General features: G+C 43.9%; 1 protein-coding gene across 1 annotated transcript; it reads left to right on the top strand.

Moving 5' to 3' along the window:
• Positions 1–31,211: 31,211 nt before the first annotated feature.
• On the top strand, positions 31,212–69,771 carry LOC146021357 (uncharacterized). The gene is made up of 4 exons (XM_083155145.1): positions 31,212–31,873; positions 38,640–38,766; positions 52,016–52,089; positions 68,470–69,771. The coding sequence occupies exons 2-4, from the start codon at positions 38,693–38,695 to the stop codon at positions 68,922–68,924; spliced, it is 603 nt and encodes a 200-aa protein (XP_083011271.1). The 5' UTR covers positions 31,212–31,873; positions 38,640–38,692; the 3' UTR covers positions 68,925–69,771.
• Positions 69,772–72,089: the final 2,318 nt, after the last annotated feature.

Here is a 72,089-nt window from a genome sequence, read left to right as displayed (position 1 = left end):
ATTTGGTTTTACTTGAAATATATATATATATATATAACTCGTATTAAACCAGGAGGCCCGACCAAGTCCTCTTTTGACCTGCCAAAATGTCTCTATTTGGGGCACCAGCACCAACATTACCTATGTTTACGGCATCAACATCGACATCACAGGCATTCAGCCTAAGCCAAGAACTGAACAGTAGACAAACCAATCTAAAAAAGTGTCTAGAAACTATGTTGGAAAAGGACATAACGCATATAGATACTAGACAAGAAGATTGGATGAATGACATATATACTTTGAAAATGGCGTTAGCCAAGCAAACCAAGACCTTTTGGAACAAGGCTACTTTTGAAAGTTACATCAGACAACAAATAACACCTACGGGTCTCAGACCTAGAATATTCCCTTCCTACGAGCTAGCCAATGAGTCCCTGAAAAGCGAATGGGAAAAGATATTAACTACCTGTTCCTTCAGCCTCATCAATGTCCTCATCAAACATGATGAAATCATGCTAGAGAAATACACACAAGAGATCAATGCCCTGGGTGACAAACTTAAAGACTTTGAAACCCTAGACAAGTTTCAGAAAACATACCAAAAGATAAAAGGGGAACTAGAAGGCATTGAAAAAGAACTGATTAGCAGGAAAAAGGGAAAACTTCAAAGAGATCTTAATGATTTCCAAAATAACAAAGTATACAAATGGAATCTTAATAATAGAAGGAGACCCCAATACAATACCACCGGTTACACCACGTCTGATGTAGACTCATCTGAAGGAGAACAAGCAGATACATCTCAGACAAACAGAACTAGGAGGGATTTTTTAGGGGTCAGTCCCCGGGATACCCGGGGAATACTGGAACGAGATGGAGGAGGACAAGGAGAGGGAAGAAAAGGAAAGAGAGGACCAAGAGATTGGAGAGAGGATCGCAGGGATACCAGAAGATACAAGAGGTAATCCCTGTGGATTCCTTGAGAATCATAAACCTCACTGACCACATTCTGACAGAAGCACAAACCTCCATCTTAAACAAAGGCCTCTCTTTCTCGACCACCAAATCCATTGACAGATTTGAATTCCAGAAAGACCTCCAATTGTACACAAGGAAACTATTATTAAAAAAGTTTTTCAAAAAGCGCTCTGAACATTTCCCCAATACACAAGAAGAGTTCTCTCCAGATATCGACCCCTCTCAAACACAAATTGACCAGTACTTTGATCATAGTGACATGCAGATATTACAAATACTCCAGGACCTGTCAGATGTGGATGAAAGTAATGAAACTATACCCACACAAGTCACCGGAACACAAGACTCATACTTGAAAAAGAAATCCTCATTCTTTCCGGATTCCTCCATCTGCCCACAGATTAAAGTATTTCTGGAACTTGTGAGCAGACAATTTGATGAAATAGAGAGGAGCAAGGGAGTATACCATCTACATGACAATCTGACTAAATCAGAAAGAGTAGCTCTGTGTGAAATCAAAGAATGGAAAGACACGATCGTGAAACCCTCCGACAAAGGGGGAAATATAATGCTGTGGTCTCGAGAGAAGTATCAGACAGAATTGAGGAGGCAGCTGAATGATCCATCCACCTATAAGAAGTTGATATTTAATCCTACCAATGACTTCATGGAGATTTATCAGAGAATAATAGAACAAGGAAAAAAGGATGGAGTTATAACCAAATCCCAATATGATTTTCTGACTATGAAGAATGTAAAAATACCCACCTTTTACCTGTTGCCCAAAGTTCACAAGAGCAAGGAGAACCCCCCAGGAAGACCCATCGTGTCGGGCATAGGAGGCCTTACTGAAAAAGCAAGCCAATTTGTGGATTACCACTAAAGGCGCTTTGTCACCACCTTACCCTCCTATGTCCGCGACACGATGGACGTCCTGAACAAGCTACAAGACATCACGCTGAATGAAAACTCGTGGCAGATAACATGCGATGTCGAAAGCTTGTATACGAGTATTATACATGACTTTGGGATTCAAGCAACTAAGTATTTTCTAAGTATGGACCGAAACACACCACTGAATGACTTTATAGTCAAATTGTTACATTTTGTACTATCAAAAAACTACTTTGTGTGTGAAGACCGTTTCTACCTCCAGGTGCAGGGGACTGCAATGGGGAGCACTTGTGCACCCACGTATGCAAACCTGTACCTGGGGTGGTGGGAACGGGAGCGGGTCTTCATAGAGGAAAACGAGATGTATACGGTACATATTCTACTATGGTTACGATACATCGATGACCTGCTCATAGTGTGGGAAGGTGAAATGGATTTATTTATCAAATTCCTTGACATGTTGAACATAAACAATCTCAACCTAAAATTAACCTCCCACATGAGCCAACAACAGGTGGAATATTTGGATCTTCGGATCTTCGTGGAACCAAATGGAACAATCGCCACAGACATCTTTCGTAAAAACAGAGCGACCAATTCATTACTTCACTGTGACAGTTCACACTTTCCCCCAGTGGTCAAAGGGCTTCCAAAAGGTGAATTTTTAATAACAAAGCGAAACTGCTCCAAACCAGCGACTTACAACGAGAGGGCAGATGAATTGGATCAGAGGCTGAGAAACAGAGGCTACAGCAAAAGAGCCACACGAAAAGCACGAAAAGAAGTGAACTCATATGACAGAGAAAAACTCCTTGTACCAAGAACCAAACCAATAGACAAGCAAGAGAAAATCAGATTTATAGGCACTTTCTGCCAGGAGTGGCAGGAAGTCCAAAGAGCATTGGATAAACACATCAACATCTTAAAAACTGATAAAGACTTGGAGGAAGTCCTTGGAAACAAGGTGGATATCAGCTGGAGGCGAAGTGCCAATCTTAAGGACCTCCTAGTGCATAGCCACCTTGAAAAGGAAACCAAAATAACCATCAAAAATCAAGGCTCCTTCAAATGTGGGACATGTAAAATTTGCACTTATATGAACCCACAAGAATCCTATGTTGATAGATACAATAAAAAATAGAAAATCCATAAATACATTACATGCAACACAGCAGGGGTTATTTATAACATCGAATGCCCCTGCAAAAAACATTACATTGGGAAAACACGAAGAACCCTAAAAACCCGGATATCTGAGCATCTCCTCAGCATCAAAAATGCCGCAAGAGACCAGGCAAACTTCAAAACCCTGACGCCAGTAGCAAAACATTTCGCAAGGCACCATCATGGCAACACAAAAGGCTTGAAAGTATATGGAATGATGAAAGTGGAAATGGGGATAAGGAGGGGAGACTGGGACAGAGAACTCCTCAAACAGGAGACACGATTGATATTTTTAATGAACACCATGTCTCCTAACGGTTTGAATGAGAACAACTACTCAGTGTACCTATGAGACTCATATGTCATCAGTTCCGAAAATCACTCACATTGTGCCATATCCAGTCCCACTTGTCCCTTATCACATCCATAACATCAACCAGTGTCGAAACACTGTAAAGAATCCATGTGACAACAGTTTGGATACATGCATCAAATCCGAAAGGATTAATAATGAGATGATAAAGCTGTCCCTAGTGACAGCGAAACGCGTTGGTGACCAGGTTGGACCATCCTATGTGGACTTTATATTATTCCTGCTGAATCTTTCTGGGACCTTACAACCGCTTTCACATCCATTTGGAGTTTATGATTTCCTTGGCACAGAGCACTTTATATCCTTAAGCCTCCCCGTACAAATCCGGATTGGGATAAAAGATCTCGGCTTGGTTACATTCAGTGGAGTACCCGCCCCTTCTTCCCATTGCATCAATTCGCACCTTAGAGAGGATCCCTACAAGCAACATTCTCCAAAAAATTTGGACAGGGACACCTCCAGCGACCTATTGGGATTATAAATTGGGACTTCCAATCGGTTGTCTACCGGAGCAGGTTTTATTTTCCACTTATCAATTGGTCCACCTGTCGTTGTTATTAACTTGTTTTTTAAGAATTTTATTGTATGTCATTTGTTATTGAATTTTATGATTATTGACAATTAATCACTCATTAAAATTTTGAGAGCGCTGCAACAACTCCCTCTTTTTCTATGAGATTTATAAGACCAGCAGGACCATCGAGAAATATCAAGTCCCAATCACCTCTTTCTTCACTACAATGCTACCACCGATCTCTTCACCCATGCCACTATATATTCTCACATTATTATACATATATCTCCCTCCATCTCACGTTTTTCCACGAGTGCCTACATATTTACACATTTTTTCTTTTCTCACTATTATTATTTTTTATCACGTATATCACATACCATCGTTAACAATCGATCAGTAAGCTTCATCACTTCATACACTATTAGTTCACTGCGCAGCAAGAACATAAAAGAATACCAGTACACTCTATATCACATCACCCGATATCACATTCACTGTAGAATTCTAGATCCTCTAATAAAATAAAAATGTATTACAGTGTGTATTACACATGAAATGGTTCCACATGGGACCAATCATAATTTAAGAGAATCAAAATTGACTTGTCTCAAGCAATATTAACATCAAGATATAACTACTTGCATGCATATTCTAATTATAGTGTCACCAAGATAACAAGCGGTCATTGTCATTGTCCTGCTTGTTTTATATACAAAATGACAACAAGTTTATTTGTTTTCTTTTATTTATTTTAATAAATTGTCCTCATGCCATTATCTCCTTAAAGATGAGCAATATTGCACTGATAGAATCCAGTCCAAAGATATAGTAACAATGCGCAAATAGTTACATTAGAAATGAATAAAGAGAATTCCTCTATCTAAGACTTTTTCTAACAGAGACACTCCCACACCTAAATTCATGAATATTCATGAATAGGCAGGTGCTTAAAGGGCTTCCGGGCACATACCTGGTTGGTCCTGATGAAGCTACACGGCGATACGCGCATTGACCTACACACTTAGTGTGTAAAAAATCCCCTCTATCCCTTCCCCTTGTAATATGTATTTTGATCTGTGATATGCGCATCTAATTGCTAGCACGAGAGATAGTACTGAGCGGGAGACGCACCCGGTACTTCTTGCTGCACGGCAGCCAGCCACTTGCTGTAAAAATAAGTAAATACTGAGACCTACTCGGAAGCGTCTGCACGGAGCGGGGGTTTAACACTGGCAGGGAAGGTCGCGGTGTGACGGCTTTACTGCAGTGTTTTCTCCTCCTGACTCTGATACATTCTGTGCACGCAGGTCACCCTGTGTATGATTTCCAGCAACAGTTACTGCAGTGTCTTCTCCTCCCGACTCTGACACATTCTGTGCACGCAGGTCATCCTGTGTATGATTCCCAGCAACAGTTCATTGAGCCTGTGAATTGAGGCTTAGTTTTGACTCATAACACCACTTGTCAGCATACAAAATATGTACGTCAAAATTATGTATCTATGAAAATCATTTGCAGACTTGCAACTGTAGCATTCTTTATGACTATTAAACTGATGAAATGCCATTTGTACTACTGTGACAACTACCAACCAATTTATTAAAATTTGGATACACACTAAGCGATTTCAGTCTGTAACACACTTTAAACAGTGCCCTCAGGGTATGATTTAAAGCAGTCCTTACTGCAACAGGTGAACTGGGTTTGAAAACGTATAAACCTAGTACCAGCCTAAACATATGTACCTTGTTCATTCATAGGTGTGGAATTATTTCACATACCTACCAGTGTATCATGTGTTATCTTAATTGAATAACTTTAACAGCAACCCCACCTATGAAATTTCAAGTGAACACACACCAGGCAATTTCAGCCTAAGAAACGCCAATACGGCGCCGTGTGCATACGAACTTAGAGTAGCGGGTGATTGTACATACAGAACCCGGCTCCTAAGACCACGAGTATCATATGTCATTTGGCCCACACAAGTACCCAGCTCATCCTATTTTACAAGCGGCTTCTCCACATAATTGCAGGGACAGCAAGGTCTGCCACTAATGAATGAATAAATCGCCATATGCACCCACAATCAATTTATTGTATACATGGGTACACACCAGGCGATTTTCATCCCAATACGCATTTAAAGTCACACAACACAAGTATCGGAAGAGTCCCACTTGTAGGGGTACCCAGTAAAAACTTGGATGACTTATTATTAATGCGCATAGTGCAAAAGTACTATAATACCGGATAGAACGGCAATTAAGTGTGTTGATACTGACTTGTTTCAAATCGCAATATCCTTGTCGAATGATACCCAAATTGGATTCATTCATTCATACAAGGCCTTCCGCGGATTCACAGTGACAGTAACATCTGCCACTAGCAAATCACAGACCAATAAGGGTACAACCAATTTACTGTTAAAAACTCTGGGTACACACCAGGAGATTTCTTATTAAGACGCTAACTACATAAGATCCAATTACAAGGGGATCCACAGAACAGAAATATAGATTACTAAGGAGTATTAAGTGCACACAGGTATCAACTCCACAGTGAGAATATTGACAATGAATGATATGGAATGTGCCTGACTCCAATCGGTACTAATTAAAGAATCAAGGGACATTGGGGTCCACTAAGCAGGAAAAACTTCTTGTGTTTTTTCCTTTTTATTCTTACCCCAGTTTCTACCCATGTATGTTGTGTTTTATATGTCGCCATTTTAAAAATTAAACATTAAAAGTTATATTTTACTTTGAATAAAACTCTTTCTCTCCTCCAAGTGCGCCACACAAATGACAGTCTTTTCTTTCCTTCAAAATTCGTGTCTAATTCCTGTCTCAGTGGCAGCACACCCCAATATAAAACTAAGTGAACTTTAAATAAAGGGGTTGTAACATATAGAACTATCCTTCACCTGTGCGATTTGAAAAAAGCCCTCTATACGTCCACTCAGTGGGTTATTCTGGTTGATTCGCAGCCTTGCGAGTCCACCAAACCCCGCCCGGCGAATGACCGCCCCCCCCCCCGCCCCCTCAAAGTGCGGTTTCGCCCGAACAGCTGCGAATGGATGTTTTGCATAAACATCCATTCGCATGGCTCGGGTAACCGCCCACATCTTTCGATGGTCACCGACCATCGAATGATGTTTAGCATGCATGCCTATAAAAGTGACTTTTCAGCTACTTACATTTGCGTGCACGCTGGCGTGGATATGGGCGGGCAGCTGACATCTGGTGATGTCAGCTACCCGCCCACCACACCCGCGTCACTGCCTCATTACCATGAGAACGCCCAGCCCGGCGCCCCCCGCCCATCTCCGCCCCCCCCCCCCATGTGTGATCTGAATAAGGCCCTCAGTCTGCTGTCCTTCCCTGTTGAAGATAGAGTTCTTAGGCCCTTATTCTAGTTCACTCTTTCTGACTAATTCCTTCTTAGATGGACAAAACCATGTGCACTGCAGGTGGGGCAGATGTAACTTGTGCAGGGAAAATTAGATTTGGGTGAGTTATTTCATTTCTGTGCAGGGTTAATATTGGCTGCTTTATTTTTACACTGCAATATAGATCTCACTTTGAAGTAAAACCCCCACCCAAATCTAATTCTCTCTGCACAAGTTACATCTGCCCCACCTGCAGTGATCATGGTTTTGTCCATCTAAGAAGGATTTTGTCAGAAAGAGTGTACTAGAATAAGGGCCGTACTGAGAGGTAAATAATCATACTTGGCTGGTTACCTATGGAATTATTGTTTTTAGTTATGTATACAGTATGTATTTTATATTTCACTGTAATATTTTAAGTATAGACCCTTTATTCTTCTCTTTTGATTAATCAAATGATATACAGAAATAAAAATAAATGTTTAAAAGGAATTATACCATTACCTTTCTATAGGTTCTCACAGATAACACTATACTGGGGAGGAAAATTTGTAATTCCTAAAACCCAATTGGTATGTATAAAAAAATTTGGGAATAAAATTGTCTTTGCACTATATTCATTCTCATACTTTATTATAATAATCACATTATAATATATACGTTTTAATCCAGTTTCTTGAGTCAAATAGAGAAGTATGTATTCTGCCACTTTTTACACTAAAAAAACTTTTTTCATAACTTGTATAGACTTATTAAGAATTATATTACCTTGTAGGTGTAAAGAACTGTAGAAGGATTGGATTTATTTCTCTCCTAATACCATTTGGAGACTAAATTCTTTCTGAGAAGGTATACTTACTATTAACAATATGTACCTTATCCACAAGGGTTAATCTTTAGCACTTCTTCACCACCACTCTTTCCTGTTTGTTCTTTTGTCCTCTTTCTGGTCAACTTTTTTATAATGGGTCTGTTAATGAAGCTTTTTATATTGTCTATGTTCCTTACATCATATTTGGCATTATTGTATATTAAAACTGAACACTTGTATTTTAGATTCTTTATTGTACCCCTGAGGAAGTCACTATAGACGAAACACGTTGGGTATTTTTCTTATTGCTATGCCTGTGAGAAATATGAAGGACTAAAATAAACAAGTCTTTGGATTGAATTTCCTGGTCTGCTTCACTGAACATTGGGATCAGCATATACTGTATATGGACTTTATTTATAATTTCTAGGCGTCATACCACAATTGTGTAATATATATATATATAGTCTCCGAGTGACGCCCCTGCTTCTTGGTGAGCTGTTGTGCTGTATATTTGGGGTATCCCCCCTGGGAAGGCACCGGAGCGAGTACTGGTTTACAGTGGGAGTGCCGGATCTCTCCTGGACATATATATATATATATATATATATATATATATATATACAGTCCAGCAGACCGGCACCCTCCCTCTTAAGTAGCTGCCGCGGTGCTAGGAAAAAATATTCACATCATCTCCAATAACCTGCACCCGCGGTCTTTCATCCTCAGAAATAACTCATACCACACAGGCTCCTTTAAGACAAGCTTTCGGGCTTTATTGCCCTTCGTCAGGTCAGCTGTGGTATGAGTTATTTCTGAGGATGAAAGACCGCGGGTGCAGGTTATTGGAGATGATATATATATAGGCGGGGGGTATAGCGCGGCACTCAGGGCGGAATGAAATCAAACAACAGGAGCCATACCTTGCGGTTGACGTTTCAGCCTTGCGGCTTTTATCAAAACAGCTAACATAACAAATAGTGTGTACTCACCTCTATAAGAAGAGCAGAATCACCTGTTTGTGCATGCACAGCGGCCATCTTCTTCCGCCCACAATAGGGCAGTTCCGGATGACATCACTGTGGGGGAGACTGTTGTCGTAGCAACGAGACAACAGTGTGTGTCCTGGTTGGACAATAAAGTTTTTGTTAAAAGTGAAAGAAAAAAAACTTTTAAAGGTACATTTGAAAAAATGCAGCAATTGCTGCAGTGTGTTTTGGGCTTAATAAAGACAATGGGTGCCTGTTATATATTTAGTGTGACCGCTATCCAAGCAACAAACGGTGATTCATACTTCAAATAGCACGGCAAATACTAACATAAATATAGTGAACAAAAATTTGATAGCGGATACATTTTTTCAAACTTACAGTGTATGCAACATATACAACCAATTAGAAATTAACATAACGGAGCATCTGGACATCTTAAAAGATACAGTTGGTGGCTTAAAAAAGCTACATTTCATCAGGGGTGTTGTAAGCTAGAACTACCCTGCTCATTGGCTGGGTATCCATTGATCTGTCTAATTGACTTACAACTCTGTGTCTTGGACAGCTAAAAAAAGCTGTCATAGAAAGCTGTGAAGGCTCAGTATTTCATTTAAGCCTTTAGGAGCCAGGGTCTCTAACTTAAAGATCCATCTGGCTTCTAATTGCAGTATTTTTTTTCCCCGATCTCCACCTCTGGCGAGGGGGGGACTTGGTCAATTATCATGTATTTGACCGTTGCAATGGAGTGCTTCGCTTGGGCATAGTGGCGAGCGAGTGGCTGGTCACTAGTGCCTTTTTTAATGGCCGCCCGGATTGCCGAGCGGTGATTTGCCATCCGCTCTTTAAAGGGCCTTTCAGTTTTGCCCACGTATACCAACGAACATGGGCAAGTAATGGTGTATACCACGAATTTAGATGTACAAGAGAGGTGGTATTTAATTGGGAATCTTTTTCCCGTGTGGGGATGGGGGAAAGATGTGCCTACTTGCAAAAACCCGCAGGTTGTGCAGTTGGGACATCAAAAGCATCCCTTCTTGCTAGATCCTAGAAATGTTGTTGGTGTATTTTTTCCCAAACCCGTGATGTCTGTACGAACCAAGTGATCTTTTAGATTGCGCCCTCGGCGGTAAGCTGGCATGAGGGCAGTATTTTGTAGATTCAGGTCCCGGTCTGATCTAACGATGGGCCACAGTTTTTTGGCCTTCCTGACCCTATCTGGTGTCTCGGGGTTATATGAATTAACCCATACTAGTTTTTTGCTTATATCTTTTTGATCATTTGGTTTTTTTGGTGTTAATAAGGTTGTTCTGGATTTGGTTAGGGCTTTTGTTCTTTGTTGGGCTAACAGGTCCCTGTCATACCCCCGTGCCAAGAACTTATCACGCATGGTGTCAAGCTCCTGTGTGGCTTCATGTGGGTCACTCACTATCCGCCGAACCCTTAGAAATTGACACTATAGGGGAGCGAACTTTTACTATGAATGGGGTGTGCGCTGCTGGCCAGGACGAAATTATTTCTGTCCGTAGCTTTTCTGAACAGGCCAGTTTGGATCACTCCGTCCTTTTTGGAGATTTTTACATCTAGGAAATTGATAGTTTCCTGTTCTATGTTAAATGTGAATTTGACCGGACTTATAGTGGCATTGTGGTTGTTTACAAAGGTGTCTTCCGGGCCTGTCCACAAGATGAGAATATCATCTATATATCTGTGGTAACTTATAATGTGCCGTTCGATGGCCTGATCCGAAAAGAAAAGGTCCCTTTCGACCTCATACATGAAGATAGATATAGATGATATATAGATGATATTCTCATCTTGTGGACAGGCCCGGAAGACACCTTTGTAAACTTGATTAACAACCACAATGCCACTATAAGTCCGGTCAAATTCACATTTAACATAGAACAGGAAACTATCAATTTCCTAGATGTAAAAATCTCCAAAAAGGACGGAGTGATCCAAACTGGCCTGTTCAGAAAAGCTACGGACAGAAATAATTTCGTCCTGGCCAGCAGCGCACACCCCATTCAAAGTAAAAGTTCGCTCCCCTATAGTCAATTTCTAAGGGTTCGGCGGATAGTGAGTGACCCACATGAAGCCACACAGGAGCTTGACACCATGCGTGATAAGTTCTTGGCACGGGGGTATGACAGGGACCTGTTAGCCCAACAAAGAACAAAAGCCCTAACCAAATCCAGAACAACCTTATTAACACCAAAAAAACCAAATGATCAAAAAGATATAAACAAAAAACTAGTATGGGTTAATTCATATAACCCCGAGACACCAGATAGGGTCAAGAAGGCCAAAAAACTGTGGCCCATCGTTAGATCAGACCGGGACCTGAATCTACAAAATACTGCCCTCATGCCAGCTTACCACCGAGGGCGCAATCTAAAAGATCACTTGGTTCGTACAGACATCACGGGTTTGGGAAAAAATACACCAACAACGTTTCTAGGATCTAGCAAGAAGGGATGCTTTCGATGTCCCAACTGCACAACCTGCGGGTTTTTGCAAGTAGGCACATCTTTCCCCCATCCCCACACGGGAAAAAGATTCCCAATTAAATACCACCTCTCTTGTACATCTAAATTCGTGGTATACACCATTACTTGCCCATGTTCGTTGGTATACGTGGGCAAAACTGAAAGGCCCTTTAAAGAGCGGATGGCAAATCACCGCTCGGCAATCCGGGCGGCCATTAAAAAAGGCACTAGTGACCAGCCACTCGCTCGCCACTATGCCCAAGCGAAGCACTCCATTGCAACGGTCAAATACATGATTATTGACCAAGTCCCCCCCCTCGCCAGAGGCGGAGATCGGGGAAAAAAATTACTGCAATTAGAAGCCAGATGGATCTTTAAGTTAGAGACCCTGGCTCCTAAAGGCTTAAATGAAATACTGAGCCTTCACAGCTTTCTATGACAGCTTTTTTTAGCTGTCCAAGACACAGAGTTGTAAGTCAATTAGACAGATCAATGGATACCCAGCCAATGAGCAGGGTAGTTCTAGCTTACAACACCCCTGATGAAATGTAGCTTTTTTAAGCCACCAACTGTATCTTTTAAGATGTCCAGATGCTCTGTTATGTTAATTTCTAATTGGTTGTATATGTTGCATACACTGTAAGTTTGAAAAAATGTATCCGCTATCAAATTTTTGTTCACTATATTTATGTTAGTATTTGCCGTGCTATTTGAAGTATGAATCACCGTTTGTTGCTTGGATAGCGGTCACACTAAATATATAACAGGCACCCATTGTCTTTATTAAGCCCAAAACACACTGCAGCAATTGCTGCATTTTTTCAAATGTACCTTTAAAAGTTTTTTTTCTTTCACTTTTAACAAAAACTTTATTGTCCAACCAGGACACACACTGTTGTCTCGTTGCTACGACAACAGTCTCCCCCACAGTGATGTCATCCGGAACTGCCCTATTGTGGGCGGAAGAAGATGGCCGCTGTGCATGCACAAACAGGTGATTCGGCTCTTCTTATAGAGGTGAGTACACACTATTTGTTATGTTAGCTGTTTTGATAAAAGCCGCAAGGCTGAAACGTCAACCGCAAGGTATGGCTCCTGTTGTTTGATTTCATTCCACCCTGAGTGCCGCGCTATACCCCCCGCCTGTATCCAGCGTCCAGCGCAGCTGCCCGCTCAGCGAAGGCACCAGGCACCTAAGACGCAAGAGGACTGGAGTGCCGGCATCGCCCTGTACCTATATATATATATATATATATATATATATATATATATATATATATATATATATATATATATATATATATATATAGCAGGGTTGGATATTCCAATAAGGGCACTCACCAGTAAATCATGAAAAGTTTATTCAGGGTACATTACCAATCAGGCATAGTAGTCAGTCTACGTTTCGGCCACCAGGTGGCCTTTCTCAAGACAGGTCAGCTTAGACATCCACACAGTACAAGAGTCAGGATACGGTATCCTGACTCTTGTACTGTGTGGATGTCTAAGCTGACCTGTCTTGAGAAAGGCCACCTGGTGGCCGAAACGTAGACTGACTACTATGCCTGATTGGTAATGTACCCTGAATAAACTTTTCATGATTTACTGGTGAGTGCCCTTATTGGAATATCCAACCCTGCTATAAATTGGGACACATTGTGTCACCTTAAAGGAGCACCGCGACTTGTTACATTGTTGGCTGGGAGTGCGGAATGACAGAATCTATATATATATATATATATATATATATATATATATATATATATACTGTACACACTCACACACACCACACACATATATATATATATATATATATATATATATATATACACACATACATACAGTATACACACACTCACACCACTATATATGTATATATATATATATATATATATATATATATATATATATATATATATATATATATATACACATCCATACAGTATACACAGATCAGACTCCTTGTTTAGTCTGGGGCGGAGCTTATGACTGTAAGTAGCAGGCTCAGGACCTCAGAGATGGAAAGAGCCAAAGGGAGTGGTGGCCTCCATACTGCCTGCCTGTAGAAGGATGGGATCTCAGGTGAGAGTGGTAGAGGAGGGAGCATGGGAGAGAGGGTGGCCACCACATTGCCTGCACGGCTCTGCCACTGATCTTAGGTTTGAGTGCTGGAGGAAGAGGAGTGGGCATGGGAGAGGGTGGTCACTACATTGCCTGCACGGCTCTGCCACTGATCTCAGGTGAGTGTACTGGAGCCGGAGGTGGAGGAGGGGACATGGGAGAGAGGCCGGCCGCTGGAAGTCTGTGACAGGAACACATTTTTTCCTGTCCAAGCTGTCAGTGTCCTGTGGGCCTATTTTCAATGGGGGGCCTGGAGATGCAGCAGCTCCATCAGCCCCATTGTTAATCCATCCTGAATTCACACCATTCCAAAAAAGATTAGAATCAGGGCCTTTGCTCTTCCGTCTAATCTACAAAGGAGTCCAAGGAAATACAAACTGAATCCCTTTATTTACCTCCATATCTTGATCTGTATTAGGATGTCAGATGAATGGTGGGATATTTGTAGGATTATAACTTCTGGCACCTCGGGGGGGATACCGGTGGGTTTATAATGTCCATAACATGAGACATTTCTTGAGAACAAGGATTAAACCATTAGCTGTGTGTGTGTGTGTATGACCTTACTTATATCTAGGAAATCAACTATTTTTGAAAATCAGTCAGTTTATTAAGTCATGGATAAACCCTCAAGCCCAGTACATACAGGGCGATTGTAGCCGGAACCACTGGGGATATGGTCCCCACAGGCTGAGTGACCATATCCCTGTGTGTACAAAAAGACTCACCGGGAGAGTGACCAACCCTGCAATATTCGCTGGTCGCAGGCTTCCCCCAGCAGAGTGTCTAATTTTCATCAGCAACCATCGATGGTCACTGATAAAAACGGGACACTCAGCAATTTGGTCACTCCATGTGTACTGAGCTTATGATACACAATCTACTAGACGCTATGGGAAACATCATGGGTGAAATTTAATATGATCAGAGATTCAGAAAGTGAGAGATTTAGTAAGAAATATCCATTTTTTTTTAAAGCGGCAATCATTTACACTGCAATACCAGTTTTCTTTTGCAGTGTAAATGATTGCCACTTTAAAAAAAAAAAACTGGAGATGTCTTACCAAACCTTTCACTTTCTGAATCTCTCATCCTATTCAATTCAGTGAAAGGCCATCTGGCCTAAGCAAAACTTGTTTTGTGGCTCTGAGGAAGCAGACTTGTGAAACCGCGTGTTAGCCTATATGCTGGTTACATAATAGCCATAAAACATATAAAATGTATCAATAATGTATTCATGACTTAATGTGTTTGATGTTAGATACATAGTTCCAAGAGAGACAGTCACAGTACATTGAGAGTAAAAGACCACTCTGGTCCCTCTCAATGCAGGGAAACCACCACTAGATGGCGACCAATAACCATTGTCAGTGAATTGAAATACTAATGTGAAGCAGTATAACTGCACACCTCAATCGCAGAGCAATTGTAAAACTATTTACTGACTGGGGATTTTCAGAATTATCTAATCCAATTACTGAATGTGAATCTTAGCAGCTATGACTCAGTGAGAGAGAGTTATACTGCAATACCAAAAACCACAGTAAAAGTATTTAATCTAATCAGTAAAATACAAATCATAGCAATTATGACTCAGTGAGAGAGAGTCATATCGCTTTACTAAATACTTTTTATCACCGTCACCCACATACAACGGGCTATCCAAAGGGCAATTAGCCCAGATTATATATTAATATAAGTAGCAGGATAGCCCAGTGAGAGAGAGCTATACTGCACTTATATTTGCACACAAAATAGTGCTGGATACCGAAATCATACTAAATATAAGCAGCAGTATGGCTCAGTGAGAGAGAGCTATATTGCACTTATATTTGCACACAAAATAGTGCTATAATATTGGATTTCAGTGTGATAAAATACATACGGTATTTCTTTCATATGTTGCAGTAGTGGCTCTGTGAGAGAGAGTCACACTGCGAATATTGAAACTAGAAGAATTAATATCCAAATATTATAATGATAGCAGGCACGATTTAAAGGGCAATGAGCCCAGACGGTGCATGTATTTGAGTAGCAAATAGCTCAGTGAGAGAGAGCTGTATTGCACCCAAAACTTGCACAGAAAAAAGTGTCATGCAGTTTAAACGAGGCAGTTGTGTGATTAACTCAATAGAAGTATACCACAACAGTGACTCAATGAGAGAGAGCTAAAATATCAAAGCTCCAATCAAGGGAATTCAACCCTGATATACGACTCGATTTGGGCTGGTGTGTGATTAATAAAAATACACTACAGTGATAAATCCATAAAAAGAGCTATAATATAAGAGCTCTAACTAAGGGAATTCAGCCCTAATATCATAACTGTATCATAACAGTAATTGATGCAACTCAAGTGAGAGTGAGCGGCACCAGTGAGAAAGAGCAGTAATACTAAAGCTCTGATTAAAGGGAATTCAACCCTAGTATCACAATACCAGTTGCAACTCAGTGAGAGTGAGCGGCATCAGTGAGAAAGAGCTGTAATACTAAAGCTCTGATTAAAGGGAATTCAACCCTAGTATCACAATACCAGTTGCAACTCAGTGAGAGTGAGCGGCACCAGTGAGAAAGAGCAGTAATACTAAAGCTCTGATTAAAGGGAATTCAACCCTAGTATCACAATACCAGTTGCAACTCAGTGAGAGTGAGCGGCATCAGTGAGAAAGAGCTGTAATACTAAAGCTCTGATTAAAGGGAATTCAACCCTAGTATCACAATACCAGTTGCAACTCAGTGAGAGTGAGCGGCACCAGTGAGAAAGAGCAGTAATACTAAAGCTCTGATTAAAGGGAATTCAACCCTAGTATCACAATACCAGTTGCAACTCAGTGAGAGTGAGCGGCATCAGTGAGAAAGAGCTGTAATACTAAAGCTCTGATTAAAGGGAATTCAACCCTAGTATCACAATACCAGTTGCAACTCAGTGAGAGTGAGCGGCACCAGTGAGAAAGAGCAGTAATACTAAAGCTCTGATTAAAGGGAATTCAACCCTAGTATCACAATACCAGTTGCAACTCAGTGAGAGTGAGCGGCATCAGTGAGAAAGAGCTGTAATACTAAAGCTCTGATTAAAGGAATTCAACCCTAGTATCATAATACCAGTTGATGCAACTCAGTGAGAGTGAGCGGCATCACAACACTCTTGAGTCACCACAATTCACACATAAACAACTGCCCAAAATGCATTTAGCCTAGATGTATGAAACATATAGCCTATAGCTCAGTGAGAGAGAGCCATAGTGCACCCAAACCTGCACATAAGAAAATACCGTATGATTAAAAGAAGAAACTTGGTGTGACTAATCTGATCAAGTGGTATTTGTATGTATAGTTTCAAGTCAGAGACAAATCTCCCTAGAAACTGAAAAGTATATCAAGTAATACACAGCCAAATGGTGGTTAACTACCCGAACCTATAAGAAAAGGAGACCAGGAATACAGTAATAAACATAACTGTCTGGTAAATTGCACTCCTTTCGAATCTAGGTGACACTAAATCCATAACTGAAGTTACTCCCAATATTTGCGAAACCCTGTGAGAGGGGGCTAGTAAACCTAGGGGTACTGACCCTACTTGAAAGGGTGAACCTTAAAACATCTGAGCCTCTCAGAAAAGGAACCTAACTAGGACACAACGTCTCTTTGTAAACCAGCATAAGGGGAACACTTTTATTCCCTTTATTCACTACTTTTTTCTTTCCGTGCAATGACACACCACATTATGTGTTGTATGTATGTATGTTCATTTTAACCTCTCTTGAAATTTCACAAGCAACAAAGGGAGACCACCACACGGATTCTATATGTTAAAAAATCCTGATAGGTTGTTCATCTCTCTTTTTTTAGATTGAATTAACAATAAAGTACAATTTTTAAAATTAAAAAAGACCAGAATATTTCCATCTGTTTGAAATATTCCTCCCTTTAGGTGTGCATCCATAGTGCAATTCTTCTCTCTTTTGAACCTGTACTAAGTAAAACTTCAAAATAAAAAACTTATTTGTTTCTCAGGTTCTCAATATTTTTTAGCTATCCTCACTGTGAGGTTATCAGACTCACAGTAAGACTGTAATTATGATATTTTATTATGTGTAGTGATTAATGTACTTTTTAGTCCATCTGTACCTTATTGTTCTCTGTAGATGTCTCTATTCTCCATGTGTGTGTGTATTTCCAGAATCATATAGTATTACATTGTATATCAGAGGATGTTACCCATATATGGTCAGACAGGAAATATCCAGGGCTGAAGTGTATAATTTCACCAAAAGGCTATGTCCACAGGGGGTGATCCAATTACCCTGCTATTGTTCCTGCTATTTACAGGAGAGTGATAGCTGAGGGACAATCTCCACAGGGGGTGATCAGGACATGACCCAATTAGCCTGCTATTGTTGCTTCTATTTACACTCCTTTGTGCCTTTCTGGATTCTAGGAGACACTGTGGAACCGGACCGAGCAAGTGGGCAGCAGCAGATGGACAGCTGTAGCTTGGAGGTGGGATATACCTGATTCTTGAATCCACCAATCCAGACCTTGGCCAAACCCACTGATGGTTCAAGCACCATAGGAAATTAGAAGGTTTTAAAATGACTTGCACACAAGCCAGCTGAATGTTAGTCGCAATCCTGGCTAAGAGGTCATACTCTGCCAAGGGATCTTGTGGAACACGTCGTCTGCCCGGGGTGGGCATCCTACTACACTATTGTGTGGAACATCTGCTATCACTGCTGTGTAGATAAGTGATAGTTTTGTGACTTGGAACGGTAATGCTACAAGGACTGCCATTTGGACTGCTACCAGATAGCATTTCTATGCTACATTTGCCTCTTGTTCCTGTCTTTATCTGCTTGTATGTGCTGTGGAAAAATAAACCGTATTCTGGTTTCATCTGCTCGGTGTCTGAGTGATTGAGGAACCCCGTAACCTCACACTCACCACTGGAAACAAAAGATTTAGAGATAAAAAAAAACCACAGAAAACGTTTTTTTTTTTTTAAATGGGCAATTAATCTATAAAAAACAGCAGCACGGTATGTGAAAGAATACACAGATATCCAAAAAAGAGACCCAATTAAGTGCAGCCACAAAATGATGCAGCACTTTATGTAAATATAAAGTGTATTTATTATGAAAACATCATACAAATCAAGAAAATATATACAGTTGTGCTCATAAGCTTACACACCCTAGCAGCATTTGTGATTTTCTGGCCATTTGTCAGGGAATATGAATGATAACTCACACACTTTTCTTTCACTCATGGTTACTGGTTGGGTGAAGCCATTTATTGTCAACGGGGCCGGTACAAGGTTCCCCGGCACCCTAGGCAAGTGGTCAGCACAACTCCCACCCCCACACACACAGTGGGTGCCACCCACAACCCATTCTACTATGCAGATTGTAAATAACTACTCACTCCATGACTTGCAGCGCCAGGGTGTCCGGCGCCCTCCTGCAAACCATACATTTTGCGCCCTTTCACATTGCCATTGCAGCAAGCTGCAGCCCGATTGTGGGAGTATCTCGGGTGCATGTACATGTATGCATACACCATCTCAGTGCTGTGTCCGAAAAATGTTGCAGGCACTAAAGGTGCCCATACATGCTACGAGAATCGCATACATTATGGGCTAGATCGCATCGCACAGCGTGCCTGCAATGTGTGTGCGATGTGATCCGAAAGCAGTACAAAAAGTATGTGCAGCACTCGTGACTGAGGGGGAAAGGAGGGGAGAGAAGGAGGAGATGGAAGAAGAGGGGAGGAGATTGAGGGGGTGGAGTGTTGAGGACTGGCAGCAGCACTGGCACAGCACACTGAGAAGAGGGAAGGAAGGGGAGGGGTGCTGCTGCCTGTTTGTTATTTGATTGACAGCTGACAGGCGCAGGGAGCAATGGGTAGGGGGCGGATCCGGACATGACATGTCATCCAGGCATTCACAGACAGCGCTACATGCCTCAGTGCAAGTGTCCCTGAGGAAGAGGGGGCATGTCGCAGGAGGAGCACAGTGTGTGCGCGGTGCAGGGAGATGCTCAGCTTCTCCATACTGCCGCCCGCTGTTAGACAGGTGCTACGGGCGGCGTGCAGGAGGTAGTGACAGTGAGGGCTGAGGCAGCTTTAGCAGAGCAGGGAGGGAGACGGCGCCTTTTCAGCATGGCGCCTCCCTGCTTTGCAGGAGCTTCTGAGTGGGTAGCACCGGCCCTGTGGTCACCTACTGGGCGCCGGGTGGGATCAGGGCTACTGCGGCGGCAGGAGACAGGAAATAGCCAGTCAACATAAGCATTTTGACCGGCACCTCCTGCAGCAAGTAAGAGGGTCCCGGGGGATGGGAGGGGGGAGATTCTTGGTGCAGGCAACATGTGGGGCCGCCAACAGGGTGATGCCGCCAAGTCACTCCATGGGGGGGGGGGGGTAGTATTAGGCGCGATGGCCGAATCGCTCAGGCAGGGGGGTGTCCCTGCTCCCAGCTACCGCTGCTCCCAGCTACCACTCTCCAGTGGCCGGCGCCCTAGGCAAATGTCTTAAGCTGCCGTGGTGGTGGCGCCAGCCCTGATTGTCAAACAACTGTGTTTTCTCTTTTTAAATTATAATGACAACAGAAACTACCCAAATGACCCTCATCAAAACTTTACATACCCTGGAGATTTTAGCCTGATAACATGTACACTTTGAATGGCTACTAAAGGTAACCATCCTCACCTGTGATCTGTTTGCTTAAAATCAGTGTGTGTGTGTGTGTAAAAGGTCAGTGAGATATGTCCTCTTGAAAGACCCTTGCATCTTTCATCCAGTGCTGCACTGACTGTCTGGATTCTGCGTCACGAACAAAGCAAAAGAATCGTCACAGGATCTGCGGGAAATGGTAATTGAACTGTATAAAACAGGAAAGGGATATAAAAAGATATCCAAGCAATTGAGAATGCCAACCAGCAGTGTTCAAACTCTAATTAAGAAGTGGAAAATGAGGGATTCTGTGGAAACCAAATCACGGTCAGGTAGAGCAACAAAAATTTCAGCCACAACTGCCAGGAAAATTGGTTGGGATGCAAAGAAAAATCCTCAAATAACTTCAGCTGAAATACAGGACTCTCTGAAAACAAGTGGTGTGGTTGTTTCAAGAGGCATTTGAAGAAAAATGGGCTGCATGGTCAGTCACCAGAAAAAAGCCATTCCTACTCACATGCCACAAAGCATCCCGCTTACAATACTCCCAACAGCACATAGACAAGCCTCAAAACATCTGGAACAAAGTCATTTGGAGTGATGAGACCAAAATTGAACTGCGTAGCCACAACCATAAACATTACATTTGGAGAGGAGTCAGCAAGGCCTATGATGAAAGGTACACCATTCCAACTGTGAAACACGGAGGTGGATCGCTGATGTTTTGGGGATGTGTGAGCTACAAAGGCACTGGAAACTTGGTCAAAAATTATGGCAAGATGAATGCGGCATGTTATCAGAAAATACTGAAATTTACACTGATCGGCTCGGAAGCTGCGCATGGGACGTACTTGGACGATCCAAGATGACAATGATCCAAAACACAAGGCCAAGTCGACCTGTCATTGGCTGCAGCAGAATAAAGTGAAGGTTCTGGAGTGGCCGTCTCAGTCTCCTGACCTCAATATCATTGAGCCAATCTGGGGAGATCTCAAACGTGCAGTTCATGCAAGACAGCCCAAGAAATTACAGGAACTGGAGGCTTTTTCCCAAGAAGAATGGGCAGCTTTACCACCTGAGAACATAAAGAGCCTCATTCACAACTACCACGAAAGACTTCAAGCTGTCATTGATGTGAAAGGGGGCAATACACGGCCTCCCAGCACCGCCATACACTATTCCGCCTCCTTACTGTGCACCCTGCTCCCACTGCTGCTGGACACTGCAGTCACCCTTGTCACCTGCCGCCAGACCCTGGGAGCAGCTGCACACAAGCCAGCCCCCGGCGGACATGGATGGGTAAGTACCCTCCCCGCCGTGTCCCGCCGTGGCAGCTTGTGACACACACCCCTACAGTCCCCTACACCCTGTGTGTCACCCCCCTACAGTCCACTGCACCCTGTTTTTCACCACCTATACAGTCCCCTGCACCCTGTGTGTCACCGCCCTGCAGTCCCCTGCACCCTGTTTGTCACCACCTATACAGTCCCCTGCACCCTGTGTGTTACAACCCCCTCAGACCCTGCATATAACCCCCTACAGTCCCCTGCACCCTGTGTGTCACCGCCCTGAAGTCCCCTGCACCCTGTTTGTCACCACCTATACAGTCCCCTGCACCCTGTGTGTTACAACCCCCTCAGACCCTGCATATAACCCCCTACAGTCCCCTGCACCCTGTGTGTCACCGCCCTGAAGTCCCCTGCACCCTGTTTGTCACCACCTATACAGTCCCCTGCACCCTGTGTGTTACAACCCCCTCAGACCCTGCATATAACCCCCTACAGTCCACTGCACCCTGTGTGTCACCGCCCTGCAGTCCCCTGCACCCTGTTTGTCACCACCTATACAGTCCCCTGCACCCTGTGTGTTACAACCCCCTCAGACCCTGCATATAACCCCCTACAGTCCCCTGCAGCCTGTGTGTCACCACCTATACAGTCCCCAGCACCCTATATGTCACTCTCCCTACAGTCTCCATCATCATATCTACACCGTGTGTAGCCCCCTGCATGAGACTGCCATTGCAAAACAAGTTGAAATGCCCTATCTTTATAATGGGGCATTTTTCTCAAAAAAAACAAACTGTAACTTATCTGAAAAACCTTAACCCCAAAAGGCTGGGACAAGCTCTATCTAATAAATCAAACCCCAAGTCTTAAATCTTCCTCTACCCTGAATTATGCCTTCCCAAAAATCTCCTCATAGACTATATGGGAAAATGGTCTTAAAAAGCTAAACAGGAAATGTCAGAAAAAAATGACAGTTGAATATTTAGGTTACTCCCAATTCCTCATTTTTTACTATTTTACTTTGAAATTTGACATGCAGCAGCGGGTGCAGCACCGGCGTTCATGCCAAATTTTACCTCAGTACGTTCAATCACTTTTGAGATGTACAGATGGAGTGTGATTCATCTCGCAAGCCATGAGCTCCTGCCAGGGGGCGTGCACGCACAAGACACTCACGCGTGCCATGGCAACGGAGCTCCACGCCGACGTCCGCTGCCTACCCCGCCACCACCGATGGTCCCCCTCGCCCCCCGACCCCCCATAACTCTGCCTGTCTCCCTGAAGCAGATACGGGCAGGGTCCCGCTGTCCAGCTGCCGATAGACTGGGACACGCTTGCGCGTGAGATGGTCTGGCGAGAGCCGGACAATAATGAGAGGGGCTCCATCTTTACTGTAGCCCCTCAAACACCATGCCCCAATCTCAGAAGTTCCCTATGGGAGAATTCTGTGTGTTTGATTCAGCCTTAATATAAGGGCTTGACCATGCCCTTATAAAATATAAATATATTTATACATGCACTATTAATATGTTAAATCTATAACATATGATCTTTTCATGAATATATACATATTAAAAACTTGTAAGCCCGCAAATGCTTAAAAAGCTAGTCTGATACCTTGTGATTGCCTCTGTGTTAGTGCACTCGTTAGTTCCACTCGCTGCCAACAGAAACTAGAAAAAAATATAGATTATATATTTTGTTTTTGTAAAAATAAATTTACAAATGAAAAACAAATAAATAAATAAGAAATCTTGAACTCCTAGTATACTTTTGTATATCTGTACTCGAACATATGCCTTTGTGGTCTTTGACCTCAAATAATCCCTCTGGATTTTGCCTCTAACCTATAGGTGTTCTATATATCATCTCTTATATATATGTATTCCCAAATTATGTGAATCCTCTGAGGACCTCAGTAAACACTGGCTATGGTCACAATGCCTAATGCTGGGTACACACCAGGACGACTAGGGCCCGATCCCCTCAATCTAGATCCAATTCCGACCAATTGGATGTAGATTGTGTGGTGATTGGGCCCTTTTCTGTCCTGGTGTGGACCGATACCGATCCGATGCGCGGTCCCGTGGGTCGGTCGGTCGTTATTGAGATCCTACCTGCTGCAGGTAGGATCTCAATGGCGACCATACAGCCGGGTGCGGGTCGCCATTGGATTGGACCCGCTCACGGTGCACATCGTGAGCGGGTCGTGCCCCCCCGTGTCACCGTGAGCGGGTCGGACGAGACATTGACGACCCGCTCACGATGTGCATCGTGAGCGGGTCGTCCTGGTGTGTACCCTACATTAGATCCCTTGTATTGAAGGTTCATCCAGGGTCACCACATCTAGATATGCATACATAGGAGTGCACACAGGAGGTGCCAGGGGTGCACAGGCACCTCCTAATGATGGACACCCCCGCACAGTTGCAGCCAAGGCCGGCATCGCAATTGAAGAGCATTTTTTCCACGGAGCGGAGCAGGGCTGGCTGCAGTGACATACAGAGCTGTAGATCTGATAATTTGTAAATGGTGTTTGCACAGCGCTCGGAATGGGGAGAAGGCTAACCCTTAGCAGCTCGCACCTGTAGGGGGGAGTCCTGTTACCCCCTAAAATGAGAACAAGTGAAGAATTTGGGTGGTGCTGGCGCTCTGGGGTTGCTGTGAGGGGTGGAAATGGTTATGAGTTAAGAGACGCTGATGGTGTACTTTAGCAGGTGGGCAAAAACTGTAGGCTGGGTGTTGAGAGGAGATATTAAAGGACCGGTGTGGTCTGTAGACCTTAGGTAACCTGTCCCTCTGGGGTTGCTGTGAGGGGTGGAAAGGGTTAAGAGTTCAAAGTCACTGATGGTGTACTTTAGCAGGTGGGCAAAAACTGTAGGCTGGGTGTTGAGAGGAGATATTAAAGGACCGGTGTGGTCTGTAGACCTTAGGTAACCTGTCCCTCGAAGAGTAATCTTTATACCTGGGGGACTTGAGGCTGGGAGTTCTGAGTATAGGTTGCTTGCTTCTGGGCTGTAGTGCCGGTACCTCAGATGCAAGGAGGATGTGTCAGAATAAGTCAAATAACAAAATGGTTGCTGCTGTTGCAACTTACCCTTAGGTCTTGTAGAATCAGCATGCACTCCTGTCCTGGATGTATCCTGGTGTGGCGATCGGACGGCAGGAGGAATGAATGAAAGATAGGCTGTAGACTAGTGCTTGGAGTATAGCACAATTTATTGTAAAAACAATATACAATTGGAAAAGGCTGGAGTACCAAACGCGTTTCATCCCATAAAGGGACTTTTCAATGGTGGGGAGTGTGGTGTCCATGGCCCGGTATTTATGCTGGTGGGGTTTGCGTTAATTACAGTGAATTTCACTGCGGCGGCCAATGCGCATGCGCAGAAGTCCGGCGCTAGAGCCCAAAGTGTATCGCTAGTGTGGGCTGGGACGGCGCATGTGCCGTACTCCGTGGGTGATTGGATTAGCGGGGGTGTGACGCTGGCTCAGGAGACGTGCTGGTTGGCGGGGTTAGATGTGAGTGTGACATCGGCTGAACCGACGTTCTGATAGGCCGGGTTCCGTACAGTCAGTAAGTGAGTGTTTACCTACTGAGCTCATGGTGCTGCGCTGTGATAGGAGGGTTGAGGGGGGCTCGCTTCCCCTCAACCTTAATGTGATTGAAGTGGTGGAGGGGGCTCGCTTTGGGGGATGTTATGGAGAATGAATCGCTGCCGGCATAAGTGGTAGCGATGTTGCGGCTGAATAAAAAGGGGGTAATAAATGGGCAGATTGTTGTGCACATGATCGCTTGTATTAAAGGTAGGATTGGAAATTATGATAGGAACAGTGGGGGTTATTTTGGTCTGTATGGAATGGACATGGTGAAGGTCCTATATTGATGGGGGATGGGTAACTAAATAAGCAGGAGGAAAGATGTTGTTTAGTTACAGAGGATGAATGGATAGATGGTTCCATGGGAATAGATGGATAGATAGTAATGTATTGATAGGAAATAAACCGGATATGTGGATAATGGAATGGGAGGTGACGGGGCATGGCTGAAAATGGGGGGGAGGGGGGGGCGGGGAGGGGAAAGGGGGGGGGTTGAGATTGGGGGGCGGTTTTATGGGGGGGGGGTTATGGGGGGGAGGGGGGGAAATGGGCAAGTAATACAAACTGTGCTGGATAATTGACGAAGAAGGTTTGGTTTGTGAGTGGTGTCTAAACCGGTTTGTAATGGTTTAGATACAGTCTCTGTTGGTTTCTAAAAAAGTCTGATCCCAAATAGTTTATTAATTGGTGGTTAGGCCACCCATTGTTGGTGAGTGGTAATGTCTTAGGGTTTCGGGTAAAGTGTTAGAATCCTTATGGGTCTATGTTGAGACCTAATGGGTGGAGGGTTTGTAGATCAAAAATCCATTTGCTCTCGACGCGGTTTATCCTCTTGATGTGGTCTCCCCCACGCCAAAAGGTATAGTTTGGTCGATAGCCATGAATTTAAGTCATTGTGGGTTGCAATTGTGTTTTAATCTGAAGTGTTCGGAGACACTGTGCTTCTGTAGTCCTTTCCTGATGTTTCGGATGTGCTCGCTAATTCTGACATGTAGTTTGCGTATTGTACGGCCTACATATTGTTGCTTGCATGGGCATTCAAGGAGATAAATAGTGTTCTTAGTGTCACACATCAGTGTTTTTTTGACGGTGAATTTTTCTTGTGTTTGATTGGATTGGAAGGTCTTGGTGGGTTTTGTTTGTTTGTGCTGCAAGATGTTACATCCCTGACATTTGCCACAATGGAAGAAACCTTGGCTGATTCCTTGTCCCTCCAGAGTGGTTTGTGTTAAGGTTTCAGTACTCGTGAGGTGATTTTTTACTAATTTTTGTCTTACATCTTTTGCTTTCCTAAAAACAATGTCTGGCTTGGGTGGCAGAATGGTTTTTAATTTCTCGTCCAAGTGTAGTAGGTGCCAATGGTTGTTCATGATGGATTTGATCTTGGGGGCTAGGTCTGAATACCCAGTGATGAATAGGACTTTGTCATTAATGGTCTCTGGTGGTTTAGTTTTGTATTTGAGTAATTCATGTCTGGGTTTTTGTTTTAGTTCCTGGAATGCTTTGTCTACCTGTGTTTTGTTATAGCGTTTTTCAAGGAATTGTTTTTGGAGGTCTTGTCCCTGTTCTACATACTGTAGTCTGATATGTTTGAACAATTTCGTCTATTGCGGGTAAACTGACTGTGTGGGATGCTGGAGATCCAGCTGGGGTGATGGTTACTGTCCGCTCTGATGTAACTATTGACGTCTACTTGTTTTTGAAATGTTTTGGTTTGTATTTGGTTATTTCTAAAGCTGATGTCTAAGTCAAGGAATTCCACACGGGTGTGACTGTAGTTCGTGGTGAAACTGAGATTTTTGGAGTTGTTGTTGATGTGTGCAAGAAATGTGTTGAGGGATTGTTCGTCGCCACTCCAAATGAAGAGCACGTCGTCTATGTATCGTACCCAGAGGACCAAGTTTGCCTCCAGCTGTTCTAGAAAGTATTGTATGCTCTCTAGGCCTTGTTGGTGATCTATGGAGGTATAAAGTGAGGTGACGTCACTGGTTGCTAGGAAATAGTGTTCCTGCCACTCTATTGTGTTGAGGATGTTGAGCACCTGTGTGGTGTCTCTGAGAAAAGCTCTTTGTTTGGTCACATGTTGCTGTAAGAATTAGTCAATGTATTCTGATAGGGGTGCCGTGAGGCAGTCGATGCCTGACACAATGGGCCTGCCTGGGGGTCTGGTAGGGTTCTTGTGGACCTTGGGAAGGTAATAAAAGACAGGTGTTACTGGGTTCGGTGTGTTAAGGAAATTGTATTCTGTTTTGGTTAAGATGCCTGATGTTTTACCCTGATTGAGTAGTTCTGTGAGTTCTTTTTTGAATTGTGGTAGTGGGTCATGTTTTAATTTAGTGTAGGTATTAGTATCTCCCAGAATGTTTGTAGCTTCAATGATGTAGTCATGTTTGTCCAGTATGACAATCCCTCCCCCCTTGTCAGCTGGTTTGATGACTATTGTGGGGTTGGCGCTTAGGTTGTTCATGGCTCTGGTTTCAGCTTTTGTCATGTTTTGTTTGTTACGTGGTGGTGGATTGAGTGCCTTTATATCCCTGATGACTGCTTCCTCAAATGTTTGAACATGGTTGCCTTTTAGGTAACTTGGGTTGAATGTGGAAGGTGGTCTTAATGTGGTGTGTTGAAATTCATTAGGGGGGGGTCTGAGGGTTGAGGTTAGGGTTTTTTCCCATGAAATATTTTTTGAGTGCCAGTTTTCTGGTGAAGTTTTTGATGTCCAAGTAAGTGTCGAATTTGTTTAATTTATTGTTAGGGGCGAATTTTAATCCTTTGTTTAGTACGTTTGTTTCTGGTGTGGTGAGTTGATGACTACTTAAGTTGAAGATCCCTGTGGGTTTGTTTGTGTCTGTTTTGTTGGTGTCATGTGCTTTTTGTGTTCCTGAGTGTTTGTTGTGTCCTCCTCTGCATCCTCTCCTCTGTCGCTGTGTTTTCTTTTGTTTGTTCTTATGATTGGAGGGGGTGCATATTTGCCTAGCTCTAAAAAATGATCTCCCCATGTTGGTGATGTTATGTCAATGGGGAGGGTTTTTTCGGTAGGGACTGTTTCTTGTATTGATGGCAGTATATTAATGGTATGATTAATTGTGTTGCCTCCAAGGGGTGATGTTTCTTTTGTGTTGGAACGTAAGGTGACTTTTGTGAAGTCGATCCACCCTTGTTCGAATGATTGTCTTGCTATGTCTGTGTATGTGTTGGGTAGGTCATCTTGGTCATCTATTGTGTAGATGGAGAAACTTTCAGTGTCTGCCTCACTGTGAACGGACAGTTCTAACAGTTCTGGTGTAGTGGGTGCCTTGGCCGGTTTGGTGTGCAATCTTGTCATGTATTGTTGGTATGTCAGATTGAGTTTCTTATAGATGGGTGTATGTCCAATGTTACGATTTGTGAATTTTTATGTTGTTCCTTGTATTTATGTGACTGTTTCTGCAGTGGTGGGATTGGTTTCTGTGGTTTGTTGTGGTTCTTTATCCCATACTTGTCTTGTAAGATTTTTGATTTTTTTGGTCTGAATCAGTGATTCTTCCTGGTTTTTTTAGGCGTGTTAGCATTAGGGTCTCTAAGGCTTTGTATTCTGTGTCCCCTTTGTGTGTTTCTAGGCTTTTGTCTAAATTCTGGATGTTGACTTCTATATTTGTGAGTTCCTTACGTCTCTCTCTGACAATGAGTTGTATCAGTTTGGTAGAACAGTCATTAATGATGCTGTCCCATTCTTTAATAAAGTCACTATTTTGTTGGTTATGTGTAGGTGTTTTTTTGATGCGAAACCCCTTAGGAATTAGATCATGTTCTAAGTACCATTCTAATGTGGCAGCATCCCACCAATAACGTGTTTCTTTGTCTAATAATTTTTCTAACTGTAGAAATGTTTGACAGAAGTTGTTAGTGGAGGTGTTAGATGGTTTGGTGTTTGTCTCTATGACATTGGAAAATAGGTCATTGGCCCTTTGCTGTCTATCATTTCTTATGTCTAGGATACCCATGCAAGTGTGTGTGCTTCCAGCGGCTGTGCAAACTAGGATGAACAAGAGCCGATAATTTGTAAATGGTCTTTGCACAGCGCTCGGAATGGGGAGAAGGCTAACCCTTAGCAGCTCTCACCTGTAGGGGGGAGTCCTGTTACCCCCTAAAATGAGAACAAGTGAAGAATTTGGGTGGTGCTGGCGCTCTGGGGTTGCTGTGAGGGGTGGAAATGGTTATGAGTTAAGAGACACTGATGGTGTACTTTAGCAGGTGGGCAAAAACTGTAGGCTGTAGGCTCCTCTCAACACCCAGCCTACAGTTTTTGCCCACCTGCTAAAGTACACCATCAGAGCTGTAGATCTGCCTGTAGGGGGAGCTGAAGTGCACAGCTCGTCCTCTCAGGCATTTATGAAAGCAGCACGGGGCCCTGGCTGGAATCTGGATGTGGACTCGGAGGACTTCCTGGCTGCCTGGTGACTGAAATGTGCTGCTTATCAGGTGCTGCCTGGAACGGGGTTTTGGATGCTATGACTATGTTTTAGAGGTGGGAGGGTATAAAAAGTTGTTTTTATATTGGTCATTTTATTGTGTCAAAAAGGTGTGTGTATCAGCTTATTATATGTATAGTGTGTGTGTGTGTGTGTGCATAGAGGGCCTGTGTGAGCTGTAGCCTCCTCTTTTGAGCCACTGGCCGGATGCTGCCCAATGCTGACAATTAAAGTAGCTTCAGTGTGTGGCGTGTATTTAACCACCCTCTTGGTAAGAAGCATTTAACCCCTGGAAATGAGAATTTCACCCCACCCCCCTGGCAATGAGCATTTGAAAGCCCCCCCCCCCTCCGTGGCATAATATGCGATGTAATGGGCATCATGGTCTGAGGCATAACGTAAGGGGCATCCTGGTGTGTGGCATAACGTGTAATGGGCATTATGGAATGTGGTATACTATTTAATGGCTGTATTATGTGTAATATGCATTGCAGTGTAAATGTTTGGCGAGCCTGAGGGGTGCACTGTCCGTATTGTCGCTATTCATTTAAAACATTTTTGTCAAGCCCTGGCATAATGTGTAATGGGCATTACGGTGTATGGAATTGGCATTATGTGGGATGGGCATTATGTGGAATGGGCATTACTGTGTGATGAGTATTATTGTGCGTGGCATTATGTCTAATGGCCATTACAGTGTTTGGCATTATTTGTAATAATAGCCGATGATGGACACGCCCAGTAGGCGGTTATGGACACGCCCCTCCAATGGTGCACCTCCTAAGAAAATGGGCTGCGCACGCCTATGTATGCATAATGGAGGTACCCAAAAGAAATATATGTTCTGCTCTGTGCTCTAACGCGTTTCCCCGCCTTTTTGGGGTTCTCAGCGGCTTCCTCAGAGAGTCTGCAAGTGGCAAGACTTGCCACTTGCAGACTCTCTGAGGAAGCCGCTGAGAACCCAAAAAAGGTGGGGAAACGCGTTAGAGCACAAGTCCACTGGCAATACACTTAAGAGGATTGGTACCATTTATTACACTGTGACCAGCTTGCCTGAGAGAATCAAACTCCGGATAAAGTTGTAATTCTGGCTAATCAGTGCCATCAACTGGGAGAACAGGACATAGCAGCACCAGGTCATCTGTAAGGTACCCATATTGTCTGGCCAGACCTAATAAGTTGGTAAAATTCCATCTAAATACTAACAAATACTACAGTTGGAATAAATCTAACAAAGTTATGAAAAATTTGGGAATGCATAGTGACTGCCTATAACATCACAAGTTTTAACAGTACTAACCCATTAATACCAGGATCGGATTACAGTTAATACAACCGGTTGTATAATCCTGCCCCCCCCCCCCCCTATTTTTCATATTTTGTGTGTTTTTTACTGTATTTTTACTAATATTTTTATTTTTATGTATTGTATGTATGTATGTATTGTTTTTTACTCCAGTCGGGTGCGCAGCTCTATTCTTGTATATACGTACAGATATATGCTAGATGTATCCTGATGGGGGACACGGACATGGAGCACACAGTGTAGGCCGCTGCTGTCAGGCTGTGTACACGGTGGTGATGACACAATTTTATAAGCACATATCTGTTAGTAGAGTATAGTGTACCTGTTATCTACAGTGCACATCCTCTGTTATGAAATGAAAGTGAAAGAATACAGAGACAGTTAGTGCGCAGGATAGAGGATGTATATAGTCTGAGCACAGGATATATATAAGACAGACAGACGGAGAGAGACCTACAGTAAGAGACATGGAGTACAGACAGCTGAAAGAGAACATCCGTACCTTCAGCCTCGATGAATGCGCTCAGGGGAATCGGAGAAATAAACGGGGTCTCCGGAAATGGTTTGATTGCACAGGTCATGGTAAATCCGACAATGCTCAGGGGTATAACCGGGTTCTCCTGCAGCTGTTTGGTTTCACAGGACATGGTAAATCCTCTCTGATCAACTCCTGTATATACTCCCTGGAAGATAACATTGAATTTATTGAACATTCTGATGCTGGAGATCAGGAAGAAGGAAAGACCATGATAAGAAAAGCCTATGGGATCACCAGTAACATCACCATGGTGGACAACAGAGGGTACAATACAATGGACAACTTCCAAGGAGCTGAGGTTTACGCCCAACTGGGTAAGTGGCAGCAGTGACTGTACTGGTTATATTATAAGAATCAGCTTTATTGGCCAGGTATACTTGTGAATACTAGGAATTGGATTTAGATTGCTGTGCAACAGCCAGTTAAGGTGCCCATACACTAGTAAGATTTATCTGCAGATCTGGCTGGTTGGAACAAAAACATGGTGATGGATGAGTGACAGTTTGGCAGTTTTCCAGCATTTCCAAGCAAATTTTTCAACTGTCATTTGCACTCATCCATAACCATGTTTTTGTTCCAACCAGCCAGATCTGAAGATAAATCTGCGTGTGTATGACCACCTTAAGGTACAGTTAAATAGTGACAGTACAGATATACATAACACATAAAGGTATAGGCTAGATGTGCCCTGGGGGTTAAAGACACATAGAACATACATTATCTGAGCTGCACAGCGCCTAGGCAGCCATCAGTGGCGCCACTGGTCATTGCAGCAGCCAGGTAGGTAACAGTATAAGCAGGGACAGTACAGTATCACACAGGGAACACATACCCGCCGAGCTGCACAGCACCTAGGCAGCCATCAGCGGCGCCACTGGTCATTGCAGCAGCCAGGTAGGTAACAATACAGCAGGGAGAGTACAGATATACATTGCTGTGCAGTGCACAAGATAGGGGAGACTTGGGGTTACATGTGGCTGAGTGCACAGTTCCTAGGCAGCCATTTTGTGGTGCCATCTTGCTCATGCTGCTCACAGCAGCAGAAGGGCTCAACAGGCCATCTTCCCTTGAGGCAGAGGGAGAGCCAGTGTGGGTGGTGGAGGTGGTGGTGGAGGGGGAGGGAGGAGAGTGAGTCCATGAGCGTGGGGCCGCGGCGCTGTCCGTCTCTGGCCTGGTTGCCCTGCGTCAGATCCTTTTCTCTTCTGGGGGGGGGGGAGGCACAGGCTGATGCTGCCGTGGAGGGGGCCATGCTGCTCGTCCCTGGCCATCCTGCGCCAGGGATACTCAGCACTCGCTGCCGGGGGGCCGCAGCACTACCTCTGCCTTCTCCCTCACCTCCTCTGCCACCACCATGCTGTACGCTGCTCCGGAGGCCAGGGATGGTGGAGCTCCGTGGATAGGGGATCGGAACTCCACATGCATGCGACCATCCCTGGCCTCCACCAGAAGTAAGCAATCCAGTACTGTCACACACATTACCTCTGTCACTTGTACAGCGGCACTGCTTAAATATTACTGTAGTTTACATCATGCAAAAACTCCTGGAAAAAGAATTCAGACATAATTCTGATGGACAGTTTGAAACCCCATGGTTTCAAACTGTCCATGAGAAAGATAATGAAAAGAAAAAAAAAATATGATTGTATTAATAGTTCATAAAAAAATTATATTATGATCAATTGGGTATCTCATAAAAGTTTAATAAATCTCATATAGGGCATGTTATGATCGGGACACCTTACCAAACCTAGAATAACATTTAGAAGGAACAATAATATTAAAGACCTTATTGCACCAAGTCTATTACCTTCAGTAAAAAAAGAAACGCAATCCACATGGCTTCCACCTAAACCAAATGGATGCTTTAAATGTAATAAAAATATTTGTTTAACTTGTAAATATATTACTAATAAGCAGAATTTAATAACTTCTTCTTATAATCAGAAAACCTTCCCAATAAAACAATTCATGAACTGTGACACAGTTTACTGTGTCTATGTTTTAGAGTGTCCCTGCAAATTACAATATGTAGGCCGTACAACACGTAGTATTAAGATGAGATTTAGGGAACACAGAAATAATATATTGAAAAAAGTACAAAACCATAGCATTCCCCGTCATTTTCTCGATAAGCATACAAGTGACCCTACCAACCTCTCGATCACTGCAATTGAACATATTGTCAATACAAAAAGATTCAGAAAACGCTGTTGAGCCGAAACATCGTGGATCTTTAAGTTAGAAACCCTCAAATCCCAGGGACTTAATGAAGCTCTGGATTTTGCAGGCATAGAATAACAGTAAACTCTTCTTCTCACAATAAAACCTAATATAACAGAACCCAATAAAATGTATACATTTTTGTCACAAAAGATTCCATTTGTACTTCATGCGGGTTGGGTGAATTGTGATCAACCATTGGTGCGTAGCAATGCGACTTCAATGGTTTGCAGCTCCCTCCTTTCCCACCTTCTATGAACTTTCAACAGATGGTAGATCAAAAATATCAATGTTTGTGTCTGATATTCTTTAATGTTTATTTACCATGTAAAATATGCTTCTCCTCCTATTTCTGTAAGATTTTGTATATTATTCATGCTCCTAACCATTTCAAATGGAGCTGGATTAACATACGGATATAGCTACTGTAAGACCGTTTAATTGAACCAAATAAATGATTACTATCTATCAATTATTATTATTATTATTATTATTATTATTATTATTATCATTATTATTTTTCTATTATAATTCCATTATAATTCCATTATAATTTTATATATTTATTTTTGACTTATATATCTATGTAGTTTTTCTCCTGTTATATTAATTAATTGTTTATGTGTATGTTCTCTATATTTACTATGAGACATGAATGTATTAATATACTCTTCATTGATTTTTAGGACTATTGAAACTTTAGCGCGGCCCCTTTAATAACTGTGTACACTTTTCAGTATCCATATGAAAATTAAGATTATATACTATATATACATATGACACTAATTATATTACTTTATATTTAATGATTCTACTAATTATTCGATGTACTATTAATATATATCCTGTTTCCCTCTGATGATTGTTATATAAATCTAGAAATACTGGTCATCCTAAACAATCAAATGATGTAACTCTCTCTGACCCTATCTGGCTGATTAAATGAAATCTAGTACTCCTCGAATTACAAGTGGATTGAATGAATTAAAACTAATTGGTTGATCCAATTGAATCTACAATTTAATCCTTTATCTATTTAAAATTTGCGATTCAATTATGAAGTTATTTATAATGGTATTTTTATTTTTCAATACTGGACACACTGCTTCTTACCTTTATTTTTATTTACAGTTTAAAAGTTTAAAATATGGTAGAATGCGTATATTACAAACAATAATGAGATAATTGATAATTAAGAGTGACAGTCCAGTCCATAAATAGCCTTCGGGCTCTGATGCTGCATCCGTCTTGAAAAAGTTTCCAGCATACAAGTGGTTACTAAACGCGTTGACGTCAGCAAACACAGTGTGAGGTCTCCTGATTGCCCGACTTAGCCGGACCACGCTACATGCTATCTTCCGCGGTTTGCATTGGAAGTGCTGCCGGCTCACCAAGCCCTCCAGCACGGACACAGTGCATTGCCCGCCCAACACCGCTGCCTGCATTGGAAGTGCTGCCGGCTCACCAAGCCCCTCAGCACGGACACCGTGCGTTGCCCACACAAACACCACGGGTTATTCTCAAAATTTGAGTCCTATCTCAATCATTGAATGTGAATACCAAGCAATCACTTTCTTGGAGATATTTTGGGGGAAATTTAAAAAAAAAAATCGTGAAAATAAATCGGATTTTCATATGAAAATACGATTTTTTTAGGTGTATACATATTTTTGGCATTTACTATGCCAAAAATACTTATTTTCGTATTCTTAATGATGGGACATTCATATTTGTGTATTTACAAATACGAATGAATACACCTTCGAAAGAATATGGCAAAAATCACCATTCAAAAGAATGGTGGTTCCTGATTTACTAAGCGGCCGTATTGATAATACGGCCGCTAATTAGTGGATAATGACTACGAATGTACGGCAGGAAAATACACTTTATTTTCCTTTCATATTTGGCAGAAGCCTGCATGGATCAGTCAGATCCGTGCAGGTGTCGGTGTAAAAAATAGAGAAATAAATAAATACATTTAAAAAAAAAACAGCGTGGGATCCCCCCCACAGCTGTAACCAGCACCAGGCTAAAAGAGCCGGGGCCGGTAATAAAAAAATCAGGAAACCCGACAAATAGGGGTTCCCCGATTTTTAAAATCCAGCTCCAGGTCCGGGGCTGGTTCCCAGAATACGGGGGACAAAATGAGTAGGGGTCCCCCGTATTTTAAGCCCCAGGCCAAACCAGCCAGCAGGGTAATGTCACAGCTGGGGGACACTTATTAGATATGGTCCCGTGGTCAAAACATCACCCTACTGACCAGTCAGCCTGGCCAGGGGCCCTAGGGAAGTGGGGACCCCCCACTAATAAAGGGTCCACCCCCTCCAGGACTTACCTGACCAGGCTGAAGCCTGGTGCTGTCCCCGGTGACCCTGTGCGGTGGTCACCGGGCTAATTGAAGTGTCAAAAAATAGAATAAAAACTATTGTCTTTTACTGTGTAACTATGAGTCCAAGCAAGCCTCAACCGCAAGCTGGCACTTGGAGAACCACAAGTCCCAGTCTGCGGGGCATTAAAGGGGCCACTGGCACTTGTAGTTCCACAGTTAAAAAAATAGTCAAATAAACACACACTGACACACAATAAAAATAAAACTTTAATACATCCAAAGCCCATACATACTGATACTTACCTATCTTGAGCCCGTAGGTAGGTCCCTGGGTCTTGGTCCGGTGTCCTGTCCTGTTCCGGATCCATGTCGACATTCAGCTCCATGTCGATGTCCAGGTCCATGTCGGCGGCGTCTGGTCCGGGTCCGAAGAAATCCATGGGGGACCGGCGATTCCTGCAGTTCCCCGCATCGGACTGATGAGAGGCGCAGAGATCTTTCATCTTCCGCGCCTCTCCACTGAATGATTCTATTGGCCGCTAGGCGGCCAATCAGGAGTCTCTGCTCCTGATTGGCTGCCTAGCGGCCAATAGAATCATCACCGGGGATATTTTTTTGATCTGTGCAGACTGCCTGTAGGAATTCGTATTAACGGCCGTATATATGACCGTTAATGCGAATTAATACGACGGAGGGTTACAAAGCAGTCGTATTTGACTGCTTTGTAAATTCCCCTCCGGAACACGAATCTGCATACAAAGTATGCATTCGTATCAAGAATACGAATATAATTTGTTGTATTCGTATTCTTAGTAAATTTCCCCCTTAGTATCAGTTACATATCATGTCCCCAGTAGTGCTGTTATAGATGTATGTCCCCAGTAGTGCCAGTTACATATCATGTCCCCAGTAGTGCTGTTATAGATGTCTGTGCCCAGTAGTGCCAGTTACATATCATGTCCCCAGTAGTGCTGTTATAGATGTCTGTCCCCAGTAGTGCCAGTTACATATCATGTCCCCAGTAGTGCTGTTATAGATGTCTGTGCCCAGTAGTGCCAGTTACATATCATGTCCCCAGTAGTGCTGTTATAGATGTCTGTCCCCAGTAGTGCCAGTTACATATCATGTCCCCAGTAGTGCTGTTATAGATGTATGTCCCCAGTAGTGCCAGTTACATATCATGTCCCCAGTAGTGCTGTTATAGATGTCTGTGCCCAGTAGTGCCAGTTACATATCATGTCCCCAGTAGTGCTGTTATAGATGTCTGTCCCCAGTAGTGCCAGTTACATATCATGTCCCCAGTAGTGCTGTTATAGATGTCTGTCCCCAGTAGTGCCAGTTACATATCATGTCCCCAGTAGTGCTGTTACAGATATTTCCTTTCCAGTAGTGCTTTTAGCAAAAATGTATGGTTTTCGTAATAATTTGGATAATGGATATTTGGATAAGGGATACTCCACCTGTACCAGTGAGCCATGTGTGCCGGGGGCAGTTGGCTCCAGCTCTAATGAAAAGCAAGATTATAGACATATATCAGCTATTTCATGTTAATTTGGTAAGTTTACATTGTGCAAACATCAAAGCTATGGGGCATTATTATAGTTACCTTATTATTACCCTTACTGTACATGGGGGCTGATTATGATTCACTCGCAGTGAACCAAAATCATCCCCTGCCCCGATGGCCGTGTTTGCTCATGCTCATTTCTGCGCAGGTGTAAACTCCATCTGTGAATGGTCGTGGTGATTTGCAATGTCCTCGGCCGTCCGCACTGAGCAGTGCGGGGGCGAGTGGAGGCAGCCTTGGGTGTCGCCCATAGCAACACCCATTGTTTCATAGACGTACCCATGAAAACACTGGGCGTTCCCATGGGGTTGCGGGTGGGACGAGGTGTGCCATGGGCAGGCGGCTGATGTCTGTTTTGTCTGTTCTGTCTTTGTCCCACTTACCACAAATATAAATCAGTCTCCACTGACTTATATTTGTGAAGGCAGGGGAAATCATTTGATAGTCGGTGACCATCGAATGATTTCCCCTGCCGCAGGCACATGGGAGGGCATGCGTCTTCGTGACACAACCCTTCGGATGGTTGCGAGGGTTGCGAGGGTAAACAGCAGTGGGGGGCGTGCATTCGCAGGGGCGGCATCACAAGGACTAAGTAAGCTGCGAGATTCACAGTTTACTGAGTCAACCAGAATCACCCCCATGATGTAGCAGGTTGTGATACCCGCAGCACCAATGATATTCTGGTAGATGGAACACTTTGCAGTGTCAGTTTACAGTTGGAGTGCTTTTTATCATGTCTACAATTATTCATTGGATTAGATGTTATCTCTATATCTCGCTCTTGTGACATTGTAATTTTCTGAATTTTGAAGATGGAGTGGGGCCAAAATGATGCAGTTCAGAATGTTGGGGGGTGAGGGGGGGGGAGGTGAAGAAGGTGTTTCTTAGTCGCAACTGGGGGACATTAAGATGACCAGATGGATTTTGGTGTTACACCTTGGATTTTTTGTTTCTGTACCAGGAAACTTCTTCCCTCTGAATGAGCGGGTGGACTGAAAAGATAATTACACTGATATGATGGAAAAAGTGGAGCGATCTGAAATGGACCCAAATTACACAGACTTCATTGTTCCTGTGCTGGTTTATAGGTAAGTGATTTGTTACCTTTTGCCTTTAAAGGGTCAGTGTGATGTGATGAGCTGGGCGGTGCACATATTACAGTAAGCTGTCTGTATATTGCACATTCCCTGCACACCTCTATGTGACAGCACAAGGGGTCAGTGTGATATGATGATCTGGGCGGTACACATATTACAGTAAGCTGTCTGTACATTACACGTTCCCCGCACACCTCTATGTGACAGTACAAGGGGTCAGTGTGATGTGATGAGCTGGGCGGTGCACATATTACAGTAAGCTGTCTGTACATTGCACGTTCCCTGCACATCTCTATGTGACAGTACAAGGGGCCAGTGTGATGTGATGAGCTGGGTGGTGCACATATTACAGTAAACTGTCTGTACATTGCACGTTCCTCGCACACCTCTATGATACAGTACAAGGGGTCAGTGTGATGTGATGAGCTGGGCGGTGCACATATTACAGTAAGCTGTCTGTACATTGCACGTTCCCTGCACATCTCTATGTGACAGTACAAGGGGCCAGTGTGATGTGATGAGCTGGGTGGTGCACATATTACAGTAAACTGTCTGTACATTACATGTTCCCCGCACACCTCTATGTGACAGTACAAGGGGTCAGTGTGATGTGATGAGCTGGGCGGTGCACATATTACAGTAATCTGTCTGTACATTGCACGTTCCCCGCACACCTCCATGTGACAGTACAAGGGGTCAGTGTGATGTGATGAGCTGGGCGGTGCACATATTACAGTAAGCTGTCTGTACATTGCACGTTCCCTGCACATCTCTATGTGACAGTACAAGGGGCCAGTGTGATGTGATGAGCTGGGCGGTGCACATATTACAGTAAGCTGTCTGTACATTGCACGTTCCCCGCACACCTCTATGTGACAGCACAAGGGGTCAGTGTGATGTGATGAGCTGGGCGCTGCACAAATTACAGTAATCTGTCTGTACATTACACATTCCCTGCACAGCTCTATGTGACAGTACAAGGGGTCAGTGTGATGTGATGAGCTGGGCGGTGCACATATTACAGTAAGCTGTCTGTACATTGCACGTTCCCTGCACATCTCTATGTGACAGTACAAGGGGTCAGTGTGATATGATGAGCTGGGCGGTGCACATATTACAGTAAGCTGTCTGTACATTGCACGTTCCCCGCACACCTCTATTTGACAGTACAAGGGGTCAGTGTGATGTGATGAGCTGGGCGGTGCACATATTACAGTAAGCTATCTGTATATTGCACGTTCCCCGCACACCTCTATGTGACAGCACAAGGGGTCAGTGTGATGTGATGAGCTGGGCGGTGCACATATTACAGTAAGCTGTCTGTACATTGCACGTTCCCCGCACACCTCTATGTGACAGCACAAGGGGTCAGTGTGATGTGATGAGCTGGGCGCTGCACAAATTACAGTAATCTGTCTGTACATTACACATTCCCTGCACAGCTCTATGTGACAGTACAAGGGGTCAGTGTGATATGATGAGCTGGGCGGTGCACATATTACAGTAAGCTGTCTGTACATTGCACGTTCCCTGCACATCTCTATGTGACAGTACAAGGGGTCAGTGTGATATGATGAGCTGGGCGGTGCACATATTACAGTAAGCTGTCTGTACATTGCACATTCCCCGCACACCTCTCTGTGACAGTACAAGGGGTCAGTGTGATGTGATGAGCTGGGCGGTGCACATATTACACTAAGCTGTCTGTACATTGCACGTTCCCCGCACACCTCTGTGACGGTACAAGGGGTCAGTGTGATGTGCTGAGCTGCACGGTGCACATATTACAGTAAGCTGTCTGTACATTGCACGTTCCTCCGCACACCTCTATGTGACAGTACAAGGGGTCAGTGTGATGTGATGAGCTGGGCAGTGCACATATTACAGTAAGCTGTCTGTACATTGCACGTTCCCTGCACATCTCTATGTGACAGTACAAGGGGCCAGTGTGATGTGATGAGCTGGGCGGTGCACATATTACAGTAAGCTATCTGTATATTGCACGTTCCCCGCACACCTCTATGTGACAGCACAGGGGGTCAGTGTGATGTGATGAGCTGGGCGCTGCACAAATTACAGTAATCTGTCTGTACATTACACATTCCCTGCACAGCTCTATGTGACAGTACAAGGGGTCAGTGTGATATGATGAGCTGGGCGGTGCACATATTACAGTAAGCTGTCTGTACATTGCACGTTCCCTGCACATCTCTATGTGACAGTACAAGGGGTCAGTGTGATATGATGAGCTGGGCGGTGCACATATTACAGTAAGCTGTCTGTACATTGCACATTCCCCGCACACCTCTCTGTGACAGTACAAGGGGTCAGTGTGATGTGATGAGCTGGGCGGTGCACATATTACACTAAGCTGTCTGTACATTGCACGTTCCCCGCACACCTCTGTGACGGTACAAGGGGTCAGTGTGATGTGCTGAGCTGCACGGTGCACATATTACAGTAAGCTGTCTGTACATTGCACGTTCCTCCGCACACCTCTATGTGACAGTACAAGGGGTCAGTGTGATGTGATGAGCTGGGCGGTGCACATATTACAGTAAGCTGTCTGTACATTGCACGTTCCTCCGCACACCTCTATGTGACAGTACAAGGGGTCAGTGTGATGTGATGAGCTGGGCGGTGCACATATTACAGTATGCTGTCTGTATATTGCACGTTCCTCCGCACACCTCTATGTGACAGTACAAGGGGTCAGTGTGGTGTGATGAGCTGGGAGGTGCACATATTATAGTAAGCTGTCTGTACATTGCACATTCCCCGCACACCTCTATGTGACAGCACAAGGGGTCAGTGTGATGTGATGAGCTGGGCGGTGCACATATTACAGTAAGCTGTCTGTACAATGCACGTTCCCCGCACACCTCTATGTGACAGCACAAGGGGTCAGTGTGATGTGATGAGCTGGGCGGTGCACATATTACAGTAAGCTGTCTGTACATTGCACGTTCCTCCGCACAGCTCTATGTGACAGTACAAGGGGTCAGTGTGATGTGATGAGCTGGGCGGTGCACATATTACAGTAAGCTGTCTGTACATTGCACATTCTCCGCACACCTCTATGAGACAGTACAAGGGGTCAGTGTGATGTGATGAGCTGGGTGGTGCACATATTACAGTAAGCTATCTGTACATTGCACGTTCCCCGCACACCTCTATGTGACAGCACAAGGGGTCAGTGTGATGTGATGAGCTGGGTGGTGCACATATTACAGTAAGCTGTCTGTACATTGCACGTTCCTCGCACACCTCTATGAGACAGCACAAGTGGTCAGTGTGATGTGATGAGCTGGGCGGTGCACATATTACAGTAAGCTGTCTGTACATTGCACGTTCCCCGCACACCTCTATGAGACAGCGCAAGTGGTCAGTGTGATGTGATGAGCTGGGCGGTGCACATATTACAGTAAGCCTTCTGTACATTGCACATTCCCCGCAGACCTCTATGTGACAGTACAAGGGGTCAGTGTGATGTGATGAGCTGGGCGGTGCACATATTACAGTAAGCTGTCTGTACATTACACGTTCCCCGGACACCTCTATGTGACAGCACAAGGGGTCAGTGTGATGTGATGAGCTGGGGGTGCACATATTACAGTAAGCTGTCTGTACATTGCACGTTCCCCGCACACCTCTATGTGACAGCACAAGAGTCAGTGTGATGTGATGAGCTGGGCGGTGCACATATTACAGTAAGCTGTCTGTACATTGCACATTCCCCGCACACCTATATGAGACAGCACAAGGGGTCAGTGTGATGTGATGAGCTGGGCGGTGCACATGTTACAGTAAGCTGTCTGTACATTGCACATTCCCCGCACACCTCTATGAGACAGCACATGGGGTCAGTGTGATGTGATGGGCTGTGCACATATTACAGTAAGCTCTCTGTACATTACACGTTCCCCGCACACCTCTATGAGACAGCACAAGTGGTCAGTGTGATGTGATGGGCCGTGCACATATTACAGTAAGCTGCCTGTGCATTACACGTTCCCCGCACACCTCTATGAGACAGTACAAGGGGTCAGTGTGATGTGATGAGCTGTGCCGTGCACATATTACAGTAAGCTGTCTGTGCATTACACGTTCCCCGCACACCTCTATGAGACAGTACAAGGGGTCTGTGTGATGTGATGAGCTCGGTGGTGCACATATTACTGTAAGCTGTCTGTACATTGCACGTTCCCCACATGCCACTATGAAACAGCAGAAGGGGTCAGACACAAATATTATATTAAGTGACCTGATCATTATCCGCCCAATTGGCCACCAGGTGTCATATATTCCTCTCTCTCTGTCCATCACAGATATCCAGATTCTGATTGGTCAGTGACTGAGGGGATTACCACTCACTTTAGAGTAATTATTCTCATATACTGACTGGACAGAGTGAGTGACTATCTGGACTTTCTAACCAATCACTTGATTTCCACTTCCAGAGTTTGAGGATGAGAAGTGACTGACCACTGGGAATGTATTGGGAGTCTGCGTTTGTTGGTACTAAAATGTAGACTGGTTACATTTATCTTTTAAGAAAATTTTCTTTCCCCTATAAAGGTTTTAATATCATATGAAAGGTCAAAGAAAGATGAAGGGTTCTAGAGCAGGGTTCACCATATGGTTCCTGCTATGCATAATTTATGAAGCCAAGTCGAAAGGCCATTACCTCACTACTTATTTTTCTATGTCTGTCTGCTGCATGTGACATTGTTGACCATACTCTTCGCTTACAAACACTACAGTCCCTATGTCATTAGACCATGGCCCTTTCTTGGTTCTCATTCTACTTATCTAACCACTCTTTCAGTGTCCACCTTCTTGATTCCACCTCTTCTCTACCTCTAGCTGTTAGAAGCCACTGATTAATGTCTCAGTTCTGTCTTGCTGTTCTGTGTTTGTTTGGTATTTTACTCTCTGGTGGCCTCCGGTGGTGGGTCTCTGCCATTGCATCTCATCCTCGTTATCCTCGTTATCCCTGCTTGGAGTTGGGCTGGATTGTGCACAGCTGTCTTGATCACCTGAGTCCTGTCACGTTCTGTGACTCTGGTGAAGGGCCAGCTCTAGTGTAGCGGAAGCTGGGTGCTTTAATATAGGGCTGTTGCATGGACAACAGATCAGGAGGAAACCAGCTATTTAAGATAGACTTTTAATGAAAAGAGTCTGGTACACAATAATGATGATGAGGACAATGATGAAACAACTGAAGGAATTGTAGATGATGAAGTCAATAAAGATGAAGGTATTTGCTGAATCAGGTTGTGGCTGCAGAGAACCAGGGATACTGGACCACAGAGAATAACCATCAGGATGTGATGAGACTGGATCACACCTTTTGGGGTGTTAGCCTTAAAGTCCACTCTGATCCCTATAGGTGGCAATGGAGAGTCTGTGGTAGTACTTGGAATAATAGCAGTGAACGACCAGCAGGTGTAGCGAGGTAGAGCAGGCTTCACACAGAGAATGGAGAGTCAGGCTGTAGATGGGAGTAGCTGCAGAATTGTCTGGAGATGCACAGGGAACTGATATCTGTAGGACAACATTGTACTGACTGCCGGTCTGACCCAGCTTGCCAAAATTTATGTGCACAGCTGTGCAATGATTGGCCGGGTGGATGACATCACGGCTTGTGCAGCGGGGAATAGGTTCCAGACACCAAAAAGATGGCCACCACCTACAGGGTGACACTATTCAGCCGGCAAGGAATACTATGCGGAGGCGCTGCAGCCGGCGCTTCCCAACCTGAGGCCTAGGAGGACGCGGACGCCATCATGGCGGACCCCGCCGCATGCCTCTGGAAGCCAGGATGCCAGGATACAGCAGGCCAAGACCAGCACTCGGAGAAGGAACAGGTGCCATGGTAGAGCACAGAGCGCCAGAGCACTGCAGGATGGGACCGGAACCCGGGGCGGAGGTGAGCGCCAAGGTGGAAGACATAGCGCCAGGGCACTGCAGGTCAGGGACAGCACTGGGAGCGAGGGTGACTGCCATGGTGGTTGAGACAGCACCCCCTCCTTTATTAGTGGCCCCAGGACACTCTTTGGGCTTAGATGGAAACTTTTTATGGAAGTCCCTGATCATTCTGGGGGCGTGTACTTCAGAGGCATTGGTCCAAGACCTTTCTTTAGGACCATAGCCCTTCCAAACAATTAAATATTGTAGACGCTTATATATTAAGCGAGAGTCCAAAATCCGAGCTACTTCATATTCAATACCTCCATGCGTAAAAACTTTAGGAGATTTAGGAAGTGAAGTCTAAACTTAATCAGGATCAATGGTTTAAGTAAAGAAATGTGAAAGGAATTTGGAATCCTTAAATAATGAGGTAACTTTAATTTGTAGTCCACCGGATTGATGATTTGCAAGATCGGGAAAGGACCGATGAAGCAAGGTGCAAACTTCATTGAAGGTACTCGAAGTCGCATGTTGCGAGTAGATAACCATACTTTATCACCCACACTCAATGTTGGAATCGATCTTCTATCAGCAAACTTTTTATACCTTTGCGAAGCTTTCAGTAGTGCGCTTCTGACTTTCTTCCAATGCTGACTGAGCTGATGAAGAGTGAATACTACCGCTGGGACAGATGTCGAAGCTAGCTGTTGGAAGTCATGAACGCTAGGGTGGAAACCGTAGTTGATTAGGAGTGGTGTTGAAGAAGAAGACGAGTGGTACTGGTTATTGTGGCCGAATTCAGCCCAAGGTAACAACTTGGCCCAATTATCCTGGGTGGAGGAAATATGTAGACGCAAGAAAGTCTCTACATCCGGGTTGATCCACTCTGTTTGGCCATTAGATTGAGGGTGGTAGGCTGAGCTGAAGTTAAGCTGAATTTTCAAAACCTTGCACAGAGCTCGCCAGAATTTTGCGACAAACTGCACCCCCTGATCCGAGACTATCTCTTTGGAAAGCCCATGAACTCTGAAGATCTCTTGGATAAACGGGTTTGCCAGTTTGGGAGCTGATGACAACCCACGGAGTGGTATGTAGTGGGCCATTTTCGAGAATCGGTCCACAACCACCCAGATGGTGTTGTGGCCGTCTGATGGTGGAAGGTCTGTGATGAAGTCCATGGAGATATGAGTCCAAGGACTCTGAGGAAGGGAGAGGGGCATCAACGGACCCATCGGAGCTAAATGGGAAGATTTGTGCAGAGCACAACAAGGACAGAAGGCAATATTCTCTTTAACATCGTTTTTCAAAGAAGGCCACCAGTACTTTCTGGAGAGAAATTTGTAGGTCTTCTGGATTCCCGGATGGCCGGAGAACTTGGGGTCATGGGCCCAGCGTAATATCCCTCTCCTCAAACCTGGTTTGACAAAGGTTCTACCCGGAGGAATTAAAGCTCGCAGGCCTGTTGTAGTAAAAGCGTATGATTTGGACTCCTCCTCCATCTCCCATGATCTGGATAGGGCATCGGCCTTGCGGTTCTTTGGACAAGAAGACAATTTGAAATTAAACCTTGAAAAAGAACAAGGCCCACCTGGCCTGTCGAGGATTGAGGCACTGGGCATTCTTTAAGTATAGTAAGTTTTTATGATCACTGATGACGTTTATAACATGGACTTCCCCCTCAAGTATAACCCCACTCTTCCAGAGCCATCTTGATCGCCAAAAGTTCCCGATCCCCGATGGCATAGTTTTGTTCAGCTGGGGAAAATCTTTTGGAGAAGAACCCGCATGGATGCGGGTGTCCGTCCGAGCTTGTCTGGGAGAGGACTGCCCCTACACTGATAGTGGAGGCGTCGACTTCCAAAGTGAAGGGCAGACTGACGTCAGGTTGAGCTAAGATTGGTGCTGAAGTTAACTTCTTCTTGAGGAGATGAAAAGCTTTGATGGCCTCTGGAGGAGAATTAGAAGGTTTGGCACCCTTGCGGGTAAGAGCAGTTATGGGCACCACAATAGCGGAGAATCCCTTGATGAATTTTCTATAGTAGTTAGCAAATCCGAGAAATCTTTGGACCCCTCGGAGAGTGTGTGGAAGAGGCCATGTCTGGATTGCTTCAACTTTGGCTGGATCCTTCTCATGCCCGGAGCCTGATACGATGTAACCCAGAAAGGGTATGGATTTGACCTCAAAGATGCACTTTTCCACTTTACAGAAGAGAAGATTTCCTCTGAGACGGGTGAGCACCTCCTTGATGATCTCTCGATGTTTTTGTAGACTGTTGGCATATATCAGGATATCATCGAGGTAAACCACCACGTGTTGATTGAGGAGATCTCGAAAAAGTTCGTTCATGTATGACTGGAACACTGCTGGTGCATTACTCAAGCCGAATGGCATGACAAAATATTCGTAATGTCCATCTCTGGTATTAAAAGCGGTCTTCCACTCATCTCCTTTACGAAAACGAATGAGGTTGTATGGGCCTCGGAGGTCTAGTTTGGAAAAGATGGTGGTACCCATGATTCTATTGAAGAGTTCTGTGATGAGAGGCAGCGGGTAGCAATTTTTTATAGTAATCTCATTCAGTCCTCTATAATCGATGCAGGGCCATAACCCTCCATCCTTCTTCTTAACAAAAAAGAAGCCGGCTCCAGCAGGAGAAGAAGGGGGGGGGGGGCGAATGAATCCCTTGGCTAAGTTTTCTAGTATACAGTATATTCAGACATGGCCTGTGTTTCAGGTAAAGATAATGGATAAGTACGTCTCCGGGGAGGAGTCTTTTCAGGAATTAGCTCAATAGGACAATCTGAAGGGTCAATGGCTGAGGGTAACTGTCTCTCCTAGAAAACGGCTACCATCAACAGCTGTGAGGTAGACAGGGTGATGGAGAGGTACAGTGGGAAGGGGCCATCGCTTGATAACATCTATATATATATATATATATATATATATATATATATAGATATAGATCTATATATAGATATAGATCTTTATCTATATAGATATATCTATATTTCATAGAAATTTGCAGGGAATGATTTATTTATTAATAAAAATAGAGTATATAACTATTTTTCTGTGCCCCATCTAATAAGAGGGTGGAGGGGGGGGCGGATGCCGCACACCGAACATTGCCGCTGACTAGCCGGGGTGGGTGTGAGTGTGCTGCGGCCGCCACCCACCGAATGAGGATTACCGTTGACTCCCGGGGGGCGGGGGGCAGGGCTGCTGATGTAGGAGGGGCCGCGGCCGCCACCTGCCCTGAGAATTGCCGTGGCGCTGACTGATGACCAGCCGGGCTGATCGCTGACTGATGAAAAGCCGGACGGGGGGATGTCCATGCGGAATGGGGTGGGAGGAAGGAAACTCCGATGACCAGCGTGGCGGGGTGGGGGGGTTAAGGGGCAGTCCGATTTCTTGTATGTCCCGATGACCAGGAGTGAGGGGTAGTTAGGAGAGGTTGTTCACTCACCCGAATAATGAAGTTGGCAGGTGCTGCACTTTCTTCCTCCTGCTTTCTTAGGCGCCGGCGGGACCTTTCCTGCAGCTGCTCCTCCTGCAGCTCATTACCGCCCTCCAGTGGCAGAGCTGTGCAATGATTGGCCGGATGGATGACATCACGGCTTGTGAAGCGGGGAATAGGTTCCAGACACCAACAAGATGGCCGTCACCTACAGGGTGACACTATTCAGCCGGCAAGGAATACTATGCGGAGGCGCTGCAGCCGGTGCTTCCCAACCTGAGGCCTAGGAGGACGCAGACGCCATTATGGCGGACCCCGCCATACGCCGCTGGAAGCCAGGACGCCAGGACACCACAGGCCAGGACCGGCACTCGGAGAAGGAACAGGCACCATGGTAGAGCACAGAGCCAAGGTGGAAGACATAGCGCCAGGGCACTGCAGGTCAGGGACAGCACTGGGAGCGAGGGTGACTGCCATGGTGGTTGTGACAAGTCCTTTATAAGGCTTTCTGGCCAGCACTACCCTGCAAGTTATAGTTCTGTCCTAGATGCTTGTTACAAAAAGGAAACGTGGGGCGCTCAAAGGTGGACAAGATAAATATACAATTTATTAAAAAACAAAACAAATAACATACACCTAAAATGACATTACATTAGTTAAAATAAATTCATAAACACTGGATGTGTGAGCATAAACACAATAGGCCTTATATCCTTTAGATTTGAATAGGATGATAATGTATTTAGTAGACCAGTTCAAGTCCAGCTAATTAAAGCTGTGGATTCAGTTTCCTTTGGACCATACAGCATCTTATTATATAACCAGGGTATACACTGTAAGATATAAAGCAACACCGCAATGTCTCTGTAGCAAATGTGTAATGTGGACACTCGTTAATTTAGAAACATTTGTCTGCTTTTCTGCAGAGTGACAATATAAAGCAACAATGTCCGTCCTGTCTGCACAGGTAACTCTTACCACTCTGCTGAGTAAGCGGTTTCAAAGCAGCTTTCAAATGTATATTGCGCCGCAGGGGCCGCTCCGTCCGTACCTTACGGCTGACCCTCTGTGTGGATCCATCCGACTGTGATATCCCAGCAAGAGCCGTCTCCTCGCCGCACCTTGGGGCAGATGTATTAAGCCTGGTGAAGAGATAAACTGGAGATAAAGTGGAAGGAGATAACGCACCAGCCAATCAGATCCCAACTGTCATATTTCAAACACAGCTGATTGGCTGGTGCGTTAACTCTTCCAAGTTATCTCCACTTTATCTCCAGTTTATCTCTTCTCCAGGCTTAATACATCTGCCCCCTTGTTACTGTTGATAGCTCCGTATGATGCTCTGCCACAGCGTCTGCGGTATAGATGTAGATTGCTGCTGGGGTAGACCATACAGTTCTGGCTCTGTGGAGATTTAATCACCGGGTCATGAAGGCAATCCTTAAGCAGTCCTTTGGAACGCGTTTAACCGCACAATGGGCGGCTTTTTCAAACCAGGTATGGAGTTCCTTCCTACAAGGTCAGCTTTAAATGCTGGTCTGCTTAATTAGCGCAAGTGTTCCATATTAGATGATTAGTTCCTGGGTTTTGGTAACCTCATGTTATATCCATCCCACTTAGGATACTTATAAAGTTTCAGGTTTTGTGAGAGTGTTTATATGTACATATATGTTTATACCACAATAGTGGCAATTCATAAGGAGAAAACACATCCACGTGTTTAAGTTCTATACAATCTTAAGACATGTTTCATCATAGATACAATTATCTGTTTCATTTGCTATGCCAGATAGATTTAAAAAAAGATATAATTTTTTTTTATAAAGTTGCACTTTATATCCAATCTTTGGCTGCAGAGGAGACTTTTCAATCAAACTTCCAATTTAATAGCGGCATTAATACCACCATTATCTTCTATGGTTTTTCAGGTATTATATATTAGAATATTATTAACATAACTTTACAACCTCAGGATGCAATAAGATGGTGTTAATATACTAAATATTAGATCTGCGGCTTCTTAAACAACTTCAACTTAAACAACTTCAGAAAGAAGTTTTGGATATACCACGACAAGAACTGTTGAAACCCAAAGTGCGTGACCCCCAAAGTATTATGCCATGGAAACAACAATTTACCACTGCTAGCCCGGTGGTTCAACAAGCGACGAAAGCATTGTGGCCAATAGTAAAGATGGATCCCTCATTGCCAGGCCTTCGGACAGTGAGACTCATGTTGTGTTACACTAGAGGGCGCAATATTAAAGATCAAGTTGTCCATACGGACATAATGGTTTTGACACAGTAGCACCATCGGCCAATTTTCTCACCAAACCTCCTGGATGTTACAGGTGTCTCAGCTGCACAACTTGAAAAAATATGGTTGTGTGCAGGTCGTTTGAGCAGTAAAAATCTAATTTCCATGAGGCATGTTTTAACCTGCCAAACCATTCATGTCATTTATCTTATGTATTGTCCCTGCCGTCTATACTATGTGGGCAAAACAATCCGCACTATTCCCGAGCGGATGGCCCTGCACCGCTCGGCTATTAACATTGCCATTCACACTAAAAAGGCGGAACAGCCTGTGGCCAGACATTGTCCGGAGACAGCATATACAATAATTGACATGAGGTTCATTCTTATAGACCATGTTCCCCCCTTTAGCCGAGGAGGTGACAGAGATGGTACTTAGTTGAGTTTGGAAACCAAGTGGATATATAAGTTAAAGACCAGTAGTTCTACAGGATTGAATGACCGATTCAATTGGAATGTTTTATTTTATTTCTCCAGGCCCAGAGCCTTTTCATATTGTGTATAGCATGCCTTGGTCCCATATATTTCTTGTATACTGTAGCCCTATGTGGGTCTGTCTGGCAGCCGGTAGCAGTCTCCAGACGCGTCTCCTTAGCAACAGGAGTGACGCAGAGACAGCTGGTGCAGGGGATGAGCTCACTTAAGGGGGCGAGTCTGATGCACGCCTGGCCGCTGGAAAGACAAGCATAGAAACATAGAATTTGATGGCAGATAAGAACCATTTGGCCCATCTAGTCTGCCCCTAATGGTGCAATATGTGAGTATATATGTCTGTCCCCACTGCCGTGCAGTCAGCATCCCGGTTATGAGGATTCCGGTGTTCAGTATACCAATGCCGGCATCCTGCCTGCCATAAACACACCACCAGAATTTCGAAAGACAACAGGATGCCGATGCCGGAATACCGACAGCTGGCATCTCAAACATACTGTAAAGTATGCCGGGGAGAGTTAGGTTCCGGCTGAGGAAGTGGGAGTAAGATTAAGTGGAGTAACTTGGAGTGAGGCTGCCGAGAGGTGATGGTGGGGGCAGAGTTTATGGTTAGGCTGCAGGGAGGGGTGGTTAGGTTTATGCAGTGGGGTGCAGAAGTTAGGCACTAATAGATAAGTTTAGGGTCAGGCACCAGAGGGGGTTAGGTTTAGGCTGCTGGAAGGTAAAGTTTAGAGGAGTAAGGGGAGAGGGTTATAGTACTTACAGATTGCATCTCCTTATCGGGATATTGAAGTCAGTCTTTTGACTGCCTGTATACCCACCACCAGGATATCATATGTATCCCGGCTGCAACCTCATATAATAGCGCCATGCACCTGATTCTGAGTCAGACGCGGCTGCCTTTACTTTAGCCTGGTTACTTGTAGTTTCCAATTTGAGAATCCGCTAATGTAGAGTAAAACTGCAGCATCTGTATTTGCAAGCCTGTCTCACCCACTGCTTTTATATCCACACCTCTTACCTTACCCATGTCTGGAACCTCTTCATCTGTACCCTACAATCTAGCACTGGAACCATCATCACCTGATTTATTTTACATCAGTATTTTTCTTCATTTCCTAGTGTCAGGACCGGACTTACAAAAGCGGAATATCCGGAGTTGAAGATATTTATCAATAACTGTATAAAAATGACAGGTAACTGAAAGCTTTTCATTGTATTAAAAAAAAGGATAAAGATTGCATTGAAATACCCCAAATCACATACAGTACTCTCCATACACTTTCTCTGATTGTGTTTTGGACAAAAGGTCCATTATATATGTGAGTATAGTCATCCCGACAGCACACTTAGACAGTTTTGGTGCACCACTGTTGTAGCACAATTAGGCACATTGAAGCACAACAACATACAGCATGCAATACACATGTCTACCACTGAGTGGATAATGCTCCACTAATCCAGTGGCGGATGGATATACCAATGGAGCCGCGCCATTTGCCGAGAATGACAATACCCTAAATCCGTAAATAAAATTTGTGTATTCAGACACAAAAAAATGGTTTAAAGCAATAGTCTATTGACTTGAGGCTTGTGTGTGCATCCGGGTCCCCTAGGCAAATAATGTAAAAAAATAGCGTACTGTAAGCACAAACCAACGTGTTGCAGCAATCTTCCCATAGCTGATACAGCATAACTGATGGCAAGGGATCACTGACTTATGAGCATGGGTCGCTGTCACCAGGTGTTGTAGGTTAGTGGATAAGTGTTTTGCTTTCCAAGCTTGGACACCCCAGATTTTGTTTTCTAGAGTGAGATTTGGGGGGTTTACAAAACATTTTACAAACTTATATATATTTTTTTTAAATTAACATTTTTATTGTTTTTTTTTTAGTATTGCCGACATGAGTTTTACATTTGTCGTATGGACTGGAGTACGCAGTACCCAAAATATGTACATCATGGAAGATAAATATATCAAGAACATAATAAGAAATATACAATACTACTACAGTTGCCATTAGGTGGGGTCTCAGATGATTGAGTGGAAATAGTGTGACCTCGCTGGTCTGGATCCATGATTTTGAGCGGTTGATCGTTTTGATAGAAAGCATGAGTACCACAATAACTAACAAATTTTTCAAAAAACCCATTTAAATAACTAAACGTTAAATAGTATTCATATTATAGTAAAGAAGAGGAAAGAAAAGAGAAATGAAAGAATAGGATAGAGGGTGGTTGAGTGAGAAGGGAAGAAGGGGGGGGGAGGTAAAGTAAGCTAATTTAAGTTAGTTACTCCTCAGCTGCACCCAATATATCAAGATCGAATGCAATCATTTGGAGTGACCCTGGCTGCAGGACAAATGCTAGAATCAAGCAGTACCTGATAGAGTCTCAACATCATAATAAATATGTCAACTCTTGGGTGTCTTAGTATAGTGTCTAAAATATGTTGTTGGCAAATTGGAATCGGTCTGGCACCATTCTTCTCAAAATATATATGACGTGGATTGTATACTATTTTAGGTAGACATAAGTGATTGAGATGTGATGAGCGGAGGTGGGTGGGGTTGTAAAATACCAGCTCGTAATCTCAGAAATTCCCGGCATTTTATCCCTGACTTCCGGGTCCAAGGTATTAAGATAAGGGTCCAACTTTTTGTGAAATTTGTGAACAGAGCTGGAAGGTAGGGTATGACTACTTATTTTGTCAAAATATAGTTGTTGCAGCATGGAGTGGAGTTGAGTGAGAGATGGGGATGTTTTCACAGTCCAATTTTTCAGAATGAGCTTCCTGGTCACAGTGAACATTACGGTAAACATTGGATACAGTGGCTCGACTGATGCTATGGATGCCCATTCAGAATATATAAGACATAGACTGGCACAAGGAGAAGGGCACAGAGATAGGTTGAAATGAGTATTAATAAACATATATACCTCCAGAAGCATCTGATATTTAGGCAGTCTCATAGACAGTGGTAGAGGTCGGCTCCCGAACTCCCACATCTGGAGCATGCAGCATTAATTGATGGGTCGAAGTGGGCACAGATTGATGGTGACATATAAGCCCTATGTATAGTTTTCACATGGACTTCTTGCAAGTAAGCAGATCTCAGCAGTTTAAGTGTGGTGGTGTATCCGGACAAAAGTTCATCGGGCGAGGATATGGATTAGTATTATTATTTACAGTTTCTTATATAACGCAGAAGATTCCGTTGCGCTTTACAATAGTAGACAGGGATAAAACAAACTGGGTAACAACAGACAGACTTGGAGGTAGGAGAGCCCTGCTGCAAGTTTACAATCTATAGGGATATAGGAGGGAAACACAAGGACAGGCACCAGTAATAGCATAGCTTGTAGGTCCAGAAGGGAAGCTATATAATACATAAGTGCCTCAGAGGGTTATGCGTGTGATATATAAATATGATAGGCTTGCCTGAAGAGGTGAGTTTTCAGGGAACGCTTGATAGTTTGGAGGCTAGCGGAGAGTCTTATTGTGCGTGGAAGGGCATTCTATAGGGTGGGAGCAGCCCAATGAAAGTCCTGTATGGGAGCTAGTGATCCGTACAGAAGAGAGACGCAGATATTGTGCAGAGCGGAGTGGTTGAGATGGGAGATATTTTGTGATAAGTAGAGATATGCTGGTGCAGTATGGTTAATAGCTTTATATGCGAGTAGAAGTGTTTTAGATTGAATACGGTAAGATACAGGAAACCAATGGAGGGACTGGCAGAGCGGACGATGAGCGTCTTACAAGGAAGATCAGCCTAGCAGCAGCTCTTAAAATGGATTGTAGTGGTGAGAGTCTGTTCTTGGGAAGACCAGTTAGGAGACTATTGCAATAATCAATGCAGGATATAATGAGTGCATGGATAAGAGATTTGGTAGTGTCTTGTGTGAGATAGGGTCGTATTTTGGATATGTTTTTTAGATTCATGTGACATGATTTGGAGACAGATTGAATGTGGGGAAGAAAGAACAGGTCAGAGTCGAGGGTGACCCCTAAGCAATGAGCCAATGGGGTAGGGTAGATTGTCAAGTTGTCAACAGCGATGGAGATATCATGGATGGTAACTGTTCTTAGTTGGCGGGAATATAAGTAATTCTGTTTTGGAAATATTGAGTTTGAGTTGGCGAGAAGACATCCAAAATGAGATGGCAGAGAGACATTCAGAGACTCGGCCCAAAACCACTGGTGACAACTCTGGGGTTGATAGATTTGAGTATCATCTGCATATAAGTGTACACAATTGTGCTGTCTTGGTCAATATGGAACCCCCAGGGATTGGAGGAATACACGGATATGTGGAAAAGATGAGGCAAAGGGAAAGGTTGGTCAGCTTGATATTTTCCGGATAATGCAATCTCAGAAATGCCAAAACTCCATAACTGACCTATCCACCTTGCTCTATTTGCACATAAAGGTTTCTTTGATTTCCATCAGGTCACTCGCTCATAGGTATAAAGTGCTCACCTCATGCATGTGCCCTATGTTCACAGAAATGTATCTTTGTTCCGGATCTTCATCAATAGGTATGAAGTAATCAGGAAATCCAATAGGTACACAAAACAGGATATTATTCTCCACGCACAACAATAAAAAATTCATAATTCTCACAAAGAAGTATTGCGAAACAGTTCCAATAAAAATTGCCCAAATGGTCACTGAGTCCAACAAACCAACTTGATCTCACCCGGGAAGAAGAACAAGGTTGGTGCCACATTGCTGGAAAAGTGGCTGGGGACTTCAGGACTTCTGGGTGACTACTCTCCTCCTCACCAACGCGTTTCGGGCCGTTTTAAATGGCCCTTTTTCAAGGTACCTTGAAAAACTTCATACCGTGTCTGGAGGAACCATAAAAAAATGAGAGTTTGGGGGGGTCATATGTGTCCTGTCACGAATGGAGATTTGGGACCCGGGAGTGACATTGGTGGCTAGCTGACAACCAAATGGAAACAGTACGGAGGCACGTGGATACAAATGGGTAATGTTTATTGCATAGAATGAAAACTGGTACAGGAGACAATTGAAAGTTTGTAATAGGCTTTGGGAAGCTGGAATCTGGTAACAGTTACTTGAAAGCACGGAGTAGGACCACTGGGGCACAAGTGCCAGAAGCATGGAGTAGGACCACTGGAGCGCAGGTGCCGGAAGCACGGAGTGCAGCGGTGAAAGTGGTTGCGGGTGCAGGTACTGAGGCACACAGAGGCAGGTGGTCACAAGTGCAGGCAACTCAGAAGCACAGGTGCAGGCAACTCGGAAGCACAGGTGCAGGCAACTCGGAAGCACAGGTGCAGGCAACTCGGAAGCAAGCAGGTGCAGGTGGTCACAGGTGCAAAAACTGAAGCACGAAGGTGCAGGTGGTCACAGGTGCAAGAACTAAAGCACGCAGGTGCAGGTGGTCACAGGTGCAAGAACTGAAGCACGCAGGTGCAGGATGCAGACAGAGCACAGGTGCAGGATGCTGACGGAGCACAGGTGCAGGATGCAGACAGAGCACAGGTGCAGGATGCAGACGGAGCACAGGTGCAGGATGCAGACGGAGCATAGGTGCAGGATGCAGACGGAGCACAGGTGCAGGATGCAGACGGAGCACAGGTGCAGGATGCAGGTGGAGCACAGGTGCAGGATGCAGACAGAGCCCAGGTGCAGGATGCAGACGGAGCACAGGTGCAGGATGCAGGTGGAGCACAGGTGCAGGATGCAGACGGAGCACAGGTGCAGGATGCAGACGGAGCACAGGTGCAGGATGCAGGTGGAGCACAGGTGCAGGATGCAGATGGAGCACAGGTGCAGGATGCAAATGCTGGGTAACTGGAACACCACAGAGCTTAAGCAGGAGCACAGGCTGAAGCTTCCTCCCAAGGGATTGACAACAATGCAAAAGCCCAGTGTTCCTGCAGGGCTGGGAGGATAACCCCTCAGAGCAGCACTGATTGGGCAGCCGGGTGATTAGAAACGGCCACACCTGTTCACAGTCTCTGGATGAGGCAAACAGGGAACTAGCATGACACTTCTCCACTGGTAACTATAGATCTCACCCAGGTGCTCATTACTAGCAAAGACTTAGATCTTGCTACAGCAGGCTGAGATGCAAGACTGACAGGCAGGTAAGACAGGACAAATACACAGAGTTCTGGCAGGATTGTGACATGTCCTTTATTGTGGAGAAAGTGAGGAGAAACCCTCCAGGGTCAAAAACTTGGTTTGCCGTACATAGGCCTTTCAATTTCCATTGAAGAAATAGGTTGTTGTTAAGGAAGGTGGGAATGATGGATTGCCCCAGAAAGTGACAAATGGTGATGCCGTATGGTCCCCTCCCAGTTTTTTGTGTCATTTGACCCAAGAATGGTAAGTTTAATGGAATGGGGGATGGTTTAGTATATCTGGGGGGATTAGAGGCCTTCTCGAATGTAGCAGGGCGTTTAGAGAACATGGGTGGAATAGATTGGAGTCTAAATTATAATCGGTGTATGTGTGCCCATGCCCCCATCCATCCTATTCAGGGTAAGCTTAGTGTAGGCTATCCTAGGTTTTTTCCCCTGCCACAGAAATCTGGTTACTGCTTGTCTTAAACATTTTCCATCAGGCTTTGAGATACTGTAAGGGAGCAGTTGCATTACATATAGAAGCTTGGAAAAATTAATAGTTTTAATCACTGCAATTCTATCTAGTAGGGATAATGGGAGAGCTAGCCAGCCCTCTAATTTCGTGATTAGCTTGGAAATAGTTTCTTTGTAATTTAGGTTATATAACTGTCCTACCTCTCCTGCTACTTGAATGCCTAAATACTTGTGTGAGAGGTGGTAATTTTAAAAGGGGAGGAGCTTGTAATGGAAGTTAATATTGAGTGGGAGAATTTTAGAGGCAATAATTCGGATTTGGCAATATTGATCTTGTATCCTACCACTGCACCATACTCTGCTATGAGTCTTAATATCTCTCGTATAGATGTATGTGGGTTGGACACGAATAAAAGCATTTCGTCTGCAAACCATGAGACTTTTAATTCAGCCAGTCCTATCTGGATGCCTCTATATGTTGTGGATGTTCGTAGAGCCATTGCCAGGGGCTCAATGGTTCGGGGCCGCTCCCGATTGGATGCTAGGCGGCCAATAGAATCATTCGGAGGAGAGGCGAGGAAGATGAAACGTCTGTGTCTCTCCTCAGTCTGATGCGGGTACCGGCCAGAATAGTCCAGTGTTTGTTAGGTAGATACTAGATCCCCTTCAGTTTTGATTAAAGGATATGATGTTCAGTGAGGGCGGAAGTTGTTAGATGCCCTCACAACGTTTTTTATTTTATCTGTAATTCACGTAGGTGTAAGTTATTTTAGCTGCATTGTACCCTTGCGGGCTCGCTACGCTCGCACGCTTCAGGCACGGTGGCTTCAGGCTTCGCTCGCCACAGATTTATATTCCCCCTCCAGGTATACGTGGACCCAGGGCATGATAGGAAAATTGTCAAAATTGAAGGGGATCTAGACACTACCGTGTTGGTTATTTTCTGAAGACCAGGACTACGTCGGACAGAAGAGGACGTGATCTTCGCCGGAGGACCTTGGTGAGTTGGATTTCCTTCCACAGGTACCCCTATGGATTTCTTCAGATCCTGGACTCCGGACTCTGCAGCCCTGGAGCCCCGGACCCCAGACCATCCCAGGACCCAGCAACCAAGGCCCCGGACCCCGGACTCTGCAGCTCCAGACCCAGGAACCAAGGCACCGCACCCTGGACCATGGAGCCCCGGACCCTGGAGCACCGGACCCTAGAGCACCGGACCCTAGAGCACCGGACCCTAGAGCACCGGACCCTGGACCATGGAGGCCCGGACCCAGGAGCACTGGACCCCGGCCCCGGGGACCTACCGACGGGATCAAGATAGGTAAGTATCAGTATGTGTGGGCTTTGGATGTATTAAAGATTTATTTTTCATGTGTCAGTGTGGGTTTATTTTACTATTTTTAATACTGTGGATCTACAAGTGCCAGCGGGCCCTTTAATGCCCTGCATGCTGAGACTTGTGGTTCTCCAAGTCCCAGCTTGCGGGGGAGGCTTGCTGGGACTCATAGTTCCACATTATTAAACAATAGTTGATTATTTTTTTACACTGAATCAGCCCAGTGACCACCGCTCCAGGGTCACCGGGGACAGCACCAGGCTTCAGCCTGGTCAGGTAAGTCCTGGAGGGGGGGGACCCCTTTATTGGGGGGTCCCCACTCCCCCAGGGCCCCTGGCCAGGCTTACTGGTTAGTAGGGTTAATGTTTTGGCTGCGGGACCTTATATAATAAGTGTCCCCCGGCTGTGACATTACCCTTCTGGCTGGTTTGGCCTGGAGCTGGTTCTTAAAATACGGGGGACCCTTAGTCATTTTGTCCCCTGTATTTTGGGAACCAACCCCGGATCTGGAGCCTGGGGCTGGTTTTAAAAAATTGGGGAACCCCTATTTGCCGGGTTTCCTGATTTTTTATTACCAGCCCCGCCTCTTTCAGCCTGGTGCTGGTTACGGCTGTGGCGGGGACACGCCGGTTTTTTTATTTATTTATTTTTCTATTTTTTACACACTGAAGCCTGCACGGATCTGACTGATCCGTGCAGGCTAAAGCCAAATACGACAGGAAAATAAAGTGTATTTTCCTGCCCTATTTGGCCGGCCATTCGCGGCCGTTTTACACCAAATAGCAGCCGTATTTTCAATATGGCCGCTTAGTAAATCAGGAATCACCATTCTTTTGAATAGAGATTCCTGTCGTATTCTTTCGATGGTGTATTCATTCGTATTTGCAAATACAAATACGAATGTCCCATCTATACGAATACGAAAATTCGTATTTTTGGCATAGTAAATGCCAAAAATACGAATACGCTCCAAAAAATTCGTATTTTCCTATGAAAATACGAATTTTTTTTTACGAATTCATCTTAGTAAATTTTCCCCAAAAAGAGGAATTCCAATACCAGAATACTGAACTTTGTAGGTCTGACCTCCAAGGTAGGTTTGTTTATATTTGAAACTTGGCTACGCCGGGCTGGGTAATAGATAGTAAAAAGTTACCTCCAGTCCTGTGTCCAATTACAAACAGTAATTGGACTGCATGTAGTTTCTGCTATAGGGTATAGAGAGGAAGGCTGTTTCTCCCAAACTGCAGCCATGGTCCCGGGTTCCAGTAGGAACAACTTGGAAGAACGGACCCATATCAATATACAGGGCTATGATCGATGACAAGATGAAGCCGCAAGCTCATCCCACAGGGATACCTACCAAGATCGAAACAATTCTGGACATTTACGTATTAATTAGGAAAGGCATCCCAGAAATAATAGGACCCCTGTAAGGAGAGAACTTCCTACCAATCCATATGGATGCTCCCGTTCCCCAAACATCAAGGTGCATTTTTTAGGGAAGCGCAGAACCAGAAATGAGAGAGACTTCTAAACGTCAATAACAACAGAGTGTTGATTATAAAAATAATGAAAAAATATAGGGGAAAAGGGGTGGAGCCAAATCAAAAATAGAAAAAAATAAGAAAAGATTAAAGCCACGCAAATTAGTATCAAAAACTAACAAAACCAAAGTATATGAAGATACCAAAATATACAATTTCAGCTCATATATTTTGTCAGAATCAGAAAAAGAAGTATTACAAAAAGGCTTGAAATTTGCCCCTTCCAACAGCCCAATACTGTTTGATATGTACGTAGATGTACAAAAGTTTATAAGAAAGATCTCCCTAAGGATTTTTTTTTTTACAAAGAGGAGGACCATAATCAAACGTTGATTGAAGAGGTTATGAATAGGGGCAATTTCAAGAAAAAGTCTACTTTCAATCTGGTACATAGTAGAGGCTCTATTTTGGAGAAAGTGGTGATGGATTCGGAAAAATATGAAAAAAGTTAACTGAGATGTTAAATGATAATAACATTTATCTTCCACTACGTGAGGACCCCACAGACAATATACAAAAAAAACAACCTTTATAGTCTGGCAGATAAATTCTTCTCAAAAGGACTATTACAGAAAAGGAAAGGGACTATATTAAAATTGAAGATCCCACGTTACCAGTGACATATGGACTCCCAAAAGTCCACAAGGATATTGTGGACCTTCCCTTAAGACCGATTGTGGCTGGGATTGGTTTGATCACATCGAATTTATCCCAGGTAATAGATTTTTATTTGCAACCAATTGTAATTGTAAAGGCAAACCTTATCTTAACCCCTTCCTGACAGAGCTAGTTTTTGCGTTCCTGACAGAGCCATTTTTTTCAAATCTGACATGTCTCACTTAAGTGGGGATAACTTTTTTTTGCTTTTACTTATCCCAGTGATTTTGAGATTGTTTTTTCGTGACACATTGTACTTCAAATTAGTGGTAAATTTGGGTCGATACAGTCTGTGTTTTTTTGTGAAAAATACCAAAATGTCGTGAAAAAATGGAAAATTTAGCGATTTGCAAAATGTAAAATTTTCTGCTTGTGAGACAAATAATCATACCACTCAAAATAGTTAATAACTAACATAGACCATATGTATACTTTATGTTGCCATCATTATTTCAACTTCCTTTTAATTTTTTTGGACACTAGGAGGCTTCAAATATGAATAGCAAATTCTCAAATTTTCAAGAAAATTTCAAACACTGATTTTTTTAGGGACCAGTTCAGTTCTGATGTGACTTTGAGGGACTTGTATGTGAGACACCCCCATAAATGATGCCATTTCAAAAACTGCACCCCTCACAGTATTCAAAACAGCATTTTGGAAGTTTGTTAACCCTTTAGGTGTTTCACAGGAATTAAAACAAAGTGTAGGTGAAATTTCAAAATTTCATTTTTTTTGCAGATTTGCAAATTTAATACATTTTTCTAAGGAACACAGTACATTTTACTAGAGAAATGTGACTAAAAATTGATTCCCCCAATTCTTTGGTTTTCATAAATATCCTATATGTGGCCCTAGTGTGCACGGTGACCAAACCACAGGCTTCATAATAGAAGGAGCACCTACTTGATTTTGGAGCCTCCTTTTTATGAGATTATTTTTTAGGCACAATGTAGGTTTCTAGGCACCATAAGATGCTAAAAGTTAGGTACCCCCCCACAAGTGACCCCATTTTGCAAACTACACCCTTCAGGGAATTCATCTAGGGGTATAGTGTACATTTCAAACCCCCAGGGGTTTCACCAATTGTGGTACAACTGGGCAGTGAAAATGAAAAAAATAAATTTTTCATTTTCACAGCTCAGTTGTATCCAAATTGGTGAAACCCCTGGGGGTTTGAAATGTACACTATACCCCTTGATGAATTCCCTGAAGGGTGTAGTTTGCAAAATGGGGTCACTTGTGGGGGGGTTCCACTGTATGGGTGTTTCGGGGGTCATTCAACCAGAATCTGTGCTGCAAAATCCAAAAATCACTCCTTCCCTTCTGAGTCCTGCCATGCACCCAACTGGTATTTTTTGGTCACACATGAGGCATTGCCGTACTCGGGAGAAATTGGGGCACAGATTTTGGGGTGCTTTGTCTCCTTCATTTCTTGTGAAAATGAAAAATTTTGAGCCAGATCTGCATTTTTGTGTAAAAAAATGTAATTTTTTACACAAAAATGCAGTTCTGGCTCAAAATTTTTTATTTTCACAAGGAATGAAGGAGACAAAGCACCCCAAAATCTGTGCCCCAATTTTTCCCGAGTACGGCAATGCCTCACGTGTGACCAAAAAATACCAGTTGGGTGCATGGCAGGACTCAGAAGGGAAGGAGTGATTTTTGGTGGCGGAATGAATGGTGGGTGCTATGTCGCATTAGCAAGACCCCCGAAGCACCAATACAGTGGAACCCCCCCACAAGTGACCCCATTTTGCAAACTACACCCTTCAGGGAATTCATCTAGGGGTATAGTGTACATTTCAAACCCCCAGGGGTTTCACCAATTGTGGTACAACTGGGCAGTGAAAATGAAAAAAATAAATTTTTCATTTTCACAGCTCAGTTGTATCAAAATTGGTGAAACCCCGGGGGGTTTGAAATGTACACTATACCCCTTGATGAATTCCCTGAAGGGTGTAGTTTGCAAAATGGGGTCACTTGTGGGGGGGTTCCACTGTATGGGTGTTTCGGGGGTCATTCAACCAGAATCTGTGCTGCAAAATCCAAAAATCACTCCTTCCCTTCTGAGTCCTGCCATGCACCCAACTGGTATTTTTTGGTCACACATGAGGCATTGCCGTACTCGGGAGAAATTGGGGCACAGATTTTGGGGTGCTTTGTCTCCTTCATTCCTTGTGAAAATGAAAAATTTTGAGCCAGATCTGCATTTTTGTGTAAAAAAATGTAATTTTTTACACAAAAATGCAGTTCTGGCTCAAAATTTTTTATTTTCACAAGGAATGAAGGAGACAAAGCACCCCAAAATCTGTGCCCCAATTTCTCCCGAGTACGGCAATGCCTCACGTGTGACCAAAAAATACCAGTTGGGTGCATGGCAGGACTCAGAAGGGAAGGAGTGATTTTTGGTGGCGGAATGAATGGTGGGTGCTATGTCGCATTAGCAAGACCCCCGAAGCACCAATACAGTGGAACCCCCCACAAGTGACCCCATTTTAGTCACCAGCTTTGGGAGGGGGGCTGGCGCTGCGGCTGGCGGGGGGGTGGGAGGGGTGCTGGCGCTGCGGCAGCCGGGTGGGTGGGAGGGAGGGGGGCTCCCGGGTGGGAGGGGGGGGGGCTGGCGATCGGTGGGGTATATACACACACACACACACACACATATATATATATATATATATATATATATATATATATATATGTGTATATATGTATATATATATATATATATATATATATATATATATATATTTATATATATACATATATATACACACACATATATATATATATATATATATATGTGTGTGTATATATATATATATATATATATATATATATATATATATATATATATATATATATATACATATATTTTCAGTGCATATATTTTATTTTTTCAGCAGCTTGATGCTGCTGCTGCTGCTGCGGGGGGGAGGGGGGAGGAGGGCAGCGCTGCGTGCGCTCCAGACGCTCCGGGGGAGCCGTGGGAGCCGCTGCTGCTGCCGGGTGAGTGCCCGGCGGGTGCGAGGGGTGGGCTGCACATCGGTGGTGATCGGTGCTGTACCTGACAGCACCGATCACCACCGATCCCTGTGTTACCGAGCGGCTTAGCCGCCGGTAACACAGGAAACGCTGTGAATGGCTGTTCAGATTTGAACAGCCAATCACAGCGATCGCCGACCGGGGGGGGCACCCCTGCCCCCCCTGGGCGGCGAGGGGGGATGTCTGCTGTCAGGGACAGCAGACATCACCTAACTGTCACTGCGTCTCTAGACGCAGTGACAGTTAGAAGTCATGACGTACATTTATGCCATGTGTCGGGAAGTACCTCCCGGCCATGACGTAAATGTACGTCAAATGTCGGGAAGGGGTTAAGGATACTACCCAAACATTGTTGGAATTGGAAAGAATCACATGGGAGGAAGGAGAACTCCTGGTCACCGGGGACAAGGGATCTTTATATACAATTATTGCCCATGACAGAGGTCTAGAAGCAGTCAGACATTTCCTCAGGGATGAATCAACCGACACCAATTCATTGATCAGGGTAGACAGCAATCACCACTCAAATTGGTTTTCCAAACCAACCAGAATCTCCCCCTTGGTGAGATGTGTGCTGCCCCTTTCCTGCTCAGAGTGTTATACCCATTTGTTTTGTAAATGTATTTATGTCAGCTGCCGCTTCTATCCCAAACTAACCAACTGTGTTAGAGGAAAGAATCTAATTCACAGCCCTTCCAAGTGGTCAGGCAGTGGCAGATTGTGTTTCTTGAATACTAGACCTACTAGATCAGTACATCTATTAGTACATGTTGAGTATCCCTTATACAAAATGCTTGGGACCACGAGCATTCTGAATAAGGGATTTTTCCAGATTTTGGATTTTTTTTTAAACATACTTACTTGTCCCCTGGTGGTGCTCTGATGGTTTCTCGGTGTCCACTTTGTCCCCGGGCTTCCACGGCAGGCCTCCAGCACCATCTCCCGCATCTCCAGCGGTCCCAGGAGTGCATTGCGCGAGTTCCCAGGCGCGCCGGTGACGTCACGCACACACTCGCGCAATGCTTCCTATTTTTTTAAAGCGGCAATCATTTACAAGGTAATGCCAGGTGGATTTTGCAATGTACATGATTGCTGCTTTAAAAAAATATATGGAAAAACTCTCCCAAAATCTCTCACTTTATGATTCTCACACCCTATTACATTTGGCCCCTAGTTTATTTTATTATTATTATTATTATTATTATTATTATTATTATTATTATTATTACTATTATTATTACTATTATTATTATTATTATTATTATTATTATTATTATTATTTTATAGTTCTATAAATTGTGCCCATATTAGGGAATCATAAATGTTTAAATAAATAAATACATAATTAATAAAACAAGTGTTGATACCCACTAACATTTACATAATATTGTCCTGTAAAAATTTATTTATGATTTATTAAGTGTCTTATATAGTACAGCAGATTCCGTTACAGTGTCTTATGTAGCGCAGCAGATTCCGTTACAGTGTCTTATATAGCGCAGCAGATTCCGTTACAGAGTCTTATATAGCGCAGCAGATTCCGTTACAGTCTTATATAGCGCAGCAGATTCCGTTACAGTTTCTTATATAGAGCAGCAGATTCCGTTACAGTGTCTTATATAGCGCAATTAGAAATAACTCATACTGTATATTTCACCAATCAAAGTTTTAAAGTTCTTTTGGCACTGACAAAAATTGCCATACACGTATCTTCTAAAAAGAAATTTGGAGGACTATTTTTTTCAATTAATACACACACCCTGGTGCGCACAGGGTTGTGTGTCTAAGAAAATTTGAAATCTCATTATATATTCCTAAATTGAGTGATTTGGAGCCGGATACTATTAATTATATCTTGGTCATTTATTGTGACTTTTTTATACAGTATGAGTTATTTCTAATTGTGTATTTTTATATTTATTTTTATATGTATTTTTTATAATAAACTGTAATCAATTTTTCAAAAATTGTGTGGCGCTCTCAAAACATCTTCTATTAATTTAAATCATTGTTATATTTACTAATTTAGATCATTTATTCTACTATTTTTATTGACAATTTCCAGAATTGTCTCTGGGAGCGGCCATTATCTAAACTTACCAGATTTGTTCCCCCCCTTTTTTTGTGTGTATGTATTTGTGTATATATGTGTGCATGTATATGTACATATATATACACTGAGTAGTGGATTTATTAAAAGAGATCGCGCCCGATTATATTCTTTTTATGTCTTATATAGCGCAGCAGATTCCGTTACAGAGTCTTATATAGCGCAGCAGATTCCGTTACAGTGTCTTATATAGCGCAGCAGATTCCGTTACAGTGTCTTATATAGCGCAGCAGATTCCGTTACAGTGTCTTATGTAGAGCAGCAGATACCGGTACAACGTCTTATATAGTGCAGCAGATTCCGTTACAGGTTCTTATATAGCGCAGCAGATTCCGTTACAGTGTCTTATATAGCACAGCAGATACCGTTACATTGTCTTATATAGCGCAGCAGATTCCGTTACAGTGTCTTATATAGCGCAGCAGATTCCGTTACAGTGTCTATATAGCGCAGCAGATTCCGTTACAGTATCTTATATAGGGCAGCAGATTCCGTTACTGTGTCTTATATAGCGCAGCAGATTTCGTTACAGTGTCTTATATAGCGCAGCAGATTCCGTTACAGTATCTTATATAGGGCAGCAGATTCCGTTACTGTGTCTTATGTAGCGCAGCAGATACCGGTACAACATCTTATATAGTGCAGCAAATTCCGTTACAGTGTCTTATATAGCGCAGCAGATTCCGTTACTGTGTCTTATGTAGCGCAGCAGATACCGGTACAACATCTTATATAGTGCAGCAAATTCCGTTACAGTGTCTTATATAGCGCAGCAGATTCCGTTACAGTGTCTTATATAGCGCAGCAGATTCCGTTACAGTATCTTATATAGGGCAGCAGATTCCGTTACTGTGTCTTATGTAGCGCAGCAGATACCGGTACAACATCTTATATAGTGCAGCAGATTCCGTTACAGTGTCTTATATAGCGCAGCAGATACCGTTACAACGTCTTATATAGTGCAGCTGATTCCATTACAGCATCTTATATAGCGCAGCAGATTCCGTTACAGCGTCTTATATAGCGCAGCAGATTCCGTTACAGGTTCTTACATAGCGCAGCAGATTCAATTATAGTGTCTTATATAGAGCAGCAGATTCTGTTACAGTGTCTTATATAGTGCAGCAGATTCCGTTACAGTGTCTTATATAGCGCAGCAGATTCCGTTACAGTGTCTTATATAGCGCAGCAGATTCCGTTACAGGTTCTTACATAGCGCAGCATATTCAATTATAGTGTCTTATATAGAGCAGCAGATTCTGTTACAGTGTCTTATATAGCGCAGCAGATTCCTTTACAGTGTCTTATATAGCGCAGCAGTTTCCGTTACAGTGTCTTATATAGCGCAGCAGATTCTGTTACAGTTTCTTATATAGCGCAGCAGATTCCGTTACAGCGTCTTATATAGCGCAGCAGATTCCGTTACAGGATCTTATATAGCACAGCAGATTCCGTTACAGTGTCTTATATAGCGCAGCAAATTCCGTTACAGCGTCTTATATAGCGCAGCAGATACCGTTACAGTGTCTTATACAGCGCAGCAGATTCCGTTACAGCGTCTTATATAGCGCAGCAGATTCCGTTACAGCGTCTTATATAGCGCAGCAGATTCCGTTACAGGATCTTATATAGCACAGCAGATTCCGTTACAGTGTCTTATATAGCGCAGCAGATTCCGTTACAGTGTCTTATATAGCGCAGCAGATTCCGTTACAGTTTCTTATATAGCGCAGCAGATTCCGTTACAGTGTCTTATATAGCGCAGCAGATTCTGTTACAGCCTCTTATATAACGCAGCAGATTCCGTTACAGTTTCTTATATAGCGCAGCAGATTCCGTTACAGCATCTTATATAACGCAGCAGATTCCGTTACAGTTTCTTATATAGCGCAGCAGATTCTGTTACAGCATCTTATCTAGAGCAGCACATTCCATTGTGCTTTACAATTGGAAACAACAGTGATTAAACAAACTGGGTAGATAAAAACCGACTTGGAGGTTGGAGGGCCCTGCTCGCAAGCTTACAATCTATAGGCTTACCTATACAATCTACAGGCAAATATAACTATTATTGATCACACTTACATTGAGTACCCAGCTTTAAGTAGGGAAAGGAGCAGAACAGAGAAGTAATGTGAGCCCCTGTAGGGAGATTGTAATATAAACACTTCTGTATGTAACAATGTCACACACTCGGCTTCTTCCTTCCTAATAACCAATCACAGTAATGACACATAACACCACCCTATTAGGGGCTTATTACACACGCCATGCATATCTATGGAGACAATGTAACATGTATCTCTTCTCCAGGTGTTGCCCCCATCATTGTCCTCACCAGGAAGTTCAGTGGAGATTACATGGAGATGGAGAAGCAGTTCAGGCTTCTAGGTGCTGAGACTGTGATTTCCGTGGAGAACTACACCCAGGAGAACAGTATAAAAACACTGGAAAGAACCACAGACTTCCTGATGTTCATTGATGCTGCCATAAAACGAGTAAAATTCCGTATGGAACAGACAAAGAACCCGCGGGAAGAGCGAGTGCAGAGGAAGATATTCCTGCTGGATTACATACATCAGGCTGATCAGAAACAGGAGGAAAAGAGAAGAGAGCTGAAGAGGTGTCAGGAAGAGACAAAAACAGAGCAGAAGAGGTGCCAGGGAGGGGCAAAAAGTGAACAGAGTACATGCCAGGAAAAGATCAGGGAGGGGGATATGGATCAGGGAGGGGGAGGAGGAGGATATTCATATTGTACCGTGCAGTAGATTTGTGTTCACATACATAGAGATGCCAGATGTAAGCAGGCGCTGATGTTATTAAAAAGGAAATAATACTTAAAGCAGTTTATTTTTGGGGCTATAATGTCACAGCCTCCACTGATACCCCTTTCCCACTGCAGGTCTTAAACGGTATATTGCCGTTTTTTTCCCCCTTTCTAAAGGTTTAAGGCTGCAGTGGGAAAGCGCCAGAGTTGATTTACCGGTTAAAGTTAACCGGTATTTCAACACATTTAAAAAGCAGAGTCCTACACGTTTAAATACCGTTTAAATACCAGGCTGACTGGTCGGTAGGGTTAATGCTTTGGCCGCGGGACCATATATAATAAGTGTCCCCCGGCTGTGGCATTACCCTGCTGGCTGGTTGTGCCTGGGGCTGGTTCTTAAAATACGGGGGACCCCTACTCATTTTGTCCCCCGTATTTTGGGAACCAGCCCCTGAGCCTGGGGCTGGTTTTTAAAAAAATCAGCGAAGCCCTATTTGTCGGGTTTCCTGATATTTTAATACCAGCCCCGGCTCTTCAGCCTGGTGCTGGTTACGGCAGTGGGGGGGACCCCACGTCGTTTTTAAACGGCAGTGTGAATGTGCCAAAAAACGGCTTTTAAACGGTAATTTACCGTTTAAAAGCTGCAGTGGGAAAGGGTCTTTATGGCTCTTGCCGTTTAAAAAAAAAAACGGGTAATGACCCGTTTCAGCAGTGGGAAAGCAGCATTACAGTGCCCATGGCTTATATTTTAATAGGTGTCTGCACTTTTTATTCAAAGCAGATGTCCTCTCTGTGCTTCCACTTCTCTCTCTCTATATATACTGTACAATCTGGCCACATTTCATTCCACGCACATTTCTATATTTTTTTCTCAATAAAGAAATTAAAATCAGTTTGGTTGGACAGATTATTTGTACATGTCAATGGAAAGAATAATTGACAGAAATGTATATAGTTTCCATCTGGTTACAAATTGCTAGGATTGAAAGACTCACCCTCCTACATGGGTCACATGGTAGACAGAGGCATACATTCATCCCAGTCGCCTGTAGTCAAGTTGGATACAGGTCAGCCCCCCCGTTATATGGAGTATGCAGCTTAGTAAGGCACCATAGTAATCAGCACCATAGTAATGACAGTGTCTTCTTCATTGCTGTCAGCACCCTTATTACTATGAAGCCTCACTAAGCTACCACTTGCTGTAACGAGGACAGCCGCCAGCCGGGCAGAATTGAAATTAGTGACAATTGGGCAGAGATTGGTGGGCTGCCTGGCTGTATTCAGAGCAGGTCTATGGCTATTTTGAAATCTCGCACTGGCTCACGAGCCAATCATAGCTTGCAGTCCGGCAGCCAATTAGGAGCCAACACTGCTGCTCTTGATTGGCTGCAAACCAGCTGCAGACCTGCTCTGAATACAGCCGGGCATCCCACCGCTCTCTGCCTGGCTGTCACCGCTTTCAGCTCTGCCCAGCTGTAGACTGTCCTTGATAGCGTGAGTGGGAGCATTTGACTCCCTCTTGGCAATGAGCATTTCAATCCACATTAGCAACGAGCATGTAATCCCCTTTGGTGTGTAGCATAATGTCTAACTGCATCACAGTGAGTGGCATAAAGTGTAACGGGCATCACAGTGGTGGTAAAATGTGTAAAGGGCATCACAATGTGTGGCACAATGTGTAATGGGCATTGCAGTGTGTGGCACAATGTGTAATGAGCATTATGGTGTGTGGCACAATGTGTAATGGGCATTACGGTGTGTGGCACAGTGTATATCTAAGAGGCTCTAGCTGGCACAGTGTGTATAAGGGGCACTACTGTGTGGTGTAATGTGAATTAGTGCTATTATGTGGCCATGCCCTACATTTTTGATGCCTGCCTCCAGTTTGCACTGTCCCAATTTTTTCATATCAATTCATACTTAGCCACAATATCCACAATAAAGGGGCTCTAAAATCCACGACCCTGGTAGGAGATTGGTGCCTCCTTAAAAAAAGGTAAAACAAATATGTCCTGGGATGTAATAGGAGACAATTTTGGTCTGATTATGTGAAATGTCCAGTTTTTCCACAAAAATCGGGGTTATAATAGTGTCACTAAAAGTCACAGGCTTTGGGTTCTGAATAAGAGCTTGACAGAGACTCGACAGGCGGAATTCAATGTTCCACCTTTTGAGTAGTCGAAAATGGCCGTGTATTGTTGAGAAACGCCAATGAATTCGACAATCCACATCCGTTTCCGACAAAAAAATCTTAACATATTAGGATAAATATTTGGCTATATATATATCTCTTATATATTTGGCTACATCTGTCACTCAAAGTGTGTCTGGAGCTGTAACGCTGGGTTGTGGACTTCCATCTTAATTTATGATTGTCATCACCTGTTTTAAACAGGGTAATTGATAAGAAAGGTGTTTAAGCACAGGTGATGGTAATCCATAAATTAAGAAGAAAGTCCAGAAACAGAGCAATGTGTCCTGGAGAGGGTCATGTAGGGAGGTATGCACCTCCCTCCCTCCCTCCCTCCCTCCCCCCCCCCCCCATTCACGGCATCCCCACGATTAAATGGCACATGCAAAACACTGACATGGCTATGGTCGACAATGAAAAAGGTTAACAAGATTTATTTTTCACTTTTTCAATGTTTTCATATTCATTCTCATGTGTCGAAATGGACACCAATGAAGTGCCACACTTATGTCAACATTTACATGTGTTGACCTTTCTGTGTTGATTTTTTCTTGTGGCGATTCGCGGCACCTCCCGCGATTTGCAGCACACCCCCCGCAATTCGCGGCACCCCCGGTGACTCCCGCGATTCGCGGCCCCACCCCGTGACACACCCCCCCTCCTGCGATTCGCGGCACCCCGCGACCCCCCCTCCCACGATTCGCGCCAACCCCCGGGCCCCGCCTCCCGCGGTTCACGGTGCCCCCCACGACCCCCCCTTCCACAATTCGCGGCACCCACACCCCCCCCCGCGACCCCCCCTCCCGCAATTCACGGCATCCACCCATGACTCCTCCTCCCGTGATTCGCGGACACCCCTCACCTCCTCCCTCCCCCTTCACCCCCGCGCGCGATTCACGGCAACCCCAGGATTAAATGGCACATGCAAAACACTGGCACGGCTATGGTCGACAACGAAAAAGGTTGACATGAGTT

Source organism: Crinia signifera, chromosome 7, assembly GCF_055691185.1.
Source record: "Crinia signifera chromosome 7, ASM5569118v1, whole genome shotgun sequence".
Taxonomy (NCBI): Eukaryota; Metazoa; Chordata; class Amphibia; order Anura; family Myobatrachidae; genus Crinia; species Crinia signifera.
The sequence above is the reverse complement of the archived record's forward strand: the minus strand, read 5'-3'. Positions and strand labels throughout refer to the sequence as shown.

Coding starts and splice junctions, on each gene's coding strand:
- LOC146021357 (XM_083155145.1), top strand. CDS start 38,693: ATGATGGAAAAAGTGGAGCGATCTGAAATGGACCCAAATTACACAGAC. Junction 38,767..52,015: donor GTTCCTGTGCTGGTTTATAG/GTAAGTGATTTG, acceptor TTCATTTCCTAG/TGTCAGGACCGGACTTACAA. Junction 52,090..68,469: donor TAACTGTATAAAAATGACAG/GTAACTGAAAGC, acceptor TCTCTTCTCCAG/GTGTTGCCCCCATCATTGTC.